Genomic DNA, 72,089 nt, shown 5'->3' on the forward strand with positions numbered 1-72,089 from the left:
CGTCTTATATCAAACTCGTGCATAGCACATTCACGTGTATCGATCATGGGTATTGATTTTAGTATCTCTGATGCACCAAGTAATTATTAGCCAGGCGATGTCGGTGCGTGGTGGTAGGGGGGCCTACCTGGGGGGCCTACAGCCTCTGTTTTCTCTCTCCTCTGCTAATATCATATCTATTTTAGTCATAATAGGTTAGCATCTTTCATTTAAATCAGAACATGCCAACCTAACGAACAACATGGTCCCTAAGGACACCCCCCCCCCACACATTATCTCTGACAGTACCGTAGCCATATACTTTTAACCGGAACAATTGCACCTTTCGCGCAGTGATTTGGTGTAATGCGCCCATAAGTTCCCTGCTGATGCGTACGCCTGCGCCTATTTACACGAGGCCGACATAAATACCGCAATGAAACGGTCCATTACTAGCTATTACTATTTAGTCCAACCCAAGTTCGCCCGGACGCGTAAGTTCCTTCTGCAACCATAATCGGCCGCAATGCGATAACACATAAATTATAAGCTATTATAGGCCTATGAGGCTAGATATAACACGAGTTTATTACCATTAGTATTTCCTCGTACTTAGGGAACGTTCATAAATACTTTGGTGGGGGGGGCTGGAAAATTTTGATTTCGGTATGTCAAAACTTTTTTGACCCCCCCTCTGTCTGTATGTTAAACTTTTAGAACCCCCCTCTTTATGGACTGAAAACTTTTTTGACCCCCCCTTTTGTATACACCCAAACTTTTTACCCCCCCCCCACACACACACATAATGAAGGTATAGGTCTACTAGTACTTAAAATACTCCGCTCTTGTTTCCACTATAGGTAATGCTTTATTTTGGATTAAACTTATAGTTTCAACCTTGTTACAAATTCAAGCAAACAGATCCCCAATAAATTTATCATTTATCAGTGTCACTCTTACAGGCCTTATGTCTATAATAGGCCTAAATTGTCAGGACATCATAAAATATAAATAAATTGCTTTCAAATAAGGTCTCAAAAGTTATTGCACGGATGTATTAGGGGTGTATCCAGCTTTCTTGTTGTGGGGGGGGGGGGGCAAATAAAATTTTGGGGCACAGACCAAAAACAATTGCAGTTGCTTTACACACATAACGGAGCTTTAAAAAATGCTTAACTGGATGTGCGCACGTAGCGCGCAAAAATTGTGTATTTTACTCTATTTATGCCTATGATCGAGATGAAAAGGGCTTTATCGTGACAATGTGCGCGTAGCGCGCACAAATTTTGTATTGAACTTTTAGACCCCCCCCCTTTATGGGTGTCAAAACTTTCTTGACCCCCCTTTTGCCATGTCAAAAACTTTTTGACCCCCCCTTTTGGAAGGTCAAAACTTTTTGACCCCCCTACAAATTTTCCAGCCCCCCCACCAAGGTATTTATGAACGTTCCCTTAATAAAATAAAAAGAAATCGATAGAATTAAAATTCTACAACGGTTTACCTGGGGTTCGAACCCACAATCTATGTATCCATAGTCTAATGCCTACACGACTGTGCTATGATTCGTTGTGCCAGAAAGGTGTTTGTTTATGATACTTATTGATTATTGAATAAAGTGCATATATACACTTAAGGCCTACTAATAAATACGAATATAATCCTAACCCTAATCCTTACCCTAACCCTAAACCTAACCCTTACCCTAACCTTAGCCATAAGACCCTAACCCCCGGGCCTAACCCTAAGACCCTCACCCTCACAATACTGAACCTTGCCTAGGACTATGCGGTTAGTGATATATTGCGGCCCATTATAGTTGCTGAAAGAAATTAAGCCGCCCGCGTGGGGGGCGGGGGAACTCGCTAAAAATGGGTGACGGTTTTCAACTTCCTCCCATCTAATCACTTCCTTTATGTCGCCAATTTTCGAGACTTATGAAAACAATTCCGATTCTCACCGACACCGAATGACCCAGAGTTTTCTCTCAAATTCTAGGGGGGTTCATTCAATGCATTATGCAGTTGCTGTCCGTTTTTCCTATTCAGTGCACACACAGCGCTCCATCCAATTGATGATTGACATAGCTCACTCACTGTACTAGTATAGGCAAAGGACTAGTTAGTGGACTGGTGGGAAAACCCTTCACCCAATAATAGCCATAGAAGCTCACATGTGAATTACAATGTTCATCCTTAACATACTACAATTTGAAGTAAAAAATGTCACAGGAAAGCTGTTGACGAGCTGTTTTCCCGAACAGAGTCTTCCAAAATTCCATAACAGTCGGACGTGTAATTTCAATGACAAATTGTGCTCACAGCTGACTCGCGATAGCTCCAACTTCGAACGAGCACCATCGTGTGATCGGTTTGATCAATTTTCGCCATAGAAACTGTAAATAAACTTCAATTCTTTCCCTCTATGGTCATCTAAAAATAATTAAAATCCGATTTTGGGAAGATTGTTGTCGAGCCCTCCCAAATATGGAGTTCTAGAGCTAAAAAATGGAATAACTTTTTCCGTGTTAAGTCCAAAATCACATGTTTCTCATTTACTTGTGTGATACGATCACAATAACTGTGACAAGTTTGACATGAGTTGTACCATCAACATGGCTGGATAACAATAAGCAGACTATTGTTCTCATTTCGGAAACAAAGGCCACGATCACTATTGTTACTGTGCGTTTGCTTTGTAATGGTGCATCCAACTGAAACTATAATACCGATTTCATCACAGCACATTGAAATATCGCACAGGTAAATCAGAAACATATGTTTATGGATTTAACCAGGGCTATGAGACACATCCCTGATTTAACATAGTTGAGCTGCTTTCAATGAGGTTTATCTTGGTTTAATGGGGTTTAAGTCCTGCAAAGGTCGTGGTGAATTATGCTGTGGACATGACTGCATAATGGCAGAATTATGCATAATCCGCTTTATTTGGCCATGCTTGGTCTCATCATGGCCAGATATCATATTCTTTCTTCAATTCAAATTATCTAGGGGCTAGTGCAACCTGTGTAAGACAGGTCTAATACAATAGCTGCTGACTGCTCTATAAAAAAATGAACCTGTAGCTAAGCTGATCCATTGGACACCAAAACATGGAAGCAGAAAACCTGGTAGACCCCCTCTAACATACGTGGATGTATTGAAACAGGACACTGGACTGGATGTTATGGATTTGGGAACGGCCATGCAGGACAGAAGGGTTTGGCCATGAAGCAATTCCTGGAGAGGGCAATCCCTCATTTGCATGTGCCGCATTCTTATTTAAATTAGCCACTATGTTATGGGGAGCACTTTACACCACCAGGCATACTGCAGTTACTGTCCGTTTTCCTATACACAATACACAGTGCTCTTTCCCATTGACGCGTGACCTTTACAAATAGCCCTACGTTAACAGTATGGGGATATGACTAGTTAACGTCGCTGTGTGAAAAATAACCGGCCAATATTAAAAGTACTCTTCTAAAGTTCTAGAAAATATAGTTTTTAACATGTCCTAAATTTTTAGCTAATTTAGATGTTTGGAAATATTCGTACTTTCGTGTTTTAGTTAATGTTATAGGTAATAGTACATTGCCTAGTTAACGTCGCTGTGTGAAAAATAACCGGCCAATATTAAAAGTACTCTTCTAAAATTCTAGACAATATAGTTTTGTAACATGTCCTAAATTTTTAGCTAATTTAGGTGTTTGGAGAGGGTCGTACTTTTGTGTTTTAGGAAGGACATGTAAACGACAGATAACACCAAAAATATGAAGAAATTATTTTTCAAACCGTGTTAAGTCAACAATCATTATGTTGCTCATTTTCAAGAATGCTGGTTTACAAAAAGCACGCCATTGTCTGATTTCGTGAACAAAGCCACACATACCATTGTTTCCTTTCGTTTCCTTTATAATCGGTTACCCAACTGAAGCTATGAATACCAGCTATATTGCGATATCGCACATGAAAACAGACACTTGTAGGCTACTTGTGCACAACCAGAGAAGATCCGATTTAATCAGTTGAGCTGTTTCAATGAGTGTTATCTTGGTTTAATAGCTTTTAATGGGGTTAAGTCCTGCAAAGGTCGAGATGAATTCTACTGTAGACATGACTGCATCATGGTTGGGCAAGTCATGAATAATTTAGCGTTGTGAAGCCAAATAAACTTATTATTTCCCAGGCTTGAAAAAAAAATTGTAGGCAGAGGTGGGAATCGATCTCGGTACCTCCCGGTTAAAAAGCACAGTGCAAGACTACTAAGCCATCTAAATTTCTGTTGTGAGACGTGTAACATTAAATCAGTAATAAAAGAAGTAGATTCTTATTTTGGGCTCAAATTGTAGAAAAGAGGAAATATTTTTCCCTGCTCTAAAGAAAATAAAAATTGAGATCTTTAAACAAAATGTTACGGCTCTATTAAAAAAAAAAGATTGATATCAAAATAACTTGTCTATTTTATATTTATTTTTTTAACGAGGCGGCATTATCACAGACGAACACTGTATAGGCTAAAAACTAGATCATAACCACTAGCTGCCGTCGTAGGTCAGTGGTAGAGCATCAGACTGATGATGCCAAGATTGTTGGTTCGAGTCCTCCTGTCAGCAATGTTTATTTTTGTGAATGCAATGCTACGATACCATTTGTTCAAATTTTTCTTATTTATTTATTTGTTTGTTTATTTGTTTATTTTTTTAATGTAAATAATTATGTATTTATTTTGTTTAATTACTCACTCACACTCTTTACAAAAAAAGGGCTCTTGGTCGATCAGTTCATTTATTCATTGTTTGATGGTTTGATACGTCTGTTGATCGAAATTGAATATCATATAATTTATTCATATTCATTGTTTGTGAATTGATTGATTGATTGATTAATTAACTGATTGATTGATTTGTTGAGCCGGTGCAAGTGAGTGCGTGAAATGTTAGAGGCGAGTTACCTGAACAAGCCTTAATAATTATAATAAATAAATAAATAAATAAATAAATAAATAAATAAATAAATAAATAAATAAATAAATAAATAAATAAATAAATAAATAAATAAATAAATAAATAAATAAATAAATAAATAAATAAATAAATAAATAAATAAATAGCTTCCCCTCTCAGCCTGCCAAAAATATTGTGACCACCCCCCTGTTGGACATTCAAATTATTGGGATTCCAAATAATGATTAAATACATCAGATTTGTAGATGTAGGCCTACAGTAAGAAAACTTTAAAAAAAAACTAAACCGATATTTTACTCATTATTGGCCATGGTAGGCGAAACCGTCAATAGTGATTAAAGAATTTTTGTTCAAAATAAAATTTCCATATCATAAGCGTTTCCGGACGTTTACTGTTACGTATCCTCTCCCCCCGGGGTACTCACGTACAAGGTTTCCCACGAAAAATCCTTAGACATGGGTCTACTGAAGAAAAAATCCATAGACATGGGTATCCCTTTTAGATTTTCCGTGCTATGTGTGAAAAGGAAAAACATGCGAGAAAACATGTTGCTCATTTTCAAGCTCAAATCCTTAGATATGGGTCCTTACTTTCCTGACAATCCTTAGATATGGGTACATATTTTCGGTAAAATCGTGACCCTTAGAAATGGTTATGGGTACGGAAGCTCGGGCCGCACATCCCCGTCGAAAAATAATCCAAGTACCCCCCGGTTATCCTAAGCCTTTTATGAAATCGCACCCCTCCATCCCCCACCCCCCATTTTACCCTCCCCAGGACTCAAAACTATTGCACAGCCCCTGATAATCTCCAAAATTATTCAATTGTTTTTTTCGATGGGCCTAAACTCTTATAGGCCCCTAATAGGCCTACACATATTAAATACAGCAAGCTGCATTCAAATTATACATGTACGATACAAGTGGTATTCCAGAAACTCTGCACATCAGTGACATCACTTAATTAATATTACTTCCGGTAGTGAACAGCAAGCTTCAAAGCTTGAAAGTGCGCCCGCTTTACTACCTGAGAGCAATCCGGCGGTGGCGTTTCAATTTATTACGTGTTTAGAAATCCACAAGATCAAATAGAACGGTGAGTAATGATTATTTACTTGTTTTTAAAAATAAACTTCTTAGGCCAGTAATAAACTACGTGTACGGCCGACAACTATAGTTTGAATGATATTTATTATCACACGAGGAAATAAAAACAAACGAATATGGCGCTTCACGTGACGGTAGGTCAGGTCAGTGGTCAAAGGTTTTTTATCACTAAATCGCTGGCTGGATATCGTATCAAATTCAAGTGATACACTACCGTCGTATTATTGACACCAATTCCTAATTTCGACATTACTATTGCGAAAGGTTATTCCAATATCAAATTAGTAGACTTTCTGTAAAAACAAATCACTGGTGCCTGATGGGAAATACTAGTACGCCATCACCGGATTGCTCCCTGCTCTGCTAGCTGGCGCTCTTTCAAGCTTGCTACTCGCATTCAACAGGCAGAGTTCGCAAAACTAACGGCGTCGTTATTTGCCAACCCTAATTAACATGATCAAGGGATCGAAATTAATTATTCATAACCGATCGATAACTGGCCTCATTTTCTAAGTAGCAAGCCAGCGGGATATGTCATAGGTTTGCGTTGATAATAGAACAACCGTGAATCTAGTGTCACCCCCTTGGTTTGGCGTGCTGTTGTAGTTCGAGGACACCACTCATCTTAAGCAAGTAAGCAAGCTCTATACGCTGTAGAAGTGACGCCATAATCGGATTAATGCACATATCAAATGCAATCCCGGCCCCTGGGGACCCGGGGATGGCCGGGTCGAGGGCCGTGGATTTGGGGTTTTAAAGTTAAAGTCCCGGGTAAACACCTGGCCAGTCCCGGACTCACCCGGGCAAAACTCTCAGCCACTCCCCGGCCCCCCGGGGCAAATATCCGATGCAAACCCCGGGTATTCCTCGGCCCAAGTTCCCGGCCCTGAGCATCGGATATAGTCCTGGATCTTAATATGGTTTTAATATCGCGGCAATCTTGTCATCACACTGGTCATGCGGGCTCAAAATTTGGCAGGTATGTCTTCAATGGACTGCCGAGCTCTGGATATGATGCTGGTGGATTCACACGCTTCAAATATAGGCCTACATGTGTGTTCCATTGCAAATACGTCAGTTACTCACCTTGTTGCAGAACATCTAAAAACGATAAACGAAATTAGGCTATCTAGATTCTCGTCACTAGCGCAGAGCAGCTTAATTCTTTCCTTCCCTTCCTATATAATATATTAGGTGTAGGCCTACTTGCTTTACTGTTTGAGTATCAATGCACGGGCTTCACGTGAACAGTTTACCCATATGCCGATTATGAACACACGTATAGTTAGTTAGAAGGAAACTAGATCCATGTTTCAGATTCGGACTATAATTATTGAAGTTAAGAGTCTGTCTAACATTCAGAAGTGAAATTTCCACTTTCGGACTGACTAACTGTCTATTATGCCTAGCAACCCTTTTTCGGACGAGCATACCGTCGAAGGAATTTTACTTTGCATATATCAATGTCGGACCCCATTCACCCGACTTTCCCACTTAGTCATTTCGTGTATTTTTTTAATGCTTTACAGTGACATGGGGAACGGGACAAGGGGGGATCCCTGTGTGCCATCACTATATTTGATAATTATGCATGCTTGTTTTAAATATTTTATTTATTTATTTATTAAAACTTCTTTTGCCTGGGTTACAAAACTCAGTGTAAACACCATTTTTCAGTTTGGCCCAGGGGTCAAACTTAAAACATCAACAAATAACCAATACATTAAAGTACACTACATTAAGTACATATCAAATTGTACAATTTAACAAAATTAGGAATACATGAATGGCGGGTCGGAAAATGCAGGGAATAAACCAGGAATATCGTATTGATATAGGGCCGACATGTAGGTCTATACGATTAAAACATCAAAGATATGAAAGAAACAGATCACTACATTTACATCTGTCCAGGATACTGGAGTGTCGAATGTTCGATCTTTGCATAAACATTTTAAGCACATCATATTATAGGCCTATATATGAATTTTTTTGATATCAATCCAAAATGCTTACTTCAATTATAATTAGGCTACTCTGTAAAGGCCCATACCCCATCCAAATATAGGCCTACCTTGTATCTTGTTTAAAATCAATGATGACCATCTATCAAACTTTTGGCGCACAAGTTATTAATATTTTGGATATTGTTTAAAACATCCTTTCAAAGATTTGTGATTTTAATATTGTTAAACGCCCATTTTACTGGTTGGAAAACCCCGGGTAAGTTACGACATAATCCCGGCCCTCGCCCTGGTAAAGTCCCGGCCCAATTTCCCGGGGGTTTGGCCGACGTCAAGTCCCGGCCAACACCCGGCTCACCCGGGACACATTTTGAGTCAACCCCGGGTCACATGATGTCAAATCCCGGACCATCCCCGGGTCCCCAGGGGCCGGGGTTGCATTTGATATGTGCATAACTACCATAGCAATAGATGAATACAATTTTTGAATATACCGCGCTGCACTACAGCAGGTTGCACTCATCACCTGTCTTTAATCATATAATAGATTGAATACAATACCGCTCTTTTCAAAGAGATTAGTCTTACAGGTGCAAGTGATTAGCATTTCTTTGACATCTATGGTTCAATGCATCGGTACCGCATAAACGTTGTAGTGCGGGGCGATATAACCAAAATTGTATTATTCATCTATTACTATGGTAGTTAATCTGATTAACTACGTCACTTCTACGGCGTATTTTACAGTTGACATTTTCTGCATAGTTCTATAATCATACTCATCTAAATGTATTGCATATTCTTTATATAACCCCTCATATATTGAAATATGTACATATTGGGCCAAAGGCAAAGGAATTCAACAATTTGGCGGTGTTCGAAACTGGCCAGTTACTTTATTTCACTGTATTGGATTATCATGAATAATGAATTTACACACAAACTGCCAATAAAACATTAACTGATTAATGACACAATCTCCAACTGGCTTTTGCATTTAACATAATTATCTTAACAATAACAATTAGGCCTGTTATTGGTCCCTGTATTTTGTCATTTTTGCAGCGCCGCCGAGAGCCATTACGGGCCCAGGGGCAATGTGAACGCATGGGCCCCTTTGATCAATGATGACGGTGGAGGACCTCATAAGTGTGTGTGTGTGTGGGGGGGGGGCAACTTGTGGCGTAAATTTCTTTGTGACATGGGGGGGGGAGGAGGTTGGTGTAAAATCCTTGAACATAATGTGGAAACGAAGCGAAAGTGGCATTTTGCTCCCAGATTAAGTTCCTCTTAACAAATTCCACAAAAGTGCAAAAATGTTGTCAATTTAAAGCCAATGTGAAGCTAAAATGATCCAAGTATGAATTGTTGAACTGGACAAAATGCGCGTGAAGCGCGCGAAAATTTGCAATTCAATTAGCGACTTTTGCTCCCAGATTGAACTTATTGAAACAAGGGAAGCGCGGAAAAATGGCCAATTTTAAGGTAAATGATCAAATAATAAACTGATGGGCACAATGCGCGCGAAAATTGCCAATTTTAAAGTAAATGATCGTGTGGAAAGGGTTCTTTTTGGCACGTCAAAAGGGGGAGGCAAAGGTTTTTTTGGGACGTCAAAAGGGAGGGGCAAAGATTTTTGGCAGACCATTTTCAGAATTCAACACCCGGGGGTACACGTAATTAATGCACCTGTTGCACAACCCCATAGCCTGTATGGCTTCTTGAAAAAAAGTTCCAAAATTTGTAGTTGGCCGGTAAAGGTCAACATCAGAAAAAGTAATTTTTTAAAGAGTATAACAGATCAACTTACTGTGCATCAATTAAAATTGCAAAAACTTCTTTTTACTTTCTTTGTGTCAATATCCCTTTCAGTGTTACCATTGTGACCATGTGAATGATCAAGATGCACTCAGATTGCAAAATTGCAATATACCTGAAATTTGTTAACACAAAATGTATTATAACTAGTCCCACTGCTCTTATTGCAAAATGGATCTCATTTTGTGATCTTCTCAAATTTAAAATTGATTAAGAATATAAGATCTATAAAAGTAAGATTATGAGTATTAAAAAGAGATATAATCCACCCAATTGAGTTTAATTGAATGACACCTTAACTCTAATGCTCTTTTTTGCAAAGAGTCGGTGAAGTAGCAGGTCCCGTGTCACAACCTGGGGTACCTTTGTGTTACATAGTAAAAAAATGAAATGGTTCAAACATTTTACCTACACATCTCATTTGAAGTGGTTCATCCTCCTGAGCATTTTGACACCTTTTTTTATGGAAATCGGTTACAAAATGAGAGAGTGCGGGCAAAAACAATCACAAAGTAGGGAGGATGTAATCCCACCTCTTTTTTCCACATTTACAATCATTCTGAGCAAGTATTGGTCTTTTAAATGAACTTTTGTATTTATTTACTTGGTTTAGATGTCTGGGGTTCATTTAGACATTTTTTACTAGATTCACATTTTTAATGGGGGTTTTAAATCAAATTTACGATATGAATCCCTCCCCCCTAATCCGCCTCCCCCTAATCCTCAGCCACCCTTGGCATATTTCATGCCAAACGTCATAAGAAAATAATTAAAACATATTTTAAAACAGGATAAAAACATGAGTAATATAGAATAAATTAGCCTCAATTTAAGACCTAATTGAATCTTCTAAGTGAAGGAATACTCAAGAGACATTGTTTTGAAATCCAAGCTGCACATCAAAATGTAACAAAGCCACCTTTTTTAGTACCCCAGTATGTGACACAGGATCAGCAACAAGTTAACATGTCATATATGTACATAAAATTATTTGTGATATCATTCATTTGCCAGAAAACTTCAGCGAGGGCACCTGGCAATGGGTGAATCTGGATCTCAAATTGCTACTCATTTCTATATATGGTCAATTCCAGCCAAAGCGGGCCAAAATTCTCTCTGGGGCCATTTTGAAAATGTTTTCCTTTTCAATTCTAGACTTATCAAATGAGACGATCATGTCTAGTGAATCATCAGGTGGAAGTGCCATAGGATTGAAAAATAACTTTTCTTGCTAGACCAAATAAAGTGTTAAATGCGCATATGCATGTTACCCACGAATTCAAGCATTTTTCACCTGTTGTACGCCATAAAATTTCACTTTCTTTAATATCTTTCAATATTTTAAGAGTGACTCATATACACTAGAAATCGGTGAAGACTTTGAACGTAAAATAGAATTTTATTACATATATCTACAAAGAAATATTTTGGTTATTACAAATTTTAAGAAAGAACCAGGTGTACAGTTAAGATTGTGTCAATTCTTCGAACTCTTTCCAAAGTGGCTGTCATTTAACATTACTGTATTATTTCGAAAGATTAGAATAAATGCTTCATATAAATATAAAGTTAGATTTTGTATCTCGTCGCAGGATGAGGATCTCGGATGGATTCGTGGGTAACAGCGTCTGGAAAATAGCAATTCCTATTAATTTTTTTTAATAAAAATAAAAAATACTTTTCCGTATGTCAATATTTCAGGCTGCAATGGCACTAAAATGAATTTTAATCAAAATACAGACTACATGGAATATTTAGAATGGATCATTATGGCATTTTGGGTATAAAAATCTTGAGAATAATGAAGTTGCCAAATTCAAATAGACAGAGCAAACAGTTTTATATTATTATTTTAGTAAAATCATTCCATATTTTCATGCAGCAATATTCTATTAACTCGTGTTTGACAGTTCCTATGAACTAAAACACTATCAATACATTGTTAACTATAATTTAAGTAGGGATTCGTGGGTAACCAAAATGTTCGTGGGTAACACATATTTGAAGGTATGTATTGGTAAGCGGCAAAATAGAAAATATTACAGAAGGTTGGAAACCACCATGCGGTTATTCCTCCATTGTGTTTCAATGATTCCCGTTTCTCTAACCAATTGCATTTACCTAAAAAATGGTAATTTAGGATAATCAATCAAAACTTCATGATGCAGCTTCAGTATACCTTCAAGAGGACGCTATTAAACAGGACTGTTTTGGAACCTATTTCGCATGTTTTCAAAATGTTAAGATGCATAAGTAACATATAATTTACGAGTAAATCCTTGGATTCGTGGGTAACGTCGAATTCGTGGGTAAAGCTATAAGTACTATAGTACCGTTTGGGGTTTGCGTTTCTTAGGTGTATAAACTGTAAGTACTGTCAAAATTATAGCATACCCATGGCTTGAATATGTGCTGATTTAAACTTAAAATAAACAATCTCCTTATTTTTCAAGGTTAGCATCTATTCGGGATTCGTGGGTAACAAAAGTTTAAACCGTCGTAGATTCTTTTTAAAGCGGTGAACGTATTTTTACGATTTACAATTTTAAGCGCTTGTCAAACTAAATTCAGTGTCCAAAGTCATTAAATATTAATTTAAGTTATGGCAATTATATTTGCTGGACTCGTGGGTAACAGTTGATACGTGGGTAACGTCAAATTTGATTTTATGGAATTTTATGGGTAAAACGTATTTGCATAAAATAATCACTTGGACCTCAGAATTATAGAACGAAACTTCGTTTCATGATATAGTCATTTATGGCATATTCACTTAACATTTTTCAGAACGATCATTTTATTTTTGATACGCGGGTAACAACATTATTAGCCAAATTGACTTAATGGCCTCTAGAGTCCACAAACTTTGGTGGAATTCAATCGTTTTACATATGATGAGAGATCATGCAAACGTCTTTCTAACGGTAATAATTTCATTTTGATTGAAGGACATTCAATGACATATATGGTGCTTTATCTTTGAATTCGTGGGTAACGCCAATTCATTTAAGCTATCATAACTTGTCCCCTGGAATGACTTGCTAGTAAAGGCCTATATGCACAAAGAGAGCACATTTGACGTGACATGATATGCTCCATCAATAACGTGATTTCCTTTATTAATGACATTTTAAAGTGGAAAGTTAACATAGAGAGAATTTTGTCCCTTTCGCTGGAATTGACCATATATTCCTGCTTATATTGTAAATCAATTTTATCCAATTTGAGATGAGATCTATTTTCCAATATGATATAGTGTACAACATATCCCAAGTATGTTTATACAACATGATTTTCCAAACACATTTCTGCTAACACAAACAAACAAAAAAGCTAGTTTGACCTTTGCGACGTTTCCGACCATAGCTCCGTATCCTAAGGTCGCAGCTAGGGCAAACTAAACCTTTTTGGATTTCTCATGACCAGCGAGTAATTTTGTTTTAAAGAATTGGGATAATTTATGATTTTGACCCCCTGTTGGACCTTAATTGACCCCTACCAAAAATGGCTGACACTTTGAAGAGGGCAGCCCAAGCCAAATTATTCAGTACCCTTCAGGCATGCCAACAAACCTTTGAAACCTTCATTACAAAGATTTGCCGATTTGGTCAGCAGACATTAGGTCTCTTCCTCTACCATTAATTACTTGACTATAGTGGCACTGTTCGAATTCGAGCAGATACGTTCATGTTCCATAAAAGTATGCAAATTTGAAAAGTATTTGCTGCAAAACTGGCATTGGTAAATACTACCTTCTTCACCTTGACTTTTATTATGATATGATCGATGAGTATTCAAACTAGCATGTGTACAAAGCTTGTTTGCGCAATGAACATTCAAAATATTCCTTTTTGTTTCAATGAGCACTTTCGTTTAACAGTTTTTGGTGTATCCATGAAGCTTTTGTTAGAAAGTGTACATCTAAAGGATTTTTTTACCATGTATATGCTCATGTCTTTTCATGTTTCGTGATGATATAAGGCCCTTATCACAAAATTTACATTTATAAGGCCTCTCCGAAACTGGAATATGAATATATTCATGTGCTATCAAGTAATCTGGTCGTATGAAACCCTTGTTACAAAATTTACATTTAAAAGGCTTCTCTTTAATGTGAATATGTTCATGCGCTTTCAAGGTACTCGACTGAGTGAACCTTTTGTTACAAACTTTGCGTTTGAAAGGCTTCTCCTTAGTATGTATACGTTCATGTCTTTTCAAGCTACTTAAATGTGTGAAGCCTCTGTTACAAAATGTACATTTGAAAGGTTTCTCTTTAGTATGGATACGATCATGTGCTTTCAAGGTACTTGACCATGTGAAACTCTTGTTACAGATTTTGCATTTGAAACGCTTCTCCGAACTGTGCATCATTTGAAAGGTTTCTCTTTAGTATGGATACGATCATGTGCTTTCAAGGTACTTGACCATGTGAAACTCTTGTTACACTCAGACTTTGCATTTGAAACGCTTCTCCGAAACTCAAGTAATCTGGTCGTATGAAACCCTTGTTACAAAATGTGCATTTGAAAGGCTTCTCTCCAGTATGAATACGTTCATGTTGCTTCAAGTTATTGGACGATGAAAAGCCTTTGCCGCAAAATGTACATAGGTAAGGCTTCTCTCCAGTATGAATACGTTCATGTGCTTTCAAGTCAAATAACCGTATGAAACCCTTGTTACAAAATGTACATTTGTAAGGTTTTTCTCCGGTATGAATTTGTTCATGGCGTTTCCGTCCACTTGATTGTGTGAAACCTTTGTTGCAAAATCTACATTTGTAAGGTTTATGTTTTATATGAATACGTTCATGGCGTTTCAAGTCACTTGATTGTGTAAATCCATTGTTACAAAATGTACACGTGTAAGACTTCCCTTTAATATGAATATTAAGTTCATGTGCTTTCAAGTTTTTTGAAGTTGTGAAACCTTTGTTACAACATGTGCATTCATAGAGCTTCTCTTGGGTAGGTACCGTCATGTGACGACTTGAGGTTGTGATGTCATTTACATGTGTTTTTAAATGCCATGACTTGTGAAGCATTTGTTCGAATTTGGGCATTCAATAGGCTTCTCTGTAGGAGGGATACATTCATGTCTTTCCATGTCAACAAATGCTGTGAAGCCTGTGTTGCAAAACGGACATATCAAGGGTGTGTTTTTAATATGAATGTCTTCATGAACTTTCAAATTATGTGCATGTTCGAAGCCTTTGTTACAATATTTACATTGGAGAGCCTTTTTCTCGGTACATTTGAGTTCGTGTTTTTTCAAGTCACTTGATGTAGTGAAGCATTTGTCACAATATTTACATTCAAAAGATGTCGTGTTCATAAGGGCATAGTCATGTTCCTTCAAGTGATCTGATCTTGTGAAGCGTTTGTTGCATAATAAATGGTCAACAGGCTTCTGTAAGTTCTGTTTACTTTGAATATCATCATATACATTTATGTTATCTGACACTTCAGAGGCTACACTTGAAGATTCGCATTCAAGATGCTCCTGAATTTCAGACTTGCATTCCTCTTTATGCTCGACAGAAGCTTCACCAGATGACATATATCCCAAAGAAACCTCTTCAGTAAGAGCATAGTCATGTTCCTTCAAATGATCTGATCTTATGAAGCTTTCGTTGCATAACAAATGTTTCTCTTCAGTACGACTTATTTGATTTGCATTCCAGTTATCAGACAACGGGGAAGACTCCCATTCAAAAGGCTCCTCTTTAATATCAATATCATCATTTGCAGAGCCACCGTTTGAAGACCTTACATCACAAGGGTTCTCTGCATTACGAATACTCCCGACAACAGTTGAGTTATCCGATACTGCAGAGACTTCGCTTTCAGATTTGTATTCAAAAGGCTCCTCTTTAATATCAATACCCACATGCTCAGTAGGGGCTCCGTTTGTGGAGCTCAATTCAGAAGTCGCCTCTTCGGTGTGAATTCTTTCATGTACATTTGTGTTACAGGAGGCTTCTCTTAAAGAATCCCATTCTAAAGGCTCCTCTTTGACATAAATACCATCCTGCTCTAAGTCTGAAGAGGCTTTACCTGAAGACATACATTCAAAAGCTTTTTCTACATTGTGAATCCTTTCATGTACATTTGTGTAGTCAGACCCCGTGGAGGCTTCATTTAGAGTTTCACATTCAGTAGGTTTCACTTCAGGTTGAATCCTTTCACGTGAGCAATCTGCCCTTGTAGAGGCTTCAATACTTTTACGTGAGCAATCTGCCCTCGAAGAGGCTTCAGTTGATGAATTACATTCAGCAGTCGTTGTTTCAATTATATTCACTATCTTTTGAATACCTTGGTGTACTTTTAATGAATCTGATAGTACTGTACTTACACACTTATACTCAAAGGGCTTCTCTTCAGTTCGGTCTTTAAGCACACTACCTGACCATGTGAAACCATAGTTACAAAAATTGCATAGACATGTAAAAACCTCTATTTTAGAATGACTTTCATCACCCTTATCCCAGCTGCTTGAAGTGGTGAAGCCATTGCCACAAAACTTACATTTCACAGGCTTCTCCTTGCTATGAATAAGTTTGTGCTTTTCCAAATGATCTATCTCTCTGAAGCCTGTGTTGCAGACTTCACATTTGAAAGGTTTCTCTTTGGTGTGGATACGTTCATGTTTCTTCAATTCATCTGGACCAATGAAGGCTCTATCACAAAACATACATCTAAATATAGCTTCAACAGGAATGCATTCATGCTTTGCTAGGTTACCTGATGACACTGCAAAGAATTTCTTACAAAATTTGCAAAAATCTACCAAGCGCGTCCCTCCAGTGTGCCGTTTTAACTTACTTGATGTTGCAAACCGTTTATTGCAACATGTACACGTGAAGGGCTTATTTCCAGTATGAACACGTTGATGCTCTTTGAACTTTCTGAATATTGCAAAGCTTTTGTTACAAAATTGACACAAAAAAGGCTTCTCTCCCGTATGCACACGTTCATGCTCGTTTAGCCTACTTGACCTTGCAAAAGTTTTGTCACAATATTTACACTGAAAGGGCCCAGTATGAACACATTCCAAGTGCTGTACCAGGTTACGTAGTCTTGCAAAGGTTTTGCCACACAATTCACACAATATGGGCTTCTCGCCAGTATGAATACGTTCATGTTCTATCCATTGATGTCTATCCTTAAACTCCTTGTTACAAAATTTACAGTTAGCTGTAAAACGCTTCTTTTTAGTACTGATAGGTTTCTGAGTTCTTAACCCATCATTTTTATCACATTTCAAAGACTTCTGTTGTTTACCATTTATATGACTGCTCCAATCACATGTTGATGATTGCTCTGAAGTGACGCCATTTGTGGAGACTTTCTCACAACTGGAATCCATCTGATGCCATTATTCTGTTTCAAAGCAAAAAATAAAGTACATTTTGTAAGACTGGCAATAAGGTTTGCCACTTTGGTAGAACACGTCATTTGGTCTAATTAAAATCCTGGGCAAAAACAAGAACACAACACCTAGTCAGGCTGTCGCTATCAGAGATATCCAGAAATGTTAGGGTGTAGCCGGCGAGCAGATCCAATGAGAATTTGTAAAATGGTCGCCCCAAAACTTTTTACATCTGCGTGGAAAATCTAACAAAGGGGAGGGAGTTGGCAACACAGTAAACACCAAGATCATTTTAAACAACTTTGTTCGGTCAAGAAACAGCTACATGTAAATAGTCCGTATCCCTTCCTCGAGTCAGTGACGTAAAATCAAATGTAGAGATTTTCTCAATTTTTTTTTGCAGAAATCTGTTATGCTAGTTAGATTCCTTGCATCATTTCCGTTCTACTTCTCATCATTACATTTGGGCCCGCGTGGGGGGGGGGGGCACTCCCATATATTGACATACATCATGTGCCCATGAAAAGACCCCGGTATTTTTGGCAGATCCTACACCCAATGAGTTACCGAGAGCTGCATTTTTATATATATATATATAAAGAGACAGATTTGCACCACAGAATGTATATACCTGTATATGCATTTGTGTTAACTTGAAATCATGACAAATTATCCGTCTGATGATCGGTATACCCAATGATCGTAAGTGAGGGTATGCTGTGAAACTAGTAGCAACGGTTGCCTTTTCCAGAGGTCTATACTTTGAATTTGTTTCTACGCTCACCTGTAATGGGTTTGAGCACTTTTAATTCCAAAGTTAGTCACCTGAAAAATAATACTTATATATATATATATATATATATATAATTTATTTACAACATGTCAGCAATTTAATTGATGCAACTTAATATGCGTCTTCTACTAGCAGATAGGAAAAAACATCTAAATTACCGACTCAAGAAAGGTATACTGCAGACTATGATATAGTGCAACATTAGCTGGCTTTAACAGTAACTACACTTCATGTGTGCATTTTTCAATACATTTTTCATTTTGTTTTACTCTTTGTCATTTTTGTTTTTCATTTGCCCTAAAAAGTAGCCTGCACTATAAGGTCGAGTACATGTAGTTGATATTTTTGGTGGCCCTGCAAAGAGCTTCTGCACATTTCTGGGCTATATACATGTAATTGCCCAAGGGATCAGACTGCACATTGTATGTTGTTCACACAGCACAGATAGCAAATTAAGAACACCCCTGTACAAACCAACTTTTGGCTAGCATTGTATACATAGCGACCACATGCATGTGTGTGCCAATTTTCTGGGCAAACTTTAAAAACTCTGAAAAAGTTGTCCTCTGATATTCTGAAAAGCTCTTTCCAATGTCTTCATTGCAACTCACTGTTGGCAGGGCACCCTTTTCAAAGGGTGCCACTTTGAAATTTGGAAAATCCTTAAAAGGGTTGGGGTTTAAACTTTGTTGGTAAAAAGGGTGGATTGATATAAAGGATAGGAGTAAAATAAAAAGGGTGGGAGTGCCAGCTTACTAAAAAAAATGATTGATAAAATCATCCTAGTTTCCAAGAATAAGTGCCAAACCACAAAAAGTGCCAAACCACAAAAAGTGCCAAACCACTGCCAGCAAACCATATAATATCGCAAGATAAAATTCCATTTGATGCATATGTGCAGAATTCGGCGTACTTGATTTACTTTGAACCAAATTGCCTGTGACTTCATCAATGTATACAAATTGGGGAAAAAAGCAAAAAGTGGTGGGGTCAGGAATTTTCAGTGTAAAGGGTGCCTCAGTATAAAGCGTGGGGGTCAGGAATTTTCAATATAAAGGGTGCTTCAATAAAAAGGGTGGGGATAAAATAAAAAGGGTGGGGGTCAAACCCCACTGCCGAGTATATGAACTGCAGTTTGTACAATGCAGGGTAATAAATTTGAAAAATGCACACATTTTACACAATCAAAGAGAATGTTGTTTACATACCTTCTTTTAGGGTTTACGGTGTCATTGGCATCAACCCACACTCCATTTTCCATGTATTGTGGTTTTTTATTTTTATTTTTCACTCACTGCAATTAATAATAATAAAGAGAAATAGTAAGATATTTTGTCCCTTTTACTTTTTTTTATAGTATAAACTGCACATAAAAAGTACCCAAAACCCATTTATTAAAGACACTACAACTATTACGAAATAAAGTAATCGGTAGATAGAGAATTTTGTTCTGCATATTTTGATACCTCATTCGGTATACATGTAATACAAAGTTCTTTATGTATACACTTAAACTTAAAACTGATAACCTTTTTTTCATAGCACTTTCCGTAGCAAAGGTACATCTTGTCAAAGATTGACTTTCATCAAAAAGATTCAGCTAGCAAAATTCCCCAAAACGGCATTTCGGGGGTGTTTCTAGATCTTAAGTCTCATTATGATAGCAGCTTTTTTTAATGGAACTGCTATCAAAATCCCTCTAAAATTCCATGTGCGCCTGTCTTATCAACATAAAAAATCATATATTTGGGTCAAGTGAAGTACGGTATAGAAAGCATATTTATGTACAGGACGTTTCTTTCTTCGGCCAGTTGTTTTAAATTTGTATGTAAATATGCATTGACATTGTCGGCGAATTTGACTGACTAGCAAATGTGTTACCGGTAACTAAGGTTTGCCTGGGATTCCTACTAAATGCCGTTTTGGGGGAATTTTGCTAGCAGAATCTTTTTGATGATTTAGTCAATCTTTGACAAGATAAGATGTAACTTTGATACGGAAAGTGCTATGAAAAAAAGGTTTTCAGTTTTGGCTTTGTTTACTCAAGAGCTTTAATTTGATGTATAAAATGACGCAGTTTGATGGCAAATTTGAATTCACCTAGGCCTAGCATACCTAATTTCAGGATGTACGGTACCGAATAGGGACAGTTTCGGCACTTTCTAGATTGTAGTTTTTTTCCTGTAGCCCCATGAGCCAAACTTTTGAGGGCATATTATGTCCACCCATGATGCCTTTAATCCACCATTATAAAAAATTAAATATATGTGGGGGGTATATATTTTTTTAATAAAAGTTTGGTGTCCCTATTGACCCCCGACTTCGGGGTCAATAATAATATAATAATAATAAAATGCATTTATAAAGCGCATCAAACTAAAAGGTCACTATGCGCTGAACAACTTAATTACACTTAACTTACACTACAAAATGCATGAAAGAGCAAAATATATAACAGCAAACAAAATAAACGATAATGATTTTAAAACCAACTGCCTCAGGAAACGAGCAAATGACACAAGAGGAATGAAACAGTGCTTTTAGCATTAACAGCATGGCAAGATTTAAAAAAACAGCAAAAATAATTTAAAAAACAGCAATTTTTGATTTAAAAATTGGTAAGCAATATATACAACCAATATAATAATATACACAATTAAATCAAGTTCAAAAAACAGGAGCTGCAACAGACAAGCGGAAGACATCGGCAAGAGTTGTTATTAAGTGTCATACACAGATTTAAAAAGGTGAGTCTTCATGCGCGATTTGAGTTGTGCTGTAGTGGCAGAGTTTCGGACGGAATCCGGGAGGGAATTCCAGAACTTGGGCGCTACAACCGAGAAGCACCTTCCGTATGTTACAGTCTTGCTGGGAATTTCAGACAGCAGATTGCGTGACGCAGATCTCAAGGTCCTTGATGGAATGTAGCGCGACACAAGATTAGAGAGATATGCGGGAGCTTCACCGTTGAGTATCTTGAATGTCAACAGAAGAATTTTATAAACAATCCTTTCTCTTACTGGAAGCCAGTGGAGTTTGTACAAGACATGGGTTATATGGTCTGATTTCCTGGTGAGGGTTACTACACGGGCAGCCATGTTTTGGACACGCTGTAGTTTGGAGATATCCTTATCGGGTAGACCAACAAGAATACTATTACAGTTGTCTAACCTGGAAGTGACGAACGCATGCACTAATTTCTCTGTATTGTCCGAATCTAGGTAACGCCGAAGTTTGCCGATCCTGTGAATTGCATATGATGCACGGCGACAAATGTCATTTACGTGGCTGACCATTTTGAGATTTTCGTCGAACAACACGCCTAAGTCGCGAACTTCCGGAGATGAAGCAATAGGGACAGCACTGGTCTTGATGAGGAAAGTACAACTTTGAAGGAGTGTACATTTTTACCCCTGCATGGAGGGAAAAGGGACACCTGGAAGTGAGTTTTAAAAAACAATAGAAACATGTCAGGGTAATTCATACCACCATAACTGATTAAAATCTGATTTCTTGACAACGTTGATCAGGCTCGTCAGTACAAGAAGAGGTAGGGTAGGATGTGGTGGGGTAAGAGTGGTTGGGGTAGGATTCTGGGTGGCAGGGCAGTAGGTGGGTAAGGTATGGTGTTGGGGTAGTGGGATAAGGGTGGTAGGGTATAAGAAAAGGTATCATGGTGGTAGAGGTAGTGGATAGGGTGATGCTGGTGGAGCAGTGGATAGGGTGGTGGGGTACGGGATAGGGTGGTGGGGTAGATGGGTGGGGTAGGATGGTGGAGTGCTTGGGTAGGGTGTGTGGTAGTGAGTTCTGGCAGTGGCACAATAGTATTAGGGGTGGATGAGGGGTGGTAGTGGGGTCGGGTGGTGGGGATGGTGGGTTTAGTGAGGCTAGTGGGGTCAGGGTGTGGTATAGTTATTTAAGGGTGGTGGTGGTAGGGGTAAGGTGGTGGGGTAGGTTCATGAGGGTGGTGGGGTAAGGGTGGAACAGGGTAGGTGGTAGGGTAGGGTGTGGTGGGGTAAGGGTGGTTGTGGCAAGGGTGTCCCTATTCACCCCGTATAAAGTGACATTTACCTGAAAAATATTAAAAAAATTGTTATAAAAATTCCTGTCAGAATTACTAAATAATCTTTTAGAGAAAGTTGTAGGACCTAACAGGCTAGGTCCTGGTGAATTTCCAGCTCATTTTCTAAAATAGTGGCCGTGGGAGCAGGAAAGTTTTGACCACCCCGTATTTTAGAACTTTTTTTAGATAATTTTAGTTTGGACACCCTGTATCCTAAATTTATTCTTTTACATCTGCTGAACCATTTTCTAAACACTCTTTGATTGCTCTTTCAATCTGTGGAAATTTAAAAAAATAAGTGTTAACCAAATGTGAAAAAATGAGATTTCAAAAACTTTTCTCATTTTTGTCCCTATTCACCCCTGCGTCCCTATTCACCCCATTCTACGGTACCTCAAAAATTAAATATTCAAAAATGTATAACTTTTGAACCATTCGCCCAATTGTTAATACTTTTTTTTGATAATTGTTCCTAAAAATAAGCTCTTCGATGTGAAGTAAAAATTTCAAACAAACCAGGAACTTGAAATGTTGCCCTAATATATCCCTACTAATACTAGTACTAGTACAATCATGATTCATGTGCATATGCGGTAAGCTTACGTATAATAATGTCAGTCATGTCATTGTCACTCAACATCACCTTGGCCATGGCCGCCCATCAGCATCAAATGCATATCAGGCTTCGTCATCTTGGCCATGGCCGCCCATCAGCATCAAATGCATATCAGGCTTCGTCATCTTGGCCATGGTCGCCCATCAGCATCAAATGCATATCAGGCTTCGTCATCTTGGCCATGGTCGCCCATCAGCATCAAATGCATATCAGGCTTCGTCATCTTGGCCATGGTCGCCCATCAGCATCAAATGCATATCAGGCTTCGTCATCTTGGCCATGGTCGCCCATCAGCATCAAATGCATATCAGGCTTCGTCATCTTGGCCATGGTCGCCCATCAGCATCAAATGCATATCAGGCTTCGTCATCTTGGCCATGGTCGCCCATCAGCATCAAATGCATATCAGGCTTCGTCATCTTGGCCATGGTCGCCCATCAGCATCAAATGCATATCAGGCTTCGTCATCTTGGCCATGGTCGCCCATCAGCATCAAATGCATATCAGGCTTCGTCATCTTGGCCATGGTCGCCCATCAGCATCAAATGCATATCAGGCTTCGTCATCTTGGCCATGGTCGCCCATCAGCATCAAATGCATATCAGGCTTCGTCATCTTGGCCATGGTCGCCCATCAGCATCAAATGCATATCAGGCTTCGTCATCTTGGCCATGGTCGCCCATCAGCATCAAATGCATATCAGGCTTCGTCATCTTGGCCATGGTCGCCCATCAGCATCAAATGCATATCAGGCTTCGTCATCTTGGCCATGGTCGCCCATCAGCATCAAATGCATATCAGGCTTCGTCATCTTGGCCATGGCCGCCCATCAGCATCAAATGCATATCAGGCTTCGTCATCTTGGCCATGGTCGCCCATCAGCATCAAATGCATATCAGGCTTCGTCATCTTGGCCATGGTCGCCCATCAGCATCAAATGCATATCAGGCTTCGTCACCTTGGCCATGGTCGCCCATCAGCATCAAATGCATATCAGGCTTCGTCATCTTGGCCATGGTCGCCCATCAGCATCAAATGCATATCAGGCTTCGTCATCTTGGCCATGGTCGCCCATCAGCATCAAATGCATATCAGGCTTCGTCATCTTGGCCATGGTCGCCCATCAGCATCAAATGCATATCAGGCTTCGTCATCTTGGCCATGGTCGCCCATCAGCATCAAATGCATATCAGGCTTCGTCATCTTGGCCATGGTCGCCCATCAGCATCAAATGCATATCAGGCTTCGTCATCTTGGCCATGGTCGCCCATCAGCATCAAATGCATATCAGGCTTCGTCATCTTGGCCATGGTCGCCCATCAGCATCAAATGCATATCAGGCTTCGTCATCTTGGCCATGGTCGCCCATCAGCATCAAATGCATATCAGGCTTCGTCATCTTGGCCATGGTCGCCCATCAGCATCAAATGCATATCAGGCTTCGTCATCTTGGCCATGGTCGCCCATCAGCATCAAATGCATATCAGGCTTCGTCATCTTGGCCATGGTCGCCCATCAGCATCAAATGCATATCAGGCTTCGTCATCTTGGCCATGGTCGCCCATCAGCATCAAATGCATATCAGGCTTCGTCATCTTGGCCATGGTCGCCCATCAGCATCAAATGCATATCAGGCTTCGTCATCTTGGCCATGGTCGCCCATCAGCATCAAATGCATATCAGGCTTCGTCATCTTGGCCATGGTCGCCCATCAGCATCAAATGCATATCAGGCTTCGTCATCTTGGCCATGGTCGCCCATCAGCATCAAATGCATATCAGGCTTCGTCATCTTGGCCATGGTCGCCCATCAGCATCAAATGCATATCAGGCTTCGTCATCTTGGCCATGGTTGCCCATCAGCATCAAATGCATATCAGGCTTCGTCATCTTGGCCATGGTCGCCCATCAGCATCAAATGCATATCAGGCTTCGTCATCTTGGCCATGGTCGCCCATCAGCATCAAATGCATATCAGGCTTCGTCATCTTGGCCATGGTCGCCCATCAGCATCAAATGCATATCAGGCTTCGTCATCTTGGCCATGGTCGCCCATCAGCATCAAATGCATATCAGGCTTCGTCATCTTGGCCATGGTCGCCCATCAGCATCAAATGCATATCAGGCTTCGTCATCTTGGCCATGGTCGCCCATCAGCATCAAATGCATATCAGGCTTCGTCATCTTGGCCATGGTCGCCCATCAGCATCAAATGCATATCAGGCTTCGTCCGAAATCTCATCCGTGATCAGAACAATTTGAAGCTTAATGTTAAATTATTAAATTCTCGCACACATGCACTGCTGCTAAATTGGTCAAGCTGGGAGATTCCACGTTTGTTGATAGAAAGACAGCCTAGGCTAATAGAAATTGGCACTCCATTCGTGCCGTGGATAATAATAAAGTTTAAAACATGTAGGCCTAGCCTTTGTCCGGCACTTAGGCAGGGTGATTCTTTGTAATTTTTTGTTGGATTATTTTTATTTGATTTTGATCCTATTTGTGACCTCTTCTCATAATTTATTACTTTCCTTTTCTCACAAGTAGGCCTAAAGTCTGAAACATCGAGTCGTAGTACCGTCCATGCGAACTTGGATGCCCGGCTTGGATGTAAGCTTAAGCGCTTAGGTTGACGCAAATTCAAGAAAGTAGAAAACTTGGAAGTATGACTATATCCCGGGACTATATCTGCCTCTGTATTTTGCAAACTAAAACAAGAATAGGGCCTACTCTATTAAATAAATACGAAAATGAGAGTAGGCCTATGACTGAATTAATTTAGATGCCAAGACACTGAAGTGAAACTGATATCGTAAAAGTCACACCGGCGCTTGCACTAAGTTATGAATGAATCATGCCGTACAATGGTTTATACTCATCACATGTAGGCCCGGCATGTAGGCCTATATCGCCATGGTCGGGGCACGTATGTAGGGCTATTTGCATGCTTGTCATGGGTCGACCTGGCTAAAAATCCTGGCGTTTGCGGGCCGAATGTGGCAACCCAAAATTAACGGTCGACCTGGGAGAAACCGATTTACGATAACTTAGGTGGTCTATCGTGTGCGATACGCTATTTTTGGTCGACCTGGGATTTTTTTCTCCCAGCTTGACCCAAAACGCTGCACTGCTTGAACTCAGAGTTGCGAACCAAACCAGCCTGACATGCGTGGAGACACCCTGGTGGAGTCTTTTAACTCGAGGCTGACATAAATACCGCAAGGAAAACGGTCCATTACAATTTAGTCCAACCCAATTTCGCCCTAGGCTGGCACTCCTCAAAACAAAGTGACGATGTCAGATAAAGGCAACATTGAACTCCATTTTTCAAAGCCAATCAGCCCCTTTCTGTTTTACTATCGTCACTCAAAAGACCCCTACTTTCCAAACTTTTGAACAAACTTCTGATTCTCACCGACGGTTTTCTCTCAAATTCACACACAATTTCATAGACTTTTTCATTCATTTTCGCTCAAACGTTTCAACTTCAATTTTTACTTTTGATGACATTAATTGTCAACTTGTTTTTCGACCAAAATATTAGCCTACACAAAATATTCCCAGTCACCGTAAGACCCCATTTTTAAATGATAGGCTACCTTGATATTTTTGCCAAATTGCTATTCTGAGTAATGGGCTAATTAGTTTTCTGCCATACACAGGATCGGATTGTGATTTTCATAGTTCAATTGTCAATTATTTATTAAATAAACCTCCTTTTGATAAGTCAGGTTTTGAAAGTCCACCTAGTCCCACAGGCCTACCATGAAATTAAGAATTCCAAAATGTGATTTTTTATGGGAATATGTCATCTTTAAAGGCATATAGGGGGGCCTAACTCAAAAACATGCCTGGCGACTCGTTCCGGGTTTTGTTGGTCACAAATCTGAAATATTATTTTTAAACCCCTGTAATGCGAGCGCCATTGTGATTTGTGAAAACTTTTGCATTGAGCGTTTCTTAACATGTTTTACACCTTTTTTGGAGCATAGGCTAATTCGAAATGGTAGCATCTGTGTAAAAAAAATCGCTTGCCTCCCTCTTTTTCTGGCCTGCAAAAAAATCCTTGACCCCGACCCCGGGCCCGACCCCTTTTTGCCCTATGCCAATAAATATTTCCCCCCAAATAATTATTCCATCACCCCTCGCCTTCTAATGATCCGCTTTTTGGTGTCAAATCTCTCACCAAAAGAGTTTCGAACTATTGTCCACACATAGGCCTAGCTACCTGTCACTTCCAAAGTCGAATGGTCAACGGGGGCGGGTGGAGATGGGGTCCTATACAGATACATGTGCCACCCCACCATGACATAAGAAACAAGATACGGTACAGAACTTCCCATCTATAAAATAATGTTACGTTATGTGCAATGGAAGACAACTATCAACACAATGCCAGCTATAAATAGCAATTTACCCTCTATATATCCCGCTATATACTACGAGCGAGCGTAGGCCTAGTAGGTTAATGATTAGGCCTATAGACCTAAATAATAGATAGGCAAAACTATTCTTTTCTTATTCTTTTCTTTTTCAAAACTATTCTTATTCTTTTTCTGTTTCTGGGGATGTGCAGTAATTATATGACCCCAGTCAAATTCAAATCAAGATCTCTGGAAATAATCTTTGGACCATTATATCTCGCTTTGAGACAAACTAATAAATTGAGATGGCTATTAAGGCAAATAAAAAGTTTGTCTCAAAGCTTGTGCGCGCGTTTGTAAAATCGCGCAATTTGAAGAAAAAGAAATGCGGAATTTTTGTTTTATTTAAATTTTTTTTTTCCGGAAAAATTCGGCGAAAATCAGATTTTTTTTCTCAAAATACCATATAAATACCAAGTCGGGAATTAAAAAAAAATCGCATTCGCATTTGTTTTCAAACCGCTCGTGAGCTTTGAGACAAACTTTTTTTTTTGCCTAAAGGTCCGTTCATACTACCGCCACATTTGCGGTGCGTTGCTTTGCGATGCGGTGCGTTGCCGCACTGCAAAAGTGAAAAACTACTGCATTGCGATATCGCAATGAAGTTAAATACATTTTTAAGGTCCGTTCATACTACCGCCACATTTGCGGTGCGTTGCTTTGCGATGTGGTGCGTTGTCGCACCGCATCTACTGCATTGCGATATCGCAATAAAGTTAAATACATTTTAACCTGGAAATGCGACGAGTTGCGTTGAGTTGCGGCAAAAGTAATCGATATATCGGCATCGCAAAGCAACGCATCGCAAATGCGGTGGTAGTATGAACGAACCTTAATAGTACTATGACGATTTTTTATGTTAGGCTTGCCGCCTTTTGCCAGCTCTCGCTTTCCATCTGCTAAATGTTAATAATTTATTTACACACCACTTTTCCTTTAATTAAACATGTTACAAAGCTATCTAATAATGCAATTAACCCAGCGATGATAAATGTCACAATAAATCAACGTAAATAGTAATAGTAAGATTGTAAAAACAGATATTAAATTAAATATCATAAAAACCCATACAATTAACCAATAGCGAGCGATGATAAATGTCACAATAAATCAACGTATATCGTCGGCCGCGTCACATACTGACGTATTTGCAAAATACGCATTTCGAGAAAATCGAACTTGAAAATTTAGCGATTTTCATTTGCCTCGTAATCTTGATTAAAATAATATTGTCGATTAAAACCAGGTTAACAGTAATGCAAATATACCATATTTTCAATATAGTTCACTTATCACTATCAGAGCATAACTTAATCTGCAAAAAAATCAATATTAAATAAAATACGTCACTATGTGAAAAGGACAAATGTTAATTTCGGCGTTCAAATGACAAATACGTCGCGCAAATACGTTAGTATGTGAAACAGTTGCGCAAATACGTCAGTATGTGAAAAGGCCAAAATAGCAATTTTGCCGTGAAATTACAGAATCGCGCAAATACGTAGCGCAAATACGTCAGTATGTGAAACGGCAAATTCTTCAAATTGCAGATACGATGTACTGAACTTGCGCAGTATAGGTGATCGGCAAATACGTCGTTATGTGATGCGGACAATTCAAGGTTTTGTAAATACGACACAATTAAATTAATTAATATCTAACTAATTAAGCAACTTTGAGGCATGTTTTTTTTGTGAATATATAGATAAGAACGTAGCAAACTAATATACCAATTTTCTCAAAAATGTTAAAAATGTCGAATACGTCAGTATGTGATACGGCCGACGATATAATGTAGCAAGACCTTTTAAAAACAGATAAATTAAATATCATAAAAACCCTTGCGTGTTTCGTAACTTCAAATCGGCAATTAATGCTCAAAGGTACTTCAGATAAGGCAAGAAAAAGCAGCAAACATTTTATCTATACAATAATAACTTTCCCTCTAAAGCATCTGGTTCACTGTCAGCTTTTTAAGGCAATATAATAAGTAATAAGTTGATTGATATATAAATTGGTTGATCATAAAATGTAAAACAATTCATCCAAATAGGTTTTGTACATTTTAATGACCATAAGTGTGCCAATGTATCATCCTGCAAATGATAAGAACGAAAATGACCTAATATTGTCGATGATGATGTGAATCAGTGACGTATTAATAGGAATGACCACTGTTAATACAGTTTCCACTAGAACGATTTTTCATTTACTGTGTGCGTGCACTCACACACGTATTGTCTATGGAGAAAGTGATCGATACAAGAAATCCCAGGTCTGTTAAATGGCGTACATACTTGTTTTGATCCAAATGTAGGCCTATATCAGGGTGTTTCAAGAAATTCCTGATTCCACCAGAAAACATTAACCAAACTTTTTCCTGTTTGGTCAGTAAATAGAGAGGACCTTCCTTCATGAAGAGATCAACTTTTTTAATGAAAAATTTAATGAGATGAGAACTACAACAGGTTGAAGTGACACCATTCCGTGCATCAGGTGTTCAAACGCAATTATCTCCGAATTTGGAGTGAATCAGACAAGCAAACTTACATACTCATAAAATTTAACTATTTTTGAAGACAAAATGTGCAGGATGTTAAGAAATTTAAGAATGTTTAAGCCTACCGCGGCCCATCTCAAATCTTTTACTTCCCCGTGCACTACTCACTACCTAGTCTGTGTTACAGACCGTGTACCTATATCCATAGGGAGAGAAACTACTGGGAACCACACACTCTCGGAAACCATAGTGGGCACATGCACACACAGTGTATTGCTCAATGTAGTAAAGATAATCTTTGAGTTGGAGCAAATTTCTCAAAATTGGTAGTGATTAATGTTACCAAACTTATGCCATGATGAAATATAATAATTTTTGAAGATAAAATGTGCTGACCTTAAAAGATTGAACAATGTTTAAGACTACCGCTATTCATTTGAAATAATGCACTTAATGTTCATCTCCTCTATGGAGATATTTTCCATGGCGGCCATCTATGATCATGCTTGAGGTTTCACCAAACAAACCATGGGTTTTGAGGTCTTATATTTTTTGTTGTATGTCAACAAAATCGATTAAATTTTCAGGATGATCTTATTTTCATGTTGTTATAAGCAAATATAATGTTCCAGATAACGCTAGTTAATAAATACATTAAGAAAAAGTACCTTAAAGTTGCACTTTCTGTTAGTATTCCTTTTTCGACTTTAACTTTTTAACATGTTCTAGCAGCCCTATATAAAACCGTGACACTCGAAAGGCCATATCTCTGGAATGAAACGTCCGATTAAGATTATTTAAACGCCAAAATGTTTCTTTCATCAATTCCAAGCCAATAAGTTAGGTCTGAATCAATTTAAAAGTACTTCAATTTTTAGTGGACATGCCTAGTATTAATTTTGTATTTCGTTTTTCGTGTTATGTCTTATTTATACGTTCCAGCTGCGTAATTAGCCCAATAACGATAATAATGAATTTGTAAGCGCTCTTTAGCAAATTCATTGTTCATTGAAATTACAATCGTATGACAAAACAGGAGAAACTAGTAAGTAGTAAAGATTTGCAGTTTAAAGAGAATTGGCCGGTGCTGATTGAAATGAAGCTATACTATATGGACAATCTGAGTGTGCTCTTTCGTTTAATGACATAAAATTTGAAAAATATTGTATCACTTGAGGTTTTGACTTTTAAAAGCTACATTGTGGTCGAAAAATGTGCTTGAATCACTTTTGATTTTGATAAAATTGGAGATATAAAGGAAATGAAAAAAGACTGATTAACCGGGACTGATACTAATGACAATGTTTAAAAACAAATCAATTCAAAATAAAATAAAAACTTTTTTGGAAAAAAACCAAAAAAACCAGTATCATCTAAAAAGGTTGCTTGCCCTATTTCTTTTTCCTTTGGGCTTCTCTCTTTCTATTCTTTCTAGTACTTCTTTATGTATATTAATTAATTCCTAATTACTTAATTACTCCTTCTTATTAAATAATCTATTCATTTGAATGTTAACATATGGGTTATTTGTTTCTTTATTTTCCTTAGGCTCCTACAGTTACTCACTTTTTTGTGGGGTCACATAGGTTAAAATCAATGGCCCAAATTTGGGCCCCCAAAAATTTGTGAGGGCCTCAAACATTTAAGATTTAAAATTCTGGCTTATTTTGAGGCCTGTATAACAATATATGTAACTTTTGTATTTTACATGTGGCTTTTATACCAAATATATTTTAACTTTAACTAAACATTACGCAGGGGGGGGGGGGTGCGGGGGTGTGATCGCACCTCCCCAAATTTGCACAAGTATACAAAAAGTCCCCAAATTTAAGAATTTGCGAGCGTAGCGAGGTTTTTTACGTTTTTTTGGTCAAAAAGGTCCAAATTTTGGGGAAGAGTCCACTTTTTACAAAATCGCCCCCCTTTGGAAAAAAGTCCACTTTTTCAAAATCAGCACCCGCCCCCCAAAAAAATCCTGCGTACGGGCCTGCGTTCCACTGTTTCATATATTCCAATCTTTAGGGCCTAGTTGTCATTTGTCATTGATGCAGATCGATGTAGAAAGTATATTGTCTTAATTTGATGCTATATTCAAGAAAAATAAGGTAGGACACTATAAATTTAAGTATGTTTTGGAACACATTGATCATTCTGCTGCTGAGGAACATTCCTTCAAGCCAATCAATACAGTACAGTCCGTGCATTACATGCAGTTTCATTGTGCATACTGCCTTCGGTAACCTTTAACAATATTTTTGACAAATATTGCTTACAGTAAATATTGCTTACACGAAGCCTAAAAATATTGCTTGAGTATGCCTTAGGTATGCTTAAGGTATGCTTAAGGTATGCCTTAAAAGTATGCCTTAATTATTGCTTATAAGGCATAACAGTAAAATATAAGCAATATACAGTTATCATAAGCAAAATATTGCTTATTTGTGTAAGCAATATATTGCTTTTTGTGTAAGCAATATATGCCTAAATATCAGAAACGAAGCCTTAATATATGCCTAAGGTATGCCTAAGGTATGCCTAAGGTATGCCTAAGGTATGCCTTAAAAATATGCCTTAAATATTGCTTATAAGGCATATGGATATTAAGGCTTTGAAGCCTTCTTATATTGCTAGGTATATTGCTTAAATATGGCTTAAATTTTGGTAAGGGTACTGATACTAACGTAGATTGCCTGGCGATCGGAGTGTTATCGTCAGAGCACCTCGGACTATACTAATACTAGTACTAGTAGTACTATCATGATTCATGTGCATATGCGGTAAGCTTACGTATAATAATGTCAGTCATGTCATTGTCACTCAACATCACCTTGGCCATGGCCGCCCATCAGCATCAAATGCATATCAGGCTTCGTCATCTTGGCCATGGTCGCCCATCAGCATCAAATGCATATCAGGCTTCGTCATCTTGGCCATGGTCGCCCATCAGCATCAAATGCATATCAGGCTTCGTCATCTTGGCCATGGCCGCCCATCAGCATCAAATGCATATCAGGCTTCGTCATCTTGGCCATGGTCGCCCATCAGCATCAAATGCATATCAGGCTTCGTCATCTTGGCCATGGTCGCCCATCAGCATCAAATGCATATCAGGCTTCGTCATCTTGGCCATGGTCGCCCATCAGCATCAAATGCATATCAGGCTTCGTCATCTTGGCCATGGTCGCCCATCAGCATCAAATGCATATCAGGCTTCGTCATCTTGGCCATGGTCGCCCATCAGCATCAAATGCATATCAGGCTTCGTCATCTTGGCCATGGTCGCCCATCAGCATCAAATGCATATCAGGCTTCGTCATCTTGGCCATGGTCGCCCATCAGCATCAAATGCATATCAGGCTTCGTCATCTTGGCCATGGTCGCCCATCAGCATCAAATGCATATCAGGCTTCGTCATCTTGGCCATGGTCGCCCATCAGCATCAAATGCATATCAGGCTTCGTCATCTTGGCCATGGCCGCCCATCAGCATCAAATGCATATCAGGCTTCGTCATCTCTTGGCCATGGTCGCCCATCAGCATCAAATGCATATCAGGCTTCGTCATCTTGGCCATGGTCGCCCATCAGCATCAAATGCATATCAGGCTTCGTCATCTTGGCCATGGTCGCCCATCAGCATCAAATGCATATCAGGCTTCGTCATCTTGGCCATGGTCGCCCATCAGCATCAAATGCATATCAGGCTTCGTCATCTTGGCCATGGTCGCCCATCAGCATCAAATGCATATCAGGCTTCGTCATCTTGGCCATGGTCGCCCATCAGCATCAAATGCATATCAGGCTTCGTCATCTTGGCCATGGCCGCCCATCAGCATCAAATGCATATCAGGCTTCGTCATCTTGGCCATGGTCGCCCATCAGCATCAAATGCATATCAGGCTTCGTCATCTTGGCCATGGTCGCCCATCAGCATCAAATGCATATCAGGCTTCGTCATCTTGGCCATGGTCGCCCATCAGCATCAAATGCATATCAGGCTTCGTCATCTTGGCCATGGTCGCCCATCAGCATCAAATGCATATCAGGCTTCGTCATCTTGGCCATGGTCGCCCATCAGCATCAAATGCATATCAGGCTTCGTCATCTTGGCCATGGTCGCCCATCAGCATCAAATGCATATCAGGCTTCGTCATCTTGGCCATGGTCGCCCATCAGCATCAAATGCATATCAGGCTTCGTCATCTTGGCCATGGTCGCCCATCAGCATCAAATGCATATCAGGCTTCGTCATCTTGGCCATGGTCGCCCATCAGCATCAAATGCATATCAGGCTTCGTCATCTTGGCCATGGTCGCCCATCAGCATCAAATGCATATCAGGCTTCGTCATCTTGGCCATGGTCGCCCATCAGCATCAAATGCATATCAGGCTTCGTCATCTTGGCCATGGTCGCCCATCAGCATCAAATGCATATCAGGCTTCGTCATCTTGGCCATGGTCGCCCATCAGCATCAAATGCATATCAGGCTTCGTCATCTTGGCCATGGTCGCCCATCAGCATCAAATTCATATCAGGCTTCGTCATCTTGGCCATGGTCGCCCATCAGCATCAAATGCATATCAGGCTTCGTCATCTTGGCCATGGTCGCCCATCAGCATCAAATGCATATCAGGCTTCGTCATCTTGGCCATGGTCGCCCATCAGCATCAAATGCATATCAGGCTTCGTCATCTTGGCCATGGTCGCCCATCAGCATCAAATGCATATCAGGCTTCGTCATCTTGGCCATGGTCGCCCATCAGCATCAAATGCATATCAGGCTTCGTCATCTTGGCCATGGTCGCCCATCAGCATCAAATGCATATCAGGCTTCGTCATCTTGGCCATGGTCGCCCATCAGCATCAAATGCATATCAGGCTTCGTCATCTTGGCCATGGTCGCCCATCAGCATCAAATGCATATCAGGCTTCGTCATCTTGGCCATGGTCGCCCATCAGCATCAAATGCATATCAGGCTTCGTCATCTTGGCCATGGTCGCCCATCAGCATCAAATGCATATCAGGCTTCGTCATCTTGGCCATGGTCGCCCATCAGCATCAAATGCATATCAGGCTTCGTCATCTTGGCCATGGTCGCCCATCAGCATCAAATGCATATCAGGCTTCGTCATCTTGGCCATGGTCGCCCATCAGCATCAAATGCATATCAGGCTTCGTCATCTTGGCCATGGTCGCCCATCAGCATCAAATGCATATCAGGCTTCGTCATCTTGGCCATGGTCGCCCATCAGCATCAAATGCATATCAGGCTTCGTCAGCATCAAATGCATATCAGGCTTCGTCATCTTGGCCATGGTCGCCCATCAGCATCAAATGCATATCAGGCTTCGTCATCTTGGCCATGGTCGCCCATCAGCATCAAATGCATATCAGGCTTCGTCCGAAATCTCATCCGTGATCAGAACAATTTGAAGCTTAATGTTAAATTATTAAATTCTCGCACACATGCACTGCTGCTAAATTGGTCAAGCTGGGAGATTCCACGTTTGTTGATAGAAAGACAGCCTAGGCTAATAGAAATTGGCACTCCATTCGTGCCGTGGATAATAATAAAGTTTAAAACATGTAGGCCTAGCCTTTGTCCGGCACTTAGGCAGGGTGATTCTTTGTAATTTTTTGTTGGATTATTTTATTTGATTTTGATCCTATTTGTGACCTCTTCTCATAATTTATTACTTTCCTTTTCTCACAAGTAGGCCTAAAGTCTGAAACATCGAGTCGTAGTACCGTCCATGCGAACTTGGATGCCCGGCTTGGATGTAAGCTTAAGCGCTTAGGTTGACGCAAATTCAAGAAAGTAGAAAACTTGGAAGTATGACTATATCCCGGGACTATATCTGCCTCTGTATTTTGCAAACTAAAACAAGAATAGGGCCTACTCTATTAAATAAATACGAAAATGAGAGTAGGCCTATGACTGAATTAATTTAGATGCCAAGACACTGAAGTGAAACTGATATCGTAAAAGTCACACCGGCGCTTGCACTAAGTTATGAATGAATCATGCCGTACAATGGTTTATACTCATCACATGTAGGCCCGGCATGTAGGCCTATATCGCCATGGTCGGGGCACGTATGTAGGGCTATTTGCATGCTTGTCATGGGTCGACCTGGCTAAAAATCCTGGCGTTTGCGGGCCGAATGTGGCAACCCAAAATTAACGGTCGACCTGGGAGAAACCGATTTACGATAACTTAGGTGGTCTATCGTGTGCGATACGCTATTTTTGGTCGACCTGGGATTTTTTTCTCCCAGCTTGACCCAAAACGCTGCACTGCTTGAACTCAGAGTTGCGAACCAAACCAGCCTGACATGCGTGGAGACACCCTGGTGGAGTCTTTTAACTCGAGGCTGACATAAATACCGCAAGGAAAACGGTCCATTACAATTTAGTCCAACCCAATTTCGCCCTAGGCTGGCACTCACTCAAAACAAAGTGACGATGTCAGATAAAGGCAACATTGAACTCCATTTTTCAAAGCCAATCAGCCCCTTTCTGTTTTACTATCGTCACTCAAAAGACCCCTACTTTCCAAACTTTTGAACAAACTTCTGATTCTCACCGACGGTTTTCTCTCAAATTCACACACACAATTTCATAGACTTTTTCATTCATTTTCGCTCAAACGTTTCAACTTCAATTTTTACTTTTGATGACATTAATTGTCAACTTGTTTTTCGACCAAAATATTAGCCTACACAAAATATTCCCAGTCACCGTAAGACCCCATTTTTAAATGATAGGCTACCTTGATATTTTTGCCAAATTGCTATTCTGAGTAATGGGCTAATTAGTTTTCTGCCATACACAGGATCGGATTGTGATTTTCATAGTTCAATTGTCAATTATTTATTAAATAAACCTCCTTTTGATAAGTCAGGTTTTGAAAGTCCACCTAGTCCCACAGGCCTACCATGAAATTAAGAATTCCAAAATGTGATTTTTTTATGGGAATATGTCATCTTTAAAGGCATATAGGGGGGGGGGGGCCTAACTCAAAAACATGCCTGGCGACTCGTTCCGGGTTTTGTTGGTCACAAATCTGAAATATTATTTTTAAACCCCTGTAATGCGAGCGCCATTGTGATTTGTGAAAACTTTTGCATTGAGCGTTTCTTAACATGTTTTACACCTTTTTGGAGCATAGGCTAATTCGAAATGGTAGCATCTGTGTAAAAAAAATCGCTTGCCTCCCTCTTTTTCTGGCCTGCAAAAAATCCTTGACCCCGACCCCAGGCCCGACCCTTTTGCCCTATGCCAATAAATATTTCCCCCCCAAATAATTATTCCATCACCCCTCGCCTTCTAATGATCCGCTTTTTTGGTGTCAAATCTCTCACCAAAAGAGTTTCGAACTGTTGTCCACACATAGGCCTAGCTACCTGTCACTTCCAAAGTCGAATGGTCAACGGGGGCGGGTGGAGATGGGGTCCTATACAGATACATGTGCCACCCCACCATGACATAAGAAACAAGATACGGTACAGAACTTCCCATCTATAAAATAATGTTACGTTATGTGCAATGGAAGACAACTATCAACACAATGCCAGCTATAAATAGCAATTTACCCTCTATATATCCCGCTATATACTACGAGCGAGCGTAGGCCTAGTAGGTTAATGATTAGGCCTATAGACCTAAATAATAGATAGGCAAAACTATTCTTTTTCTTATTCTTTTTCTTTTTCAAAACTATTCTTATTCTTTTTCTGTTTCTGGGGATGTGCAGTAATTATATGACCCCCGGTCAAATTCAAATCAAGATCTCTGGAAATAATCTTTGGACCATTATATCTCGCTTTGAGACAAACTAATAAATTGAGATGGCTATTAAGGCAAATAAAAAGTTTGTCTCAAAGCTTGTGCGCGCGTTTGTAAAATCGCGCAATTTGAAGAAAAAGAAATGCGGAATTTTTGTTTTATTTAAATTTTTTTTCCGGAAAAATTCGGCGAAAATCAGATTTTTTTTCTCAAAATACCATATAAATACCAAGTCGGGAATTAAAAAAAAATCGCATTCGCATTTGTTTTCAAACCGCTCGTGAGCTTTGAGACAAACTTTTTTTTTGCCTAAAGGTCCGTTCATACTACCGCCACATTTGCGGTGCGTTGCCGCACTGCAAACTACTGCATTGCGATATCGCAATGAAGTTAAATACATTTTTAAGGTCCGTTCATACTACCGCCACATTTGCGGTGCGTTGCTTTGCGATGTGGTGCGTTGTCGCACCGCATCTACTGCATTGCGATATCGCAATAAAGTTAAATACATTTTAACCTGGAAATGCGACGAGTTGCGTTGAGTTGCGGCAAAAGTAATCGATATATCGGCATCGCAAAGCAACGCATCGCAAATGCGGTGGTAGTATGAACGAACCTTAATAGTACTATGACGATTTTATGTTAGGCTTGCCGCCTTTTGCCAGCTCTCGCTTTCCATCTGCTAAATGTTAATAATTTATTTACACACCACTTTTCCTTTAATTAAACATGTTACAAAGCTATCTAATAATGCAATTAACCCAGCGATGATAAATGTCACAATAAATCAACGTAAAGAGTAATAGTAAGATTGTAAAAACAGATATTAAATTAAATATCATAAAAACCCATACAATTAACCAATAGCGAGCGATGATAAATGTCACAATAAATCAACGTATATAATGTAGCAAGACCTTTTAAAAACAGATAAATTAAATATCATAAAAACCCTTGCGTGTTTCGTAACTTCAAATCGGCAATTAATGCTCAAAGGTACTTCAGATAAGGCAAGAAAAAGCAGCAAACATTTTATCTATACAATAATAACTTTCCCTCTAAAGCATCTGGTTCACTGTCAGCTTTTTAAGGCAATATAATAAGTAATAAGTTGATTGATATATAAATTGGTTGATCATAAAATGTAAAACAATTCATCCAAATAGGTTTTGTACATTTTAATGACCATAAGTGTGCCAATGTATCATCCTGCAAATGATAAGAACGAAAATGACCTAATATTGTCGATGATGATGTGAATCAGTGACGTATTAATAGGAATGACCACTGTTAATACAGTTTCCACTAGAACGATTTTTCATTTACTGTGTGCGTGCACTCACACACGTATTGTCTATGGAGAAAGTGATCGATACAAGAAATCCCAGGTCTGTTAAATGGCGTACATACTTGTTTTGATCCAAATGTAGGCCTATATCAGGGTGTTTCAAGAAATTCCTGATTCCACCAGAAAACATTAACCAAACTTTTTCCTGTTTGGTCAGTAAATAGAGAGGACCTTCCTTCATGAAGAGATCAACTTTTTTAATGAAAAATTTAATGAGATGAGAACTACAACAGGTTGAAGTGACACCATTCCGTGCATCAGGTGTTCAAACGCAATTATCTCCGAATTTGGAGTGAATCAGACAAGCAAACTTACATACTCATAAAATTTAACTATTTTTGAAGACAAAATGTGCAGGATGTTAAGAAATTTAAGAATGTTTAAGCCTACCGCGGCCCATCTCAAATCTTTTACTTCCCGTGCACTACTCACTACCTAGTCTGTGTTACAGACCGTGTACCTATATCCATAGGGAGAGAAACTACTGGGAACCACACACTCTCGGAAACCATAGTGGGCACATGCACACACAGTGTATTGCTCAATGTAGTAAAGATAATCTTTGAGTTGGAGCAAATTTCTCAAAATTGGTAGTGATTAATGTTACCAAACTTATGCCATGATGAAATATAATAATTTTTGAAGATAAAATGTGCTGACCTTAAAAGATTGAACAATGTTTAAGACTACCGCTATTCATTTGAAATAATGCACTTAATGTTCATCTCCTCTATGGAGATATTTTCCATGGCGGCCATCTATGATCATGCTTGAGGTTTCACCAAACAAACCATGGGTTTTGAGGTCTTATATTTTTTGTTGTATGTCAACAAAATCGATTAAATTTTCAGGATGATCTTATTTTCATGTTGTTATAAGCAAATATAATGTTCCAGATAACGCTAGTTAATAAATACATTAAGAAAAAAGTACCTTAAAGTTGCACTTTCTGTTAGTATTCTTTTTCGACTTTAACTTTTTAACATGTTCTAGCAGCCCTATATAAAACCGTGACACTCGAAAGGCCATATCTCTGGAATGAAACGTCCGATTAAGATTATTTAAACGCCAAAATGTTTCTTTCATCAATTCCAAGCCAATAAGTTAGGTCTGAATCAATTTAAAAGTACTTCAATTTTTAGTGGACATGCCTAGTATTAATTTTGTATTTCGTTTTTCGTGTTATGTCTTATTTATACGTTCCAGCTGCGTAATTAGCCCAATAACGATAATAATGAATTTGTAAGCGCTCTTTAGCAAATTCATTGTTCATTGAAATTACAATCGTATGACAAAACAGGAGAAACTAGTAAGTAGTAAAGATTTGCAGTTTAAAGAGAATTGGCCGGTGCTGATTGAAATGAAGCTATACTATATGGACAATCTGAGTGTGCTCTTTCGTTTAATGACATAAAATTTGAAAAATATTGTATCACTTGAGGTTTTGACTTTTAAAAGCTACATTGTGGTCGAAAAATGTGCTTGAATAGGTCGTTTTCAACAGATTTGCCACATTCGCCTTGCTATAAACATTCAATTGCGTTATCTGTTGACATAATGGGAAAAAAAGCTCACACAGCTCTTATGATGCTATGCACTCAACCGTGTAGTGTAAACTGTGTAGAGACAATTCACTGAGCTTCACTGCTTGCTTGGAAGCTCTTGGACGTAAATGTGTGCTCAGGTTTATCGAGAATGTCGAGTTGGAAACTGGATATAGATGCGTTTATAAGAGAATCATTTTGTAGCCAAACCTTTCCATATCTTAAAAAGGGACAGTGAAAACTAATATTTTGTGGAAAACACATAAGAATCTATTCTTTATTGGAATCACATCATTATTGCTTTCATGCCTTCCATATCAACTGGAATAGCCCATTTCAAACTTTATCACTGATAACTTTAATTGTCATTTAAAGGGGCATTTCGTGATCCACAGCCTCATCCCCCCACTTTTCTCAAAAAAAGTTGAGATTTTTACATCACTGGAAACCTCTGGCTACATAATGTTTTATGTACAAAATATTTCTTGCAGATTAATTCGTTTAGCAAAGATATCGTGAAATTTGAATTTCGTTCTGGTGCACCAGAACGAAATTACAACGCATTGTCTATGGAGCAGTGTAATACACATATAATAATGCATAGTCGCGAACGCAAAAATCGGAATCAATTGAAATTTTAGGAATAGGTTTTTTTCGTGGATATCTAATGAAAAATGACATAAATAGAGGATGCTAGGATCACGAAATACTCCTTTAAAGCAATATTAATTAACCACATCGATGAGTCTGTTATAATAAATGTCACGATAAATCAGCATATCATTAATACACGTCACCCTACCATTAAATATTGTCCATCTGCGTGTGTGTTTCATATCTATAAATGAGCAGGCAATGATTCTGACTATCCATACTTTGAGATGTTTCAACAGAAAGAGGACAAACCGAGACCGCTTATTTCTTTAGAAGTTTTCCTGCAACCAGCGTACGATTTCAACCATCATGATGATGATTAGGGTGAAGGTAGCATTGGTAATGATGCTGATCTGCGCTGATACTCAAGTTAACTGTCACAGTGATTTGAAGTAAGTTATTTGAACTTTTTATATTACCATAGTGCAGTTACGTCCACGGCAAATTCACCGTGACATTTCCAGCCATAAACCCGCTTATTGAAGATTAAACCGATATATGTAGTACTAAACCAATATATAGTAATCTATTGTCCAATGCAAATTTATTACCACCTGATAATATTAATCAAATGAGCGACCGAATTGTCCGCTACGGTCGACTAATCCAATCGATAATGACGCTATTGACATGTACGGGTGGAGCTCCACTGACTGAGTTTTGGGGATTTTTCACTGGTTTGCTATCATTTACTCATCAAGGCGCTCCACCTTTATTATAAGGACTATGCTAATAATTTAAAGATTGACATTTAGAAAAAACACCATATTATTTTGATTGACAGAAAGTACTAAATTTGTAAAAATGCGACCAAGTCAGGGCGGCCCGGTGAAGCAAAATGTGCATTGGATTAACACGGGAGTTTGGATAAGATGGTAGATTTCCTTTCTCATACAAATGCATGCTCCCTCGTTATTAAAGCTTGTACCGGATTAAAAATTCAGATATTTTGAAAAGAATAAGTAATTGAAACATAGAGCAAGCACTAAAATCAGAGCTTTTATACTTTTTGATATATGACGCTAACTAGTTCATCTCCTATACCTACAGCACAGCGCTACTAGTACTGGTCAATCACCTATGTGAATACCCTGTGTTGTGTGCATACATGTAGTTAACAATAACTGCATGATGACAGGTAAAAAGGCCAAACACAAGCCATGCTCTGTGGTTTCTATTACACTCAAGATTGGCATCTTGTGTTTGAATATTCCATATTTTGCTTGTAAAAGTTCAATGCAACACTTCATAACGGACACACGTATATGTCATTCTGTTAAAAACACGATTCATTATCGATAGATAGGTTTCATCGTTTCAATATAGGTTGTCAATGCACGCTTAATGTGAACTGAACATAGTCTCCGCAGGAGACGTTGTTTGCAAATATATAGTTCATACACTGTGCTTCGGTTCGCGACTTAAAGGGGGTCTCCGGTAATCATAACATTATGCCTTATATATGTTGGAAAAATAATTATCAAGCATGAGTCACATGGTTTTATTTAAAACAAACTCATATTGACCATAAAAACGAATAAAAACAGTTGTCTTTCAACACGCGATATTCAAAATTCCCGCGCCGAAATTGTGTAAGTGCAATGACGTAATGGTTGTTTGTGCTCAATCGTCGTCAGCCTTCATTGTATTACTGGGACGTCATTGCACTCGATTATTTCGGCGCCCGGGAATTTTGAATATCGCATGTTGAGAGACGGATGTTTTTATTCGTTTTTATGGTCACTATGAGTTTGTTTTAAATAAAACACGTGATTCGTGCTTGATAATTATTTTTCTTACATATAAGGCATAATGTTGTGATTACCGGAGACCCCCTTTAAGGGTATACGAGGTATTGTTGGTCGAAGCCAACGCTCTGCAGGGTCTATTGTTCTATTGTTTCCGATTAGAGCGCTGACATATTGGAAAATGTTGCCAATCAATATTCATGAGAGTGTACATTCCAAAGAGCTTTTAATAGAAATAGAGTCGCAATAGATTATATAATCTTTTGTTCTTTTGATGCCGATTAGAAGTTGCGACAGGCTATTCATAAAAGTGGTACCATTGTTTCGAAGAAAGGGGTTCCGCCATTAAATTGGTCACTGATCCGGCATCATATTAACGCTCTACACATCAAGCGAGTATCAATAAGTGACCACAATACAGTCATGTGTAAGGGCAGTCAGGTGTAAAGTGGTACCATTGTACTCATGTATCCAAAATGTGTGCTTGTGTGGGTCTGAAGACTATAAGGAGGCTTTAGCTGTCGATGCAATCATCTTTACCACCCACCTGACGATAGGCGTTTCATTTAAATAAATTGAATGCTCTTGGTGATCGATTACACATTAGAATGTATGAAAGCTGCCATGTCCAGTCCATGTATCTATATTACACTATAATGGTAATCGCTATACGTATACATGTAAGTATAAGTATAGGCCTATAAAGGTTGTTTTAAAGAAATTTCTATTTAATTTTATTTTAAGAAGGATATTGGTATAGAAATACTGAGTGGCGTACCCAAAGAGGGGAGGGGGTTGGGGAGGGGCAGATTCACCTCTGTGAGAAGTCTTGGGATGGGAAGGAGGAGGGATATGGAGAATGAGAGAGGGCTGGAGGAAGGGAGAAATAAAAGATATAATAGAGACAAGTAGATAAATAGAAATATAAGGAAAATGATGGGAATGAGAGAGGGAGGGTGAGAGGGACAATGAGAGCGAGGGAGTGAGAAGTGTAGGCCTAGGAAAGAATAAGTACAGAGAAGGGAAAAGAAAGGGAATGATAAATACATTTAATAATTATTATTAGGCCTATATAATAACTAAACACATAACAGCACTGAGCAGCCATTCGACGATGTCAATGCCTTTATTCGTTACGTAATTAAAACGCCCAGTCAGATGTATTTCTCACCTACCAAACACAACTCACCCAATTTCGCAAACTAGACGTTGAATGTACACTCTCATGAATATTGATTGGCAACATTTTCCAATATGTCAGCGCTCTAATCGGAAACAATTAGATAGACCCTGCAGAGCGTTGGTACATTCAACGTCCAGTTTGCGAAATTGGGTGAGTTGTGTTTGGTAGGTGTGAAATACATCTGACTGGGCGTTTTAATTACGTAACGAATAAAGGCATTGACATCGTCGAATGGCTGCCCAGTGCTGTTATGTGTTTAGTTATTATATAGGCCTAATAATTATTATTAAATGTATTCATCATTCCTTTCTTTTCCCTTCTCTGTACTACATTTTATCACTCCCTCGCTCTCATTGTCCCCTCTCACCCTCCCTCTCTCATTCCCATCATTTTCCTTATATTTCTATTTATCTACTTGTCTTTATTATCCCTTCCTCCAGCCCTCTCTCATTCTCCATATCCCCTCCTCCCCTCTTCCTCCCTCCCCCTTCCCAAGACTTCTCACAGAGGTGAATCTGTCCCTCCCCAACTCCCTCCCCTCTTTGGGTACGCCACTATTTCTATACCAATCTCCTTCTTAAAATAAAATTAAATGGAAATTTCTTAAAAACAACCTTTATAGGCCTATACTTATACTTACATGTATACGTATAGCGATTACCATTATAGTGTAATATAGATATATGGACTGGAAATGGCAGCCTTCATACATTCTAATGTGTAATCGATCACCAAGAGCATTCAATTTATTTAAATGAAACACCTATCGTCAGGTGGGTGGTAAAGATGATTGCATCAACAGCTAAAGCCTCCTTATAGTCTTCAGACCCACACAAGCACACATTTGGGATACATTGAGTACAATGGTACCACTTTACACATGACTGCCCTTACACATGACTGTAGTGTGGTCACTTATTGATACTCGCCTGTTGTGTAGAGCGTTAATATGATGCCGGATCAGTGACCAATTTAATGGCAGAACCCCTTTATTCGAAACAATGGTACCACTTTTATGAATAGCCTGTCGCAACTTCTAATCGGCATCAAACGAACAAAAGATTATATAATCTATTGCGACTCTATTTCTATTTAAAAGCTCTTTGGTCGAAGCAGCCAAAAATCGATTTTCATTATCTGAATCAATATAATAAAAAATAACACTTTGGTGTTTTGCAAAAGCTCATTCTACAAATCATATACTTTGAAAACTTGCTTAATGTACGTTTTCTGCCTCCGCAGGAGGTAGTTTGCTTTGAAATTTACACCTAAAATGCCGCACATTGCGCGGCATGTAGGCCGATTGTACAAATTTATATTCTGACAAGTAATCTAATTTCCGCCCAATATCGAGAGCCCAATATATATCCCCCACCTCTTTGCGCCATACATAAATTCGCCTATCGCCATTTCCGAATGTTCAAAAAGGTAATCACGCTTCCTCAGCATGTGCAATAAATCAGCATTAAAATTAATCTTATTCTATAGGGATTCTAGAAACACCTAGCACGTGGCGCCAATGGTGCGGGTCTATCAAGCTCATGAATTATGCATTAGAATTTTTTTAAACTCATATATTGTATAGTTGAAGACCGAATAAAAAAGACTAGCTTGCGTATGCCGTCCTGTCAACCAGACCAAAAATGCCATACTGCGCAGGTCAGCAACCAATCACGGCGCGCCTTTGTCCTGACGTCAGACGCAAACTAGTATTTTTTTAATTCGGTATTTAATTATGGATTGTAGCCTCATCACATCAGCAATATCGTAGAAATCAAGTCGGATAACCGTTATGTTGTGTGTGGCAATGGGAATTCACATTAAACAAGGTTTAATTTCATGATCACATGAAACCTGATTATCAATGGAAAAACTTTGGCTGGAGAATTTGAAGCTGACGTTCATGGCGACACTTTGGATGTGATAATTTGACATCATGGATTGTTTTGTGCAAAATTGGAGGTATTTTTGCGGCGAGTCAGCAGACCGACTGACATGCAGGCTAGCATGCTAGGCTCGACTAGGCCGCAATGATCGTGTCTACATCATAATAATAGTTCATACCCGCTGGACAGCAGGAAGAATGTTTATAACTTACATTTCAATACAATCATGTTACTTTTATCTTGAATTTGCAAGAAACTGATTTCAATAACAATTTCAATATTGCAAACTCATGACCATCAGTGACCATACATTACACTAAACAGTGAGATCCGTGCCGATTTATGACTAGAAAGTAAAATGGATTATTTATTTCTGTTCATCTTGATATCAACATTTAAATGGTAAGTTCATGAGTTTGACCTCAATTAAAATACAAAACAGAACCCGTGTCAAATCTACATTGTATGTCGCACAATTATGTGTTGTGCATGACTGAGTGCATGATACTAGCATATGACTAGTCTAGGGCTAGGCCCGGGGCTAGCAAACTGATTTCAATAACAATTTCAATATTGCAAACTCATGACCATATACCATCAGTGACCATACATGACACTAAACAGTGAGATCCGTGCCGGTTTATGACTCGACTAGAAAGTAGAATGGATTATTTATTTCTGTTCATCTTGATATCAACATTTAAATGGTAAGTTCATGAGTTTGACCTCAATTAAAATACAAAACGGAACCCGTGTCAAATCTACATTGTATGTCGCACAGTTATGTGTAGTGCATGACGGAGTGCATGATGCTAGCATGACTAGTCTAGGGCTAGGCCCGGGGCTAGTCCTTTACTAGCCCTTGGCAGTTGGCAGTATCTGGAAAACACTCCTCCGACACAGCTAGTCTAAATCTAAAAAACACTCTGCCAGTCCGAAACTGAAAACCACTGCGCTAGTCCGAATTTGCAAAACATGGCGCTATTCCGAATCTGAATTTAGGAAACACTGCGCTAGTCCGATATTCGGACTAGCGCCGTGTTTTTCAGATCAGGCGGACCAGCGCTGACGTGATTTTCAGATTCGGACTACCGCTTTGGTTTTCTGCAGTTTCGGACTGATGAAGTTTTTTCCAGACTCGGACTAGCGCAGTGTATTTCGGATTCGGACTAGGGGTGTGTCGGACTGTTAAAGTGTTTTCAGATTCGGATTAGCGGTGTGTCGGACTGTTGCAGTGGTGTTCAAATTTGCCAAATGCATCCATGGGTTTTATATCTTATTTTGTAGCCTATCTGAACATTTTAATTTGCATAATTCTTGCATATATAATTAGAAAATAAGGCCTACCTGACAACATTGCATAACAAAAATAAAAGAAAGTTGTTGCCAACGACTTGGTTTCGCTCCATTTTGACAGGCCATGTTTTGGTAACCGAATATCCGATTAAAATAAAATTTTCAGTCTTGTATTAGGAGAAAATGGACTCACATATTTTAATCAGACAAAAATCTATATCGAATAGCGGTACCTTAAAGCTAGCATTATAAGTATCTCCTTAACTAATAATAAAAGGTGTCCACTGGTATCTTGGAGGCATTGTCTTTTTTAAAGACATTTCTTGTACAAAAGTGTTGTTGTTTCAGCCCTCTTTTCAACATAACTCAAGAACCACAGGAACTACAAAAGTATATCTGTGATATTTGAATTCTTCTACACGCTCGCTATGAATTGAGCAATGCAATTTTTGCTTAAGCTCCCTACCATTCGCAAGATGCTGTGAACTACTCTTTTTTCTGCTGCTTCGACCAACAATACATCGTATAACCTTAAAGCAGTATGCAGACTTTTTATTATACGTAAAATATTGTATGTAACATATCTACGTTATTTAATCTATTGCCATTCTATTTCCAGCAATGTTTATGTTCTAACGAATGTTTGATAACGTAAAATCGATAATATATTTCTGCTAGATATTATATGTAACATATTATCGATTTTTCGTCATCAAACATTACTGAAAATAGAATGGCAATAGATTAAATAACGTAGATATGTTACATACAAAATCATAATACAAGTGAGAGTGAAGGAATCACAGGAAAGGCCAAGAAGAGGCCTGAAAGTCTGTGATCCCTTGATTGGTTAATTCATCATTAGACATGGCAGCAGATTGTCATTTCAATGAAGAAGCAACAGTAAGCTGTCATATCTTGATATGAATTAACCTAAATACATGAAAAATAACAGTAAACAATAGTAAATAAGAAAATGCACAACAATAAGTAATATAAAATATAAATATCCAATGTGGTCACATAAATCAGATACAATAGGAATTAACAGTAACTTTGCATGAGATGTTTTTTAAATACATGGCGGAATTGATTAATCGATGATGAACTTTTAATACTGTTATCAACATTATTCCATAACTTAGTAGCTTCATATTTAATAGATTTTTCACAGAAAGCTCTTTTGATAAATGGAAGCCTCAGACGATCTTTATATCTGGTATTCAAGTCATGGATCTTAGACTGTTTTACAAATAAATCATCAAAAACACTCGGTAAAAGTCCATTATCATGTTTGTACATAAATAAACCAAGTTCAAATGTATACATATCCCTGACACTTAAAGTATTATACCTAATCAGTAAGGGTTTTGTGCTACTTCTATAATCACTTGCACTTATAATACGAAGTGCCCTCTTTTGAATTTTAACAAGAAATGTCTTTAAAAAAGACAACGCAGTGATTAAAGGAAACATGATGGATTTGCCTCGGTTCCGGAGCCACTGATTTAAAAGTAACAGGTTTTAAAGCCCATTCGGCGATTTGCTCATTTGGACGATCGTATCGTGAGTCATCAAAATTCAGATTTTGGTACCTTTGCATTGTCATAGATGTGCTAACATAGTAATTCAGCTGAAAGCGGCTATGTATTTAAGACAAAATTTCTTTGTACTTTCGCTGGGATCACTGAAAGCGCTTAACTTAAGAGAAGTATAGAATAAATAATCTTTGAATGAAAACATGTCACATCTGAGACGAATAGTTATATTCGTCTCCGTTTAATGATTTTGTCACTGCAGGTTTGTCTTCAATGTTGTTAATGTTGTTAATTAATATTAATTGAAAGGTTTAGTATATTCATATAAAGACAAGTAATTGAAATAACAGGTTGCTGGAATGTTTTGTAACAATGTGTGATATCTGGCTTAGGGCCCAAGCCGCCAAATTTGTAATTGAGATCAAAGCAAAAATATGGTGTAGGGGCATATACAAATCATCAGAACTCTAGAACCAAGCATATTGAAGTATGGCGGTTGCCCGGTAGGGGTCACGCCCATTGTGGCATGTACACCATCCGCAATAAATAAAAACGCGTAAAACAGGTACTTTTTGTGGGTAGGCGCGATACGCGCGTTTCGTGTTTAGGGTGTAATAAACATGAAACATTGGGGGAAAAGGTAGCAAAATTGCAATTGCTAATACGCGGAAATGAAATTTAGGGTATGAAATTTGATACAAGGAATCCCTGTTTCACACCCTGTGAAACAGGCGCGTGTTACCTGTGTCGTTTTTGCCAAGGGTTAAATCCTTGTTTAGGGTGCTTTCAAAAGTTGATTATCGCGGATGGTGTACAGGCGACAATAGGAGTGCCCCCCCTCCGGGAAATGAATTGTGAAAAATGCTTCCTTTGTTCTGCATGATCAGATTGTGACATATTTAATAGGCCTACGTAACTTCTGGAATTTCACAGACTTTGTATTGGGTTCAAAGGGTTGCTTTTAAAGCAGTACTACACATAACTTAATTTCAATGGAATCACAAGAATGTGGTTTTTAGTTTTCTTTAAAACAGCATTTTTGGAGTTATGATACTTTTTATCTGAGTAACAGCTTTGTAAAATATTTGAAACTATAATACAGGGTGAGTCAAAAAAAGTGCAATAGAGAAAAGAATCCATTTTTATTTAAGAACCGAGTTGAACCTTTTAGATTTTAAAACATTTTATAAATAACATATCCATTAGTGATCTTGTGTGAAAAAATCAAGGACTTAGCATTTAGCGTTTTGTTTTTATGACACATTTTATAGCGATACACAATTTTAATGTTTGTCCAAGAGACACCTAAAATAATTTGAATGTCAGGCCACTCTGTGTAAGGTAGATTTGGAACCACTGTCAGTTTCTTAACCTCATTGGCATTGAAATAAAATGAAGCACCCAAGGCGTTATTGTCCTTGGTCTTGTTTAAGGAGAAGAAACATTATCTGTTGTTATTTTCATTTTCCCTTTATTTTAAAGATGTTTATTCTCTATCAAAACCATATAAATTTGTAGGCTGGTTTTTCAAATGTCGAAATGAAATACGCGCAAATTGGAGTGGAGTGAATTTTGGGATATAAAAAACTGGAGTTGGAGTCGAGTGAGGTATGAAGGACTTAAAGTAATGTTAGAAAGTTTGTTTGAACAGAAAAAAGAAATAAGAATAACGTAAAAATCAACCCTATTTATGTTAAAGTCAGTTTCAGAGCTGGGGCATTTATCGTGCACTGTGTGCTCCCATTCAAAATACATGGTACCTCGTGGACAAATAATGAAATTGGGTATCGCAGCAAAAGGACTCATAAAAATTAAACGGTAAAAGCCAGTCACTTCATTTTTTCATAGAAGGTGACTATTGAGTATGGCATTTATAGAAACTTTCAATAATGGGAGAGTTCAACTTGGTTCTTACATAAATATCGATTCTTTGCTGTATTGCACTTTTTTTTACTCACCCTGTACTAACATAATACTAACAGTTCACATAGATGAACGCGCTTTACAAATCATGTGTGCACTGGTAATAGAAATAGGCGATGCACATACTAAGTACAGTAATAGATTTTTGTCAACTGAAAGCATATAGACCCTGTAAAGGTCTATAATTATGCTGAAAGCAGCATACAGAGAACGTACATGTCAAGTCCACTGTGTGAGAGAACATGCACAACTTACAAGGCCATGCGAATGTTTACCTTGGTGATGCTACAAGAAGCAATTAGTGCACTTGAGCTTTGGTTCATAAAAAATCTTGATAACAAACTCGCAGTATGCACTGACGTGCTGACCTGGTCAAGTCATTTCGCATGGTAACCTTCTATATTAACCCCACTACTCCTTTAACCCCATCACAAAATGTTACGCCAGCCGTTATTTGCTGGTTTCGATTACATCACAGTGATCACACGTTGTGTATAAAACGAGAAAATAAGTTTACTCCAAACCCGGAACCATGCCGATAACTCGCAATAAACAACCGGAGACAAAGACTTTTTCAATTCACGTGTCATCCATGCTGACCGTTTCACTTTATCTGAACGTTAACTTAATGTCCCGTTAGCTGATTATTTTACCGTAGTTCACATCTGAATAGGGAGCCTGTTTAGGCAATTATATACCTATTAATATTGATCGGAGATTATACCGTATTCACTAGTAATAGTATATCGTGTGTTTGCGCTTTATTCCGTAATCAATAAGTATGTTAAACAGACGCATTTCTTGCAGAGCTACTCGTAGCACAGTGGTAAAGCGTCTGACTATGCATACATAGGTTGTTGGTTCGAACCCCGATCAATCCTTTGGTAGAATTTTAAATCTAATGTATTTAATTTCTTTTTGTTTTTAAGGGCTGGGGTATGAACCTTTGGACAGTATTTATTTTGGGACATTAGAGCACATCAGACATATCGAATTGCATTCTGAATACGAAGAAAGTCATTCTGATATCAAATGAAATAATTTTGATTTTTTGAAATTCGCAATTTAATACACATTTTATGGCAAATCATTAAAATTGATATTTTTGATATTTAACAGTACTTGAAGTAAACTTTATAAATCTGATGATTTATACTTAAAGTGTATGTAGGTGGGATGAAAAGCCGACGATTAATTGAAAATTTTGACCTTTCGTATTGAAGATATGGATTTTTTCCCAAAACACCAAAAAAAATTAGGTCTTTTGGGAAAAAAATCTATATCTTCAATATGAAAGGTCAAAATTTTCAATTGACCGTCGGCTTTTCCTCCCTGCTACATACACTTTAAGAATATATCATTAGATTTATATAATTTACTTCGAGGACTGTTATATATCAAAATTTGAAAAATATCAAATTTTATAATTTGTCATAAAATTTGTATTATATTGTGATTTTCAAAAATTAAAATTATTTGATATCAGAAAGACATGCTTCGTATTCAGAATGCAATTCGATAGGTCTGAGGTGCTCTCATGTCCCACAAAAAATACTGTCGAAACGCAATAAACGCTCATTTTAGATCCCTTAAGTAAGAAGAAATTAATCGCAATGTGGTGGAACCTAGCCTATAATACATGTAACACTATACATGTACATTATGCATTATAAGTTTCTCCTATTCAAATGTTAACTACGGAAAAAAATATTGCGTCCCGTTAAAGCAAAATATAGTCCCATGACAAACATTTCCTCATCATTCTTCATTATCTTCTTTGAATTGATTGTCAGCTTCAGTAGACCTATACAACAATTGTATACGACAATAAAACAATAAAACAATTTAACATGTCCCACAATTATTATTACTTGACATGCATAATTTATTGCACGTGTCTGCAACTCCATGTGCCTGTCCACGTGACTTTGACCATTTCACGTTTACTGACCTCTATAGCTCCATGTCCCTCCGCATTAAAACCATAACAAATAGTCCCATGACATAAATTCGTCATAAATACACGGTTATTTTCGAAATTTACTGTCACTTTCATTGACAACAATGAATACAACAGTAAAATAAAAATGTCAGCGAAAATTTTACTTGACATGCATTATTTCTCAATCTAAAACAAATCTCTTTTCGATGACGTCATATCTCTATCCCTACCTTTATCGTGAATTAAGTTATCCAACTTTAACTATGCCTTGCGCGAAGTAAATTAGCGGGGCTAAACTTTTCGAACAAATACAATACACTAGGACATATTATTACACGTAATACAATATTTGCCATTTGCGACATGCCTGGACATTGTGCAGATTTACAAAAACAAATGCTTCAACAGTTTAAATATATACGCATTATATCATCAAACGCAATCGTGCAACTTCATTTTACTGGAACTCTACTATCACTAAGTACGCCACAGCCTTATCAACGAACTTATGCATATGCAAATGAGCCCAATTCTATACAAAATTGACACCACGCATGCGTCTAGCTCAGTGAAGAGGCCAGAGAAAGTGTGTTTCTAAAAACAGTATATTAAAATGAATGTTTTTTTTCCAAATTATCGTACACAAACTCAACACATATACAACAACAATTTTACATAAGTCAATCTTGTTATACATAAAGCTACCAAACACAAAAACAATTTCCACAGTCACAATTATGTGTCAAATAATTATATTTTATCCCCAGCAAATTCCGTATTATATCCGCCTGCGGAAAAAAGATCATTTATGTATGATGAACATGCACATCCCCAAGCTAAGATACCATAATTGATATACGGTAATATCAAAGAGCAATACAATGTATATAACGCCTCATGTGGGAGGAAGTTTTTTAATTTATTAATGATACCGACATTTCTTGAACATGTTTTTACAATATTATCAATATGTTCTTTCCAAGTGATATTCTGGTCAATTTGTAGACCTAGAAACTTAGTGCTTGGCACTTTTTCAAGCGGTGTTCTTGAGTGCCTGTCAGAGTCAAGAAACAATTGCAAATTGTACTCAGGTTTTGTGTTCTTCTTGGTACCGAGTAACATATAATTCGTTTTTTTAGCATTGACAGATAATTTATTTACCTGGAACCATCTATTCACATTAATAAGCTCTTTGTGAGAGTAAAATAAATTGGTGTCATCAGCAAATGAAATCACACCAAGTGACTCAGTAATTAAGTGAATATCGTTAACATATATAATGAAAAGTAGTGGACCCAGTATTGAACCTTGAGGCACACCGCAAGTAAGATTTTGCTGTTGAGATGGAACACCATTATAATAAACATATTGTTTTCTATTACTCAAATAATCTTCAAACCATCTGTGTGTAATACCTCTAAAACCATAGTGATAGAGTTTATCAAGCAATATTGTATGGTCTATAGTATCAAATGCTTTTGATAAATCTAAAAACACACCTGCTGTAAAATTGTCATTGTCAACAGCTTCAGTAATTTTGTTAACCAAGTCAATCACTGCCATATATGTGCTGTGGTTTTTCTAAAACCATACTGACGTTTATATAAAATGCGATGGTGATCTAAATATGACATGCATCTGTTAAATACAAGCCGTTCCAGAATCTTTGAGAAAATTGGTAAAACAGATACTGGGTGATAATTTGAAAACAAATCATTATCATCCTTCTTATACAGTGGAATTACTGTCGCTACTTTAAAACTGTCAGGTATTTTACCAGTACAAATAGACTCGTTAAAAATTATCTGAAGTGGTTTTACTATCATTGGAGCAACTTTTTTATTATAAATGAACCAAGTCCATCATACCCTGGACTTTTGTTGAGTCCAATCCATTGATTATTTTTAGGATTTCGTGCTCAGTGATAGGTGTAAAAACATGCTGTTGTTATGACTGATCTTACTCTTTGACAGATAATGCGAATAATCAATACCTGGAATACATTCAATTGATGAAGCCAAATTTGGACCTATGTTAACAAAGTAATTATTGAAGCCATTTGCAATGTCATTTGGATCTGTGTATACTTTATCATTTTCACGAAATTTGGTGGTGAGTTTGAACTTTTGTTTTTATTCAGTATATTTTTAAGTATTTTCCAGGTGTTCCTCATATTGTTTCTGTATTTATTTAGTTTATTTGTAAAGTAACTTTTGGCTTTGGCCTGAGGAGTGAGTTTAATTTATTTCTGTATATTTTATACCGATCTTGCCTGGCAGTCGTACGATGTTTTAAAAAAGATTTATACAATTTATTTTTATGGTTAATTGATTTTAAGAGTCCTTTTGTTATCCATGGAGAATGTGGTTCTTGATTATTTTTACGATTAATTTTTTTATTAGGTACGCATTCATCATACAAGTCATTGAATTTAGATATGAAATTAGTATACATTGTATCCACCTCTTCAGTTAGAACGTCATTCCAATTAATTAATGAAAGTCTTTTTAATAACAAATTTATATTATCATCCGTAACTTGTCTTTTATATTCAGTTTGAGTTTTACTAGGTGTAGCATTATTTCCATCTATTTTTATATTAGTGTTAGTAAAAATGGGAAAATGATCACTGATATCTACTACAAAGATTCCAGATTGGTGATTGGCACAACAATTATTCGTAATAATATTGTCAATAATAGTTGCAGATGTTCTGGTAATACGAGTCGGTTTATCAATTGTTGGGTAAAAACCATAAGAATAGATTGTACTCAAGTAATCACTAATATGTTTATTGCTCTTTTCTTTAAGCAAATCAATATTATAATCACCCAAGAGATAGCTGATTTTGTTCTCAGCTGAGCTGAGTTTGTTTAGAACATAATCAAACTCAGAGTTAAAAAGCTCAATACTATTTCCTGATGTTGGTGGTCTATAGATTACTCCCACAATGATGTTCTTACTCTTTTCATTGTCAATTTCAACAAAGAATGATTCAAATGATGATGAATGAATTTCATTTAAATCAGATCTGATCTTATATTTGATATCATTACTCACATACATACCTACACCTCCTTTGCGCATACCTTCTCTGTTTTTATAAACAAATTGATAACCAGGAAGCTTATAGTATTCAGGTGGGGTACATTTAAAGTATGTTTCAGTCACAGCAATTATTGAGAAACGATGTTTAAATACTTGCAATAGTGATTTCAATTCATCAACAGTTTTGTTCATGCTATTGATGTTCAACTGGAACATTGATAAACCATTATTAACCAAGTTGTTATTTACATTTGTGTTAAAGCTGTCAGATACAAACATAATCTATATCACAACTAGCCGCATTAAAATCATCATCTTGACGAAGTGGATTAAAGCAGAGGTGATCAAAACTATTAGTGATATCAATATCCACTTGATCATGTTCACCAATTGAATCAAAGCCTTGAATAGCATTATTGAAGTCATCATCATTATTGAAATGATTGAATGGGAAGCTCGCTCGAATGATACATTCCCTACAATTCCAATTATTTGAAGCAAAGCCTTGGCTACCACTTCTTATACATACATCATGCGCAAAGCAGTTACATATTATACAAGAAAAACTCACATCATTTATATTAACACAGTTGGAACAAATAATACAAGAATTGTGTGCACTTGTCATAAGGAAAAAAATATACAGATACTATTGTTTCACCAAAAATGTTACAAAAAAAATAAAAACACCAATCAATATTAAAGTACAACAAAAAGTAAATTTTGTGGAGACATCTTTTTTTTGTCTCCGACAAGCAAATTATAATTTAAACAATAATATTTAACCAAGAATGAATTAAAACAGTATGGTAACTCAATATGGGTATAGTAAGTATCAGGAAATTAAATAAGTAACAACAAAATTTAAAAAAATGATAAACAGAGAGCAATTGATTTCAGTTGTAAAGAGGCCATTCAAAATCCAATCCAGGTCACTGAGTTATAAAGTTAAAATGATGTTTTTCAGACTTCAGATAATAATAACATAAAGGCCTATATAACACGTGCCATATTAGATTATCTTCAGCTCAGAAGACAAAAGCAAAACAAGATATCCAATTATAGAATGAACTAATTATGAGCTTATTACACAAGACACCAGTAGCATTGGATTAAGTTATATTGACAAATAACGACTTTGGTATGTGTATTGATGGTAATTACATATCATATTGCAAAACAAAATATAATTCAGATTAAAACCAAATTTTGTAAGGTAAGTATGCATGTTAAATGAAAATACACAATATACTTAGCATTATGCAAACAGCATAAAAAAAAGAAGTGAGGGGAAGGGAATATGAGATTGCAGCACTGTACTCCAAAGGTTAAAATTAGGATGCAAAACCAAAAGGAGATGATAATGGGATCATAACCAAAGTGAACTACTTTGTAGCACAGTGAAGCAAAATGTTTCCACGGAATGACAACGCTTCGGTCATCCGCGCTTTTATTGAAAACTGTATTGCAAACAGGGGTACCATAATAACAAAGAAACATATGTAAATGTTAAATGAAAAGTAGAACAACAGTAGTTACTGATATCCAAACAATTACTATTATGGATTATCACTGAAGTGAAAGCGAAATACCAATATAATATAACAGAGGTAGCATGCATGTATAAAATGAACATTTTTATCACAACTACATTTAAGTATTAAAATAGCTATTGATACCCATATAAACATGAGAAAAACATGAGAACAACATTAGTACCCAAAGAAAAAATATGGGAAGTTAATGATCGTGCTGTTCAACAAAATAGGAAATAAGGACAAGTCATTGACTCAAGCAGACAGGTCAAGTAAGTGCCAGCAGAATGTATTGCCAGCATAAAGATCATAAAAGGACATATAGACCTGTAGGCCCTTAAAGTTGTTGAAAGAAAAGTGGCTCAATGAGAAATCAGATATCAATTTATTGGATTATGTATCCAATTTTAAGCACAGGCTTAACAGAGCAACTGATATCGCCAAAGACAACTTGAAACAGGGTCAGGCCAAAATGAAACAATGGTATGATCAACATGCCAGAGAAAGAGTGTTCAAACCAGGTGAAAAGTTCTAGTATTGTTTCCAATTCCAGGACACCCATTGCAAGCCAGATATCATGGCCCATGTGAGGTAGAGTCAAAAGTGGGTGAAGTAGATTATATTATCAAGACTCCTGGTAGACGCAAGAGCAGGCAGTTATGCCACATAAATATGCTCAAAGAGTATGTTGAAAGAAGTGACAGTGGCATTCCAAAACCTGTGTGTACAGTAAAACATGCTGATAATGCAGACAAACATGCCAATGTAGACAAAATCGCCAATGTAGAGAAGAGTAAAGATGACAATTCTGATGTCACATTTGACCAGGATAAAGAGCTGGAGCACAAAGATTATAATGTAAAATTGAACAATTCTGATGTGCTCACTAATTTGGACTCAAAGTTAGGTCATCTTTCTCAAGATCAACAAAGTCAAATTGCAAATTTGATTCACAAATTTGACAATATATTTCCTGATACGCCAAGTAGAACAAATGCAGCATTTCATGATGTAGATGTTGGTGATACAAAACGAATCAAGCAGCATCCTTACAGAGTCAATCTATTGAAAATGGAACATCTCAAAATTGAGATTAATTATATGCTAGACAATGATATCATAGAACCAAGTAGTAGTGAATGGAGTTCACCTTGTATACTTGTTCCCAAGCCTGATGGTTCATACCGATTGGTCGCAGACATGAGAGCTGCAAATGTTCATTCAAAGACAGAATCGTACCCAATTCCAAGAATTGATGATTGCATTGACAAAATTGGGAATGCAAAATTTGTTAGCAAATTTGATCTTTTGAAAGGGTACTGGCAGGTTCCACTCACAGACCGTGCCAAAGAGATTTCTGCTTTTTGTACACCATTTGGTCTTTACCAATATAAAGTCATGCCATTCGGTTTGCAAAATGCACCAGCAACATTTCAGAGAATGGTAAATCAAATTGTGACAGACATAGAGGGATGTGAAGCGTATGTAGATGATTTGATTGTTTACAGTCAAACTTGGGAACAACACATGGAACAACTCCATCAATTGTTTAAGAAGCTGTCTGAAGTACAATTGACAGTCAATCTGGTGAAAAGTGAGTTTTGCCATGCCACAGTCACATACTTGGGATATGTTGTAGGTCAAGGTCAGGTGAAACCTATCAAAGCCAAAGTTGAAGCAATTGAGCAATACCCCACACCTGTAAACAAGAAGGCACTCATACATTAGATTTCTGGGAATGGTTGGCTATTATAGAAAGTTCTGTCCAAACTTTTCAGAGATAGCAAGTCCTTTGACTGATTTGTTGAAGAAAGATGCAAAATTCATTTGGTCAGAACAGTGTAAAAATGCTTTTCACAAAGTCAAATCGATACTCATGAGTTCACCAGTACTTACTGCACCTGATTTTCAGAAGCAGTTTAAGTTGACTGTTGATGCCAGTGACATAGGCTGTGGAGGTGTTGTGATGCAAGAGGGTGAAGATCAAATAGATCACCCCATTTGTTACTTTTCAAGGAAATTCAACAAGCACCAGAGAAATTACTCCACAATTGAGAAGGAGTGTCTAGCATTGCTATTAGCACTGCTACATTTTGATGTGTATTTGGGTACCACAGTATACCCTGTGCTTGTTTTCACAGATCACAATCCCTCACCTTCATCAACAGGATGAAGAACAAAACCAAAGACTGGTGAGGTGGAGTTTGACATTGCAAGAGTACAATCTGGACATCAAACATATTCAGGGAAAAGACAATGTAATGGCTGATGCTTTGTCCAGAATTGCATAAAAACTGACAAACAAAAATTCCTTTAAAAAGGAACTTGTGTGACAAGTAGTCACTGTGTATGTTGAGTTAAGCACTCAAAGTTAATATTATGTTGAAGTTGATGTAAAAGAAGAAAACAATTATTTCTTCTTTTAAGGGGGAGGGTGTGATGTGCCCTGAGTAATTTGATTTGATGATTTATCTTTGTTTACAAAGTTACATGAGTGATGACATTTTAGGGGAATTCCCCTCTCAAATTGAGCAAAACAAGTGAATCATATCTAATTTGGAATATTTGGAAACCCCCTGACAATGATGTAATGGAATTCCCCTCAGGAAGTGATGTAATGGAGTTCCCCTAAGGAAGTGATGTAATGAGAAAGGTTAATGTTATAATTAAAGGTTTGGGAATTTCCAAGTTCTAATCATGTGTATTAATACTTGGGATTTCCCAGGGCCTGATATATAAGAAAAGGTAAACATATTTCTTCACAGTTGATAGTGTTGAGCTAGCTAATATGCTTACAGTCCAATTCCTTCAAAGAAAGGAAATTGCAAACCAGAAATATTTATGTCTAGTCAAAGTACTACTATTTGCCAGTGTTGTCGGAGAAGATCTAGAATACGTCAAGGAACGTACTTCTTCCGAGAAAGGAATATATATTCTTCTGTCGACTTGCTGAAGTCTGGTATTTTTATTCAACGCAACTGTCAATATAAGTGGGGACAACTGCATCGCAGTCCTGCTTCCTGAAGATATTGTGTGAAAGGTGGAAATAGAACCAAGTTTGGAGAAAGCAGCGCAAGGAGTTAAGTTTAGAGGGCAGCGCGAGGAGATAGCGCAAGAAGAAAGCAACGCCATATTTGTGTGAGGATTTTAAGCGCAAGGATATTTATCAATGCAAGTGTACAAAGGACTTCGCTGATTTTCGCAGGGCAAGAGAATAAGGATATACATCAGCCGTCCAGAACATTATAAGAACTCTTTATGATCACCAAGAAGAAGAACGCTAGCTAAGTACTAAATAGTTAAAGAGTGATTATATTTTATTATTGTATATGTGCATTTGTTGTCATATATTGTACCAAACAAAACTTGCTTTCAATTAAAGACTTAGATTTTGTTAGCTTAAACAAACAGTGTATTTGTGTTGTGCATTCGTGTGAGTTCGAGTAAAAGGTAATTTTGTTCTTGAGTCAAGTACGACTCGTAACAAAAGTAACTCACCAATTAAAAAATGTCTTAGGGGTTCTTACTTTTTCGGAAACATTTATTTATGTACTTCCTAAATTTGCAAGAAAAAAAAGAAGAGGGGTATTGATGAAAATCATACATTCCATTAAACCTATTAACAGTTAGCATCCTGGACAACCGATTCTTTAGAAATGCTTAGTCGCGCTAAAAGTCGATCGATACATGTTAAAATCAGCACAATTCAGAGATACACCTTTTTGCTATAAAATTAATTTTCTCGGTCAAATATAAAGCAATAATTTTTTTTTCTTCAGTAATGTCAGTTAAAAACTTGATGCTTGGATATACATTTTTTTTTAAATCATGGTGTTAAAATTAATCAAATTGTGTCTTTTAGTGTGATATTTTTGATTTTTATAGGCTTTGAATTCGCCCGGGAGCTTTTTACGGAATTCATGTTTTAGCGTCTCAAACTAATATAGTTTGCTAAAGAAAGATATTTCCCACCCCTGTAAAGCACATCGTGTGGGTCTATATGTTATAGTTTTGTCAGAATTTCCGTTTTTGTTTTACCCTTTTTCCCTTCATGCTCCGAAAATGTCTAACGCAGTACTTTTATCTCGAGAGCAACCAGCAGAAATAGTCGATATTTCCTTTGTTGTTTATCCAGGTCAATTTCCCATTGAAAGCAAATTGCCCGACCAGCGATTTGGTAGCCCAAATCCCCAATTGCCAGTGTTCTGGTTAAACATGATCAGTAGGAGCGCTATAGGCCTGGGAATTTCTTTGCATTGGGAATGCAAAATTTGTTAGCAAATTTGATCTTTTGAAAGGGTACTGCAGGTTCCACTCACAGACCGTGCCAAAGAGATTTCTGCTTTTTGTACACCATTTGGTCTTTACCAATATAAAGTCATGCCATTCGGTTTGCAAAATGCACCAGCAACATTTCAGAGAATGGTAAATCAAATTGTGACAGACATAGAGGGATGTGAAGCGTATGTAGATGATTTGATTGTTTACAGTCAAACTTGGGAACAACACATGGAACAACTCCATCAATTGTTTAAGAAGCTGTCTGAAGTACAATTGACAGTCAATCTGGTGAAAAGTGAGTTTTGCCATGCCACAGTCACATACTTGGGATATGTTGTAGGTCAAGGTCAGGTGAAACCAATCAAAGCCAAAGTTGAAGCAATTGAGCAATACCCCACACCTGTAAACAAGAAGGCACTCATGAGATTTCTGGGAATGGTTGGCTATTATAGAAAGTTCTGTCCAAACTTTTCAGAGATAGCAAGTCCTTTGACTGATTTGTTGAAGAAAGATGCAAAATTCATTTGGTCAGAACAGTGTAAAAAATTCTTTTCACAAAGTCAAATCGATACTCATGAGTTCACCAGTACTTACTGCACCTGATTTTCAGAAGCAGTTCAAGTTGACTGTTGATGCCAGTGACATAGGCTGTGGAGGTGTTGTGATGCAAGAGGGTGAAGATCAAATAGATCACCCCATTTGTTACTTTTCAAGGAAATTCAACAAGCACCAGAGAAATTACTCCACAATTGAGAAGGAGTGTCTAGCATTGCTATTAGCACTGCTACATTTTGATGTGTATTTGGGTACCACAGTATACCCTGTGCTTGTTTTCACAGATCACAATCCCCTCACCTTCATCAACAGGATGAAGAACAAAAACCAAAGACTGGTGAGGTGGAGTTTGACCTTGCAAGAGTACAATCTGGACATCAAACATATTCAGGGAAAAGACAATGTAATGGCTGATGCTTTGTCCAGAATTGCATAAAAACTGACAAACAAAAAATCCTATAAAAAGGAACTTGTGTGACAAGTAGTCACTGTGTATGTTGAGTTAAGCACTCAAAGTTAATATTATGTTGAAGTTGATGTAAAAGAAGAAAACAATTATTTCTTCTTTTAAGGGGAGGTGTGATGTGCCCTGAGTAATTTGATTTGATGATTTATCTTTGTTTACAAAGTTACATGAGTGATGACATTTTAGGGAATTCCCTCTCAAATTGAGCAAAACAAGTGAATCATATCTAATTTGGAATATTTGGAAACCCCCTGACAATGATGTAATGGAATTCCCCTCAGGAAGTGATGTAATGGGATTTCCCCTCAGGAAGTGATGTAATGAGAAAGGTTAATGTTATAATTAAAGGTTTGGGAATTTCCAAGTTCTAATCATGTGTATTAATACTTGGGATTTCCCAGGGCCTGATATATAAGAAAAGGTAAACATATTTCTTCAGAGTTGATAGTGTTGAGCTAGCTAATATGCTTACAGTCCAATTCCTTCAAAGAAAGGAAATTGCAAACCAGAAATATTTATGTCTAGTCAAAGTACTACTATTTGCCAGTGTTGTCGGAGAAGATCTAGAATACGTCAAGGAACGTACTTCTTCCGAGAAAGGAATATATATTCTTCTGTCGACTTGCTGAAGTCTGGTATTTTGATTCAACGCAACTGTCAATATAAGTGGGGACAACTGCATCGCAGTCCTGCTTCCTGAAGATATTGTGTGAAAGGTGGAAATAGCACCAAGTTTGGAGAAAGCAGCGCAAGGAGTTAAGTTTAGAGGGCAGCGCAAGGAGATAGCGCAAGGAGAAAGCAACGCCATATTTGTGTGAGGATTTTAAGCGCAAGGATATTTATCAATGCAAGTGTACAAAGGACTTCGCTGATTTTCGCAGGGCAAGAGAATAAGGATATACATCAGCCGTCCAGAACATTATAAGAACTCTTTATGATCACCAAGAAGAAGAATGCTAGCTAAGTACTAAATAGTTAAAGAGTGATTATATTTTATTATTGTATATGTGCATTTGTTGTCATATATTGTACCAAACAAAACTTGCTTTCAATTAAAGACTTAGATTTTGTTAGCTTAAACAAACAGTGTATTTGTGTTGTGCATTCGTGTGAGTTCGAGTAAAAGGTAATTTTGTTCTTGAGTCAAGTACGACTCGTAACAAAAGTAACTCACCAATTAAAAAATGTCTTAGGGTTCTTACTTTTTCGGAAACATTTATTTATGTACTTCCTAAATTTGCAAGAAGAAAAAAAAGAAGAGGGTATTGATGAAAATCATACATTCCATTAAACCTATTAACAGTTAGCATCCTGGACAACCGATTCTTTAGAAATGCTTAGTCGCGCTAAAAGTCGATCGATACATGTTAAAATCAGCACAATTCAGAGATACACCTTTTTGCTATAAAATTAATTTTCTCGGTCAAATATAAAGCAATAATTTTTTTTTTTTCAGTAATGTCAGTTAAAAACTTGATGCTTGGATATACATTTTTTTTTTAAATCCTGGTGTTAAAATTAATCAAATTGTGTCTTTTAGTGTGATATTTTTGATTTTTATAGGCTTTGAATTCGCCCGGGAGCTTTTTACGGAATTCATGTTTTAGCGTCTCAAACTAATATAGTTTGCTAAAGAAAGATATTTCCCACCCCTGTAAAGCACATCGTGTGGGTCTATATGTTATAGTTTTGTCAGAATTTCCGTTTTTGTTTTACCCTTTTTCCCTTCATGCTCCGAAAATGTCTAACTCAGTACTTTTATCTCGAGAGCAACCAGCAGAAATAGTCGATATTTCCTTTGTTGTTTATCCAGGTCAATTTCCCATTGAAAGCAAATTGCCCGACCAGCGATTTGGTAGCCCAAATCCCCAATTGCCAGTGTTCTGGTTAAACATGATCAGTAGGAGCGCTATAGGCCTGGGAATTTCTTTGCTATATTGAAGTTCTAGCAACACTGTAGCCATGCCGGTATTCCTATTAAACCCAGGGATATCGATCCACAATGCTAGTACTGGCCTTATAGATTTCACGCGTTGATTTTGAAAAATGGTCAACCGGCAGTAAAAATGGTGAAATGAAAACGCAAATTCTGACCAAACTATGATATATCGCTCACGGTGATGTGCGTTAGAAAGTTGGGGAAAATCCTTCATTAGCGAACTATCTTACTTTGAAAAGCTAAAAGGTTGATCCAAAAAAAGGCTCGCGGGCAGAGTTTAAGCCTATCAAAATCGAAAATCTTAAACTAAATGACTAAATTTCACGCCTAAGTTTAACACTAAAATTTGAAAAAAAAATACAGTATCAAGCACTACAATTTTTCCTGACATTTACTGAAAAAATGAAAATGATTGCTTTTCATTTGGCCGAGAAAATTAATTTTACATCGAAAAGGTGTAACTAAAAATTTAGCTCATTTCAACACCAAATTCGATCGTTTGTATTGCCTCATTAAATGACTGAGTGAGCCTTGGATAACAAAAGAATCGGTTGTCCAGGATGCTAACTGTTAACAAGAGTCAACTCTGTTCATCAACTTAATTTAAAGAGTGCTTATTTTAATCAATTTTATACCGTTATTTGTCTTTGCAGCTCTTACAAGATATTGGGTGGATACGTGAAAGGATACCATTCTATTGATGTGACAAACGGAGAACCTGAATCATCCGCAACTCCTAACTGGATTGGTTTACGATGGGGTCGTGGCTACACAGGTGCAGGTGGCGATCCTAACCTGGATGAGATAACAATCGGTAGAACATATCACCATAGGTACCACCCGAGTCATTATCAATATCAACAGCTCGTTATCTCCACTAGCGAGGATCCTGATGAAGAGCATTACGAATTTCGTGGCAGTTATCTGGAAGTAAGGGATGGGCCTATAGTGAAGGGAGTACGTTATGAAAACGGCATCACGCATGCTGAACCACCAATGATTGACATGGTCGTATTATACGGTGATGTTTGGAGTGGGGGTATTTGGCTAGCTGGTTATCTCCATTTTATTTTGGAACCGAATGTCAAGCGAGCACCTTTAGCTGACGCCTTTTCATACATCCCATCCCTGAAAGACTACCCATCTATTCAAGAATATGAACAATTTGTTGGTGATTGGTCAAGTTCTTCCGAACGACAACAATTGTCTGATTTTCGATGCTGGTCATACACTTGGGGAGAGGATTACACGATCTGCAACCAATACATCTGGAAAGCAAAGACACTGATCATTGATTATTATTATAATACGAGCGATGTGCGTTTGCTTTCTGCAGAAGAACATAACACGCTCGATGGAATTGTATTGGAAAATTACGGTAGCGGAGTAAGCAGTGATGACATGGCGCGTATCGGCACAATGGAAACGATTGTAACGTCGAGCAGTGCTCAATTCTCTACTGACTTTTCGTTTGATGCTGAACTGTCCTTGTCCGCGTCTGCTTCCGCCTCCGCCTCCGTTTCCGGTAGAGTTAAGGGACGAATCAGCCTCGGTCTCGTCTCCGTAAAGGCTAGGGGGAAAGTAGAAGGTAGTGCCAGTGCTAGTGCTAGTGTAGACGCACATGTCGGCGCCTCCTTTGAATTCAAAAGCGACATTACCAACACAGAAACGGTAACATTCTCTCATGAATACAATTGGCCATCTAAGTGTCCTCCTGGAATACGAAAAACCGTTGCCTTAGTCGAGAAAACCGAAAATCTGTCTGTGCCAGTTGAGTTTACTCTGGAACGCGTGGGAACGACCTGGACGGAAACCAAAGATCTTATCGCGACTTTGTCATCCATTGTCGTCCAAAGCGCGGAATGTTGTCTTTATGAGATAGCAAATGCTGAGTGCGGCAGCGAACATCTACCTATGTGTGACCCCTCTACGCCCACTACAACCATCACCCCATAACGTTACAGAGCCAAAGACATTGACACTTGGACAGTACTCTCTTAATATAAAAGACTAAAAATCTGCCTCCAATCTAATATTGAAACGAATGAAATTCACAAAGAGTGACAGCCACTCTTGAAAGAGTGGAATCCACTCTTTCAAGGTATGATATAGATATTACCGTGATCCAAAAAGGAACATGTCCCTTAGATCATACCTGGCAAGCGTCCTGAAGAGTAGTTTAATAATAGTAAAATTTCTGATTTTAAGTAGTTAAAATATGACAGTTATGAATTACATTATACATGTTAAAAATGTTGCATCTTTTTTTTCGCGGGTAATATCCTTATAACAACAGATGTGTAGCTAGTAACCCCGGTTATCAACCGTATCAATTTACGCTTGTGTTTACCGCTGTATTTGGACATCGCATGATTAGCGCTATAATCTTCTCGTCTCTGAAAATAAAACCATATTGGATTTCGTCGTCTGGCAGATTCGAATCCCACGCTATCGTATCCAGTGGAGCGTATACACACGCGTAGACCCCACGTAAACGCACTGATTAGAATCTGCCACTGCGAAATCCAACATTGCGATACTCTCCGGCGATACTCTTAACTTCAGACGAGACAGACTATAGTAATATGATTGGTCAGTATATCCTTCCGGAAATGAAAGATAAAGATAAATTGTGTTTTGTTTTGTAACATGGCAAATTTAAACGAAGAAAATATGACGCAGATGGAATTTAAAACAAAAAGAAAAAAATGACGGTTATGAATGAGGTTAATGACTTTGCATCAGTATTTTTCCGGTATTGCGCCGATTTTCCGAGGTCAAAAATATATACATTGTTTCATTACTTCACAATATACCCTCCAAACAAACAACTGAGCTGATGCGGAGTCATAATCATAACCTCGACTTATTATTATAGAGGTTATCCGTGTTCTATAAGTTAGATATCCTATCAGCGACTGCTATACCTTGTTTAAGACTTTCAAAAGGAGTGCCTGCATATGCAACCATGACTGTTTCAAAATAGCCCGCCAAAGTCATGCAGGTAACTCCGAGGTCGTGCATTGAATTGGTTTGAATGAGGAATACTACGGTAACCAGCGCCTTTTGTTAGAAGTCACACATGAGTAAAGTGGATAACCTCTATTATTATTATTATTATTATTATTATTATTATTATTATTATTATTATTATTATTATTATTATTATAATTACCGGGACTCCCTCAAATGGAATTTTAGTCAGTGGGAGTGGTCTATTACGTAGACACATAATCTGATTGAATAATCGCATGATTTTGGGTGTCGACCCCACGTCATCATGAGTGTCGATAACGCGCAACACGCTCATAGAGGTGCGTGTATGTATCGCGTTATATGCGTAGACGCAGTGCGGATTACTCGCACGCGTTAGCATCCACTACCGACATTAACTACTCAAAATATTGGACCTGCCTGTCGTCTATCACACGGTAGAGGATAGTCAAAATAAAAATTCCTATCGTTTACGGTTTATTCTCTAAGTGTTAGCCAAGGTTGAATCAGTATGTGATGTAGTCGGTCGCTCCTCCTTAAACATGGCTGTGTACTCTAGACATTATTTCTTTCGCGAAATTGAGCTCGAAATGTATTTACTTTGTTATGTTTTTTTTATAGATACAAGGCATGAAAATCCAGATTATTTTGTTAACTCTTAACTGCTCTATTTTATGGATTTCATTTCACTATTTCACTCGTTTCCGCAATTTAAAGAAAGAAAAACTTTGTTGTACCATCGGGGTATACTCGCGCAACAACGCATCGCGTTTTGTAGTCGTGCATTTTGTTAACGCACAGATACGCTACGCATACGCAACACTTATCTGCATGCGCGGCGCATCTTATGGAAGCACCACGTAAGCACTGGTTTCACAAAAAGCACCGTTTTAGCAGGCCGTTGCAACTCATATGCTAGCGCAATACAAAAAGGTGGCGACAGCGTCTGCTTTCCCTGTGTATTACCCTGCACTAACATGGCGACCAATGTCGTCTCCCGGGCGGGGCCATTTTGGAAAAGTAAAGAAAAATGCTGCTGCCACCACGATAGTACTAAAAGCTACCTAAAAAAATATGCGTAGTGCTGTGGAGACTTACGTTAACATGACGTCACGAATATGCTAATTAAAGAAAAATGCTGCTGCCCTCTACGTCCACATGTTCCAAGTGTTGACGTCGCTGACCTCGCATCGACGAACGGAGTTGCAAGTCCATCGCACTTCGTGCTCTATTCTTCTTCCATGGTTTTAGCTGATAAAATGTGAATTTTTTTTCAAGGTCTTCCCCCCCCCATTTAAACATCAAGATATTCTTTGAAAATCATCAATGTACTGTAGTTTTGCTCTTTTTATTTGTCACTTACTAAATGCTTTACATAAACCTTTATCTCTAAGTTTTTAAATCATATCAGATAGATCAACGTCTTGCGGGCGTTTTTCCGTTGCAACTTGTTTGGACGCAGCGGCTCATTTTCCGCAACGGCTTAACTTCTCCGCCATGTCTTCCAGTTCAGAAGACGTCGCTAAGGCGAACCATGCGTTAATCATTTGAGCAGAAAGAACACAAGATCACAGCAGACTAAAAATCGCTGTGGGGAACAGAAAACCATCACGTATATGAAAAAAACCTGGTCAGTGATAAACCAAGTATTCCGATCCGACGAGAAACCTAACCTGGTTTCTCGATTCGAATTGAGAAACAGATATTTTTGAAAATAAACTTGCTCTCTTTCGAGAAACCAGGTTTGTCAGAAAACTAGATTATCAAATTTTATTAAGCCATGTTTTTCGATTTGCAAAAACAGGTTTATCGATTCAAGAAGCAAAGTTTTTTAAAAACTTTGTTTCTTGAGCGAGAAACGTGGGTTTTTGCCGAAAAACATTTTTTCTGCATAAAAACCATGTCATAGACGTCTGTCTCAACGGAAAAACTTGCGCATAGCGCCTAATTCATATTCTTTTGAAAATCTTTAATGTACTGTAGTATTGAGTATTTTACTAAACGCTTATTATTTAATATTTACACTCGTTTTATTGGTGATGGAAATAACAACAACAACAACAACAACCAAAAAAAAAAAAAATCAGATACCCAGCAAACACAAAACGTTTCTAAAATGTTTCCAACATTATATTTTGAGTTATGACTTTTTAAACGTTTTAATAACAACAAATGTCGGGTTTTTATAAAAGTCAAAAGTTGCTTGCAAAATATTTTGTCAATACTTAGATAAGATAATGTCAGAATATTTTGCAGTAAGTTTCAAAAAAATGTTTTTGAGCGTTAAAAAAACGTATATCCTTTATATTCCCTGCATATAACCAAATATTTAATTTTACGTTTCCCAACTTTTTGCGAATAATGTCGAAAGCGTTTTGTGTTGCTTGGTAGCTGATGGAAATTGACTAATCATACTGATTATTGCAAAGAATTTTCAACTGAATGAATATAAAATATAAAACAATTATTTTCTTAAAACAAAAATGTCAATGTCAGAAACTTGAGTATTACAATAAATAGCGAGAATTGTCGGTAAAAAACACAAAAAATGTAATTTTGTGTAAATTTGATGTAAAATAATGATTCTCTATAATAGCCTACATGTATAGACATAAAAAATGTAATTTATTAATCTATCTGGCCATTTTGAGCTTAATTAAGTTATCAAATTTAACGGTGCAAGTGTTTCTAATTTGATCATTTCCTAATTTTTGGTGATGGTGGTTATCAGGGTCTTTTTGTTGTGGCGATGCTGACCGTTTATCTCTTTTTGCAGAACTTTGGAGAATTATAATCTATTACATTTTGTGCATGCATATATACAATATGGGAAATATGACTATAGACCAATATACCTATAAAACCTCATATAGCTAATTCGGTAATAAAAATATACGAAGTATACAGGCTGTATCAAAATGATTGGTATTCATGAGTTTCTATAGCCATGGTAGCGATGGACAAGACTGTCATAGGCTTTAGAACCGGAGGTGCTTGAGGGGGCTCAGCCCTCTCAATAATTTTGGTGCGGGGCTGGAATACCATTCAGCCCCCCCAATAATCCTAGGTGAACTAAAAAAATTGTGATAAAATGGAGGGAAAAGTGGTCTTTGAGACCTATATTTTGCAAAATTTTCTGACTACGAGAGGGGGAACCCCCCTCGTGCACCACCAAGTATGGCCCCACAAAATTTGTTTCAAGTTTCAGCCCCCCCCCTCAATGTTGAAAATCTTCCTAAGCCTATGACTGCCACATCGAAATGCAACATACGATCCACCTAATTTACAAGGTCATAAAACTATTATTTCATCTGAAATTAAATAAATGTTACATTTGGAAGACGCATGTACGTACTATCAATAGATGTCATATGTGATGGGTACCAATTATTTTGATATAGCCTTTTACAAAATAATGATGAGAAAGATATCCGCTTATTCTGAATAATTATTATCTTAAGAACTATGGCTTCTATGTAAATGCATTATACCAGAGTTCAAATGCACCTGTTACTTTCCTACTGCTAAATTTTATTAGAAAAAATAAGAAATTGATTAAAACCATAATATATTATCTTTTGAAATGATTATGGCTATTTGTTTTAAACTTAATTTATTTTTTGACATAATCATGTTTACACAAAGCTTTCCCCTAAGTAGAGAGTCAGCCAAATCTGATGTTTTAAATTGTATACAACTACGCTCTATTTTATAGTGGATATCTTTTGGGCGATTTAATGTCTTATTAAGTTTAATTAAAATTAAACATTTTTCCAATTTGGCCAAAATGGTACATTATGGCTTTAAATAGGCATGCGTTTAAAATTCCAGACCTGGTCAGCATCGTAAAAACGATTAACTGTGATTAAATTAACTCTTGTCTTCCTTTTCATTCCAACTGTGTTCGTTGTCTGATTTAATTGCTTCCGTGCTAATTACTTTACCCTCACTGCCTTTTACGCAGACGCCACATTTGAAACGTCAGTATCCTCAATGTGTTATCAAAATGTGGGTTTGTCCTCGGAAAACTGGTGCTTTCGAATCTCGGTTCTCTCCACCTGATTCGCAAACTCACGCGCCGTATTTAATGTTAGATTTGGACATTTAAATAATTAAAGTAATTAAATATCCAAAGTTAACGCTAAATACGGCGCCTCCGCCTAATGCCCCCACAGCACAGCCAGCCAGCCAGCCAGCCACCCATTCCATCAAAAGGCGTAGTCAGGATTTATTTTTCCGTTTTTTGACCAACAAAAACATTTTGTTTTTATCTGCAACGCTCGCAAAGTGGAACTTTTGCCCCTCCCCACGCCCTTATGCCCCTGACTTCTACAGCACGTCCGCACACACTACCCCTACATCCCAACATAATATACCGCACATCTAATAGTCACGTAAGATTTCATTAATGTCATGTCTTGATAACATCGGGCTGAGCTGCTAATGTAAACTTCCCTCGGCCTGAACCATTGTGAAAATATTCAAATAAAGGAATAAATCCGCATTGACAGGGCAGATATCATCTTGATTCCGAGACAGAGAGGGAATATCTGCTCTAAAAAGAGATGTGTGACGTGCCTTCAACAAAAACATAATTCATGTAGTAAGTCCACAATATGGACTCATAGTTTATAGTTCTCTTAATAAATCGACTCATTGTCATAGTGGTGATTGAGAAAACAGTCCGATTTTTACAGTAGAAATTGACAAAAGGCCAAAATTTAACACCCTCCCTTTAAAAAACAACAAAAGAAAAACACCATGACCCATCCACATCATGTAGTTAACAACCGTTTTGGGAAACATACATTACCGATAGACCAG

The 72,089-nt window shown here is 37.7% G+C and overlaps 2 protein-coding genes across 2 annotated transcripts; both read right to left on the reverse strand.

Annotated features, from left to right (window-relative positions):
- Window positions 1–14,850: 14,850 nt before the first annotated feature.
- LOC140140676 (uncharacterized) lies at window positions 14,851–17,199 on the reverse strand. The gene has a single exon (XM_072162433.1). The coding sequence runs from the start codon at window positions 17,197–17,199 to the stop codon at window positions 14,851–14,853; it is 2,349 nt and encodes a 782-aa protein (XP_072018534.1).
- Window positions 17,200–20,715: 3,516 nt separating this feature from the next.
- Window positions 20,716–21,291, reverse strand: LOC140140677 (uncharacterized). The gene has a single exon (XM_072162434.1). The coding sequence runs from the start codon at window positions 21,289–21,291 to the stop codon at window positions 20,716–20,718; it is 576 nt and encodes a 191-aa protein (XP_072018535.1).
- Between the last annotated feature and the right edge of the window lie 50,798 nt (window positions 21,292–72,089).

This window comes from Amphiura filiformis, chromosome 19, assembly GCF_039555335.1.
Source record: "Amphiura filiformis chromosome 19, Afil_fr2py, whole genome shotgun sequence".
Classification (NCBI taxonomy): domain Eukaryota; kingdom Metazoa; phylum Echinodermata; class Ophiuroidea; order Amphilepidida; family Amphiuridae; genus Amphiura; species Amphiura filiformis.

Bases quoted from the DNA above. Each gene is read 5' to 3' on its own strand.
- LOC140140677 (XM_072162434.1), bottom strand. From the start codon at position 21,291: ATGGTCAGCCACGTAAATGACATTTGTCGCCGTGCATCATATGCAATT.
- LOC140140676 (XM_072162433.1), bottom strand. From the start codon at position 17,199: ATGGATTCCAGTTGTGAGAAAGTCTCCACAAATGGCGTCACTTCAGAG.